The sequence below is a fragment of the Nomascus leucogenys genome, chromosome 1a (assembly GCF_006542625.1).
Source record: "Nomascus leucogenys isolate Asia chromosome 1a, Asia_NLE_v1, whole genome shotgun sequence".
Lineage (NCBI taxonomy): Eukaryota > Metazoa > Chordata > Mammalia > Primates > Hylobatidae > Nomascus > Nomascus leucogenys.
In genome coordinates this window covers 22093340-22165428 of record NC_044381.1, presented here as the reverse complement: position 1 = coordinate 22165428, position 72089 = coordinate 22093340, and the positions used below count along the sequence as shown (strand labels likewise).

At 37.2% G+C, this 72089-nt stretch overlaps 1 protein-coding gene and 1 pseudogene across 1 annotated transcript; one reads left to right on the top strand and one right to left on the bottom strand.

Annotated features, from left to right (window-relative positions):
* Nucleotides 1-36349: 36349 nt before the first annotated feature.
* Nucleotides 36350-37346, top strand: IFNE (interferon epsilon). Its single transcript, XM_004092857.3, is given in 2 exon segments — nucleotides 36350-37288; nucleotides 37290-37346. Coding segments are annotated over 2 exon segments (627 nt in total). The 5' UTR covers nucleotides 36350-36718.
* Nucleotides 37347-68115: 30769 nt separating this feature from the next.
* Nucleotides 68116-68700, bottom strand: LOC100594564 (annotated as a pseudogene).
* Between the last annotated feature and the right edge of the window lie 3389 nt (nucleotides 68701-72089).

Genomic DNA, 72089 nt, shown 5'->3' with positions numbered 1-72089 from the left:
GCCATCAGGAAAAACAGCTAATGCATGCTGAGCTTAATACTTAGAAGATGGGTTGATAGGTGCAGCAAACCACCACGACACACATTTATGTAACAAACCTGTGCATCCTGCACATGTGCCCTGTAACTTAAAAAAAAAAGTGGGTAAATGATGGGAACAGACACTTTTCAAAAGGAGACATACACACAGCCAACAGGCATATGAAAAAAAGCCAAACATCACTGATCATTAGAGAAATAAAAATTAAAACAATGAGATACTGTCTCACACCAGTCAGAATGGCTTTTATTAAAAATTCAAGAAATAATAGATGCTGGCAAGGTTGTGGAGAAAAAGGAATGCTTATTCACTGTTGGTAGGAATGTAAATTTGTTCAACCATTGTGGAAGACAGATACCTCAAAAACCTAAAAACAGAAATACCATTCGACCCAGCAATCCAATTACTAGGATATAAGTCATTCTGTCATAAAGGAATATAAACCATGCTATTATAAAGGAATATAGGTCATTCTGTCATAAAGACACATGCACGTGTATGTTCATTGTGGCACTATTCACAATAGCAAAGACATGGAATTAACCAAAATGTACATCAGTGATAGACTGGATAAAGAAAATGTGATACAGATACATCCTGGAATACTATGTAGCCATAAAAAAGAACACGTAGGCACATGGATGGAGCTGGAGCCCATTTATCCTCAGCAAACTGACACAGAAACAGAAAACCAAATACCAGGTGTTTTCACTTATAAGTGGGAGCTAAATGATGAGAACACATGGACACATAGAAGGGAACAACAGACACTGGGGCTTACAAGAGGGTGAAGGTTGGGAGGAAGGAGAAGATCAGGAAACATAACTAATGAGTACTAGGCTTAATACTTTGGTGACTAAATAATATGTACAACAAACCCCCATGACACAAGTTTACCAATATAACAAAGCTGCACATATACTCCTGAGCTTAAAATAAATGTAAAAAAAAACAGTGAGAAAAAAAAATTGCCAGAGTCACCCCAGCCTTCAGCTGACGCCACTGTATGATCAGCCAGCAGCCATCAAGATCAAGGTAAGACCTTCCACCAGTAAAAAGGTTACAAGTTGCTGGAGGCTCAGCTGATCATTAGCATTTTTTAGCAATATTTTAAAAATAAGATGTGCTTTTATTTAGACATAACGCTAGTGCACAGTTTATAGACTACAGCGAAATATAACTTCTGTATGCACTGGAAAGCAAATTTGTGTCACTTGCTGTATTGTGATATTCACTTTATTGTGGTGGTCTGGAACAGACCCACAATATCTCCAAGATGTGCCTGTAGGAGCTTCTCTAGACCTTTGATATTTGGCTGGATATTATAAAAAATAAACACACACCCCATTCCTGAATCCAGAAGTTTTTCAATCACAGTGTCAGTATCTGTAGGTCATGAGCGCGCCCATTCAGCATTTATTGGGCTTAACGTATGTGCAGGTTCTTTGGTGGGCCTTGGGATAAAAAGTGTAAGAAAACATGGTCCATGCCCACAAAGAGCTCAAAAGCTAGTGGGAGAGGTATGTGTACAATGAGAATAGGGACTACATCAAGGTGTGTGGTGGAAGTGGAGAGACACAGGCAAAGAAGGGGGCACTACCTAACCATTGTCTTAAAGGATTAATTCTTGTTTGCCAGGTAGACCAAGTGGCATGTTCAGGGAGTGTTACAGAGTTAGGGAACAACACTTGCAAAGGGCTCAAAACTTAACATTCTAAGGGAATGCCACTTGTGGGTGATGGAAATATCTGGAAGCCCTCGACTTTTGGATTAGTTGGGAAATTCCTCTGAAATGTGTGCATTATGTCTGACTTTGGTCTTAGTTGGGTCACAGGCAACCATTAGCCTGATAATATAAATGTTTTGTATTTTATGTGTTTCAACAGTATTCTGAAGCTTATTGACAAACCAGAAAATGGAGTCATTTATAGTTTTGTTGTGAATCAACATGGTGAATCGTTGTTTTGTTTTGAGCTCAGAATGCTTCCTTTTGGAATGATGAAGCAGAATGACCATTTAGAGGAATATTTCAGGCGCAGAAGAAATGGCAGGAACAAAGTGGGAATAGCATGCCAGGGGGTAGTGAGGAGATGATTCCAGCCCCAAAGAAAAGCCCCGTTGGTCCATAGAAAATAAGTGTGGTAATGTTGGAAGTTAGTCTGGGGGCACAGATAGAATGCAGACTCTGAGGGAAGACATGCTGAATTCAGATTCTAACATTAACTAGCACTGTGATTGTGAAATAATCACTTAACCGTTCTGAGGTTTAGTTTTCTCAGCTATATAGTATAAAATGGAAAAAAGTTCTTCAACAGCTTTTCAGTTTGGAGTTAGGATTTAATAAAAGAATATATGTACAGCTCTTGACAATATATTCTAAATACATCTTACCTTTGGTTCAGACTTTGGAGGATATAGAATATGAATTTAATGTGTAAATCAACCATTACAAGTATTTTATTTTTTAAAGATATGCACATGTCATAGTCCATTGTGCTGCTATAACAAAATACCACAGGCCAGGTAATTTATAAATAAGAGAAATTTATTTTTCACAGTTCTGGAGGCAGGGAGATCAAGGCACTGGCAGGTTTGGTGTTTGCTGAGGGCTAGGTCTTCCCTTCCAAGATGGTGCCTTTTTGCTGCCTCCTCCTGAGAGGATGGACACTGTGTAGTCACATGGCCAGAAGGTGGAAGGGCAAGAGAGTGCTCCCTTCAACCTCCAGCCCTTTTATAAGGATTCGAATCTCATCCATGAGGGTGGAATCCTTATGACTTAATCACCTTTCAGAGTCCATGCCTCTTAATCCTGTTGCATTGGGGATTGTCTTAACATAAATTTTGGAGGGGCACCATTTTTCAAACTAAAGCAGCACTGTACTAAATCTTTATGGGTGGTGGCTATACAGTAATGAAAAAGTCCCTTTGAAATGTCTTTTTTTGATGAAAAAGTGCTTGCCTGGGCCTTAGGAAGCACCATATAAATACTGGTAAGTCACCGAGCTCCTCATGTCACTTATAATGGTCCCAGATTCTCTACATTTCCACACATGAAAACATTGTTCACCCACTTCCAGAATGCTTTGGTTTCTTTCCAGAAGTGTTGATGGGTTTGCATGGATCTATCCCTACTTTCACCACCCTTGTTCCTTTAATGTCAACAGCACACATTTTTTAGGTGACTGACTAGGATTTGGGTGGCAGTCCATGGCCATGAAATCCAGAGAAAGTAGAATGGCTCATAAGTAAAGACAGAAATGGCTCTAGTAGAGAATAAACATTTGAATTAACTAATGTGATAAGATACATGTTCTAAAGTCTAGTTCAATTTTTAGATTCATGGAAAATTCGTGAAGCAGGAAAGAACTCATCCTCAGTCTCTAAAGCTGATTTTAAATTAGGCATGTATACTCTTTCTTTCTTAAGCTTAGTTTCCTTAGAAGGTTCAATATAGTTCAAGAAGTTTTCACAGTGGGGCTATATTTTGCCATCTAGCAAAGGTTCAGCACAGCCTTCCTTCAGGTCACTTCAGCTACATAAGGCAAATGAACTTTTCTAGTGCAACAGGGAATGATTTAGTGTTCAAGGAACATCATTCTTCACATAAATTGATGTCACAAGTTCTTTGAATAGATGTTCCCAGTGGTGGCCTTAGACTAGGATTAACTCAGAGTCTCTCTAAGTATGAGTCTGCATTTTTAAAGTATCTGTTGTGTTTTTGAGCTCCCTGTCAGTGAAAGTCACCACTGCTCATGTAGGAGCATAGAACAGAAAACTGTTTTTTTCTTGGTTCTTCTATTTTCTTAGGCCCTCAAGCCTCAAGCAAATTTTTCTCTTCTGCTTTCCAAATATATCTTGAATCTGTGTGCTTTTCTTTTTTCTAATCCAAGGTTACACCATCTCTGCACAGACAGCCTTGGTGGCTCCTAGATGGTTTCTGTGCATCCATTCTGGCCCCTCTTGTCCGTTTACCCCTATAGAGCAGCCAAAGTAATGTTGTCAAACACAAATCTTGTTGTTTGGCTTCCTTACAGCCCTTTAGTGGTTTCCCATCCATCTTAATAAGGTAATCCAAATTCATAGTACTTTCTCATTTAACCAATGCTGACTGATCTCTCTGTAAGTCTCTTCCATCACAGTGTATGCGGGGCGCACAGAGATAAGTAAGGCTTTCCTCCTACTCTTAAGGAACCTATAGTCTAGCAAAACAATCAGTGTTTACTCATTTATCTATAAATGTTCATTGAAATCCTATCATTTACCAGCACAGTGCAGAATAAGGAGTTGGTGACTTTTTTGTGCATGTAATGAAATGGGTGACTTGAATACACATGGCCTATTTGCTGTTCTAATAACAATTTTGACCTGGTTAGCCTAAATCCAAAGCATGTGGTTTTAATCATTATACTTATATCAGTTATTTTCTACAATAATACTGCATAGCAAACAACTAAAAAGCCTCAAATAAGTTCAGCAGTGTTTACTGCTTACACATCTGGGGTGGGTCACCTAAGCAGCTCTATTAATTTTGGTTGGCTTTGCTCACATGTTGGGGTTGGCTTGCTTTTGGCTGATCTAGATGGGCCTTGGCTGGGGGGATAACTAGGGAGACTTGGCCATGTTCTTTGTGCCTTATTCTTCAGTAGAGTAGTCTGGGTATGCTCTCATAATGATGACAAAGGATCAAGAGAGAACAGGCAGGCCTAGTCTCACCAGTGCTTTTTAAGCTCTGTTTGCATCGTATCTTGCTCACATCTCAAGCTGACCAAGACAAATTATACAGCTAACTCCAGAGTCAGAATATGTACTGCAAAGTCACATGGCCAGGATTTGGATTCAGGGAGAATTCAGCCATCATTGTAATCCATCATGATGCTGTATTTGTTCTTATTATAGCTTGTGTATAACATGATCATAGGATTTACCAAATTATGTGGAAATACATACTGTCACCTCCCACATGGAAACCCATTATAGGTAAAGGCCCTGTCTTCAGCACGATGCCTGGCATATAATAGAAGACCAACAAATGTTAAATTAATGGGATTATTAGTAGGTTGATGACTTTGGGATGTTTACTCTAGATAATTAAACTTTTTCAGCCTCAGCTTAGTCATTTATAAATAGGCGATAATAATATCTACCACTGCCAGTTTTCTGAAGATTAAGTATGGGAAAAATGTAAAAGTATATACTGCTTACTCAAAAAAGATAGTTACTTCTCTCCTCCTCCCCCACCTTCCCTTTTCAGTGGGTTTTTATGAATTTTGGAAAATAGGAAATGTTTTAATTTTTGCCCATTTTAAGCAAGGGGTTATAGAATAGAGAGCTCTGAATTCAAAATATCTTCCATATTTTCTACTAATTACTAGTTTAGTACAATACTTGTCTCCTAAAAATTGGGATCCCTTTGGATGCTTAAGCTTATTAACAATTTGCAGTTTGTCTTGAATCCTTATAATGTAGGGGTAGATTTCCTCTTTCTCATTCCTGTAGACAACATATGTGAAGAGGAAACGGGAATTTAGAAGGGTAGTGGAGTGGAATTTTGGGAAACAGGGCATTTTGTGGGAGGACAAGCCTGGTGTAGGTACTGTGGTGTGTCTGTATATTGGGGGGTGTGGGGAGTTGGATAGGCAGAGGGAAGAGAGTGTGAGGTCTTCCAGCAGGCAAGACAGGGCTGGTGGAGCAGAGAATAAAAACCTAACTCCTTTTTGTCAGTTTTTCTATACTTTGTAGTTGCCCTGGGGATCGTTTCTGATACCTGATAGAGATATTCAGTTGTATTTTATTAGTATTACTAAATTTAAAAGAGTTATATTCTGTCTTTGGTGGTGGTCTTCCATAAAAAAGATTATATAAAAATTAAAATTACGTATACTATATATGTGTATACACACACATGTATACATATACAGGCTTGCTAATGTGAAGATACTTTAAAAATCTTTGATTTTATAAATTCTTTTCTTAGCCATTCTTATAAGCTGCCTTTTTTTACTCTAAAAGTATCTGTAATTATTTCAATATTTCTCCTCAATAATACTATAGATGACTGTTTAAGCACAAATAAATAAAAAATCTTTTTATTGTAATTGTTTTTTCCCTCATTGGTACATTTTTGTGTGATATGGATGGTGATCAAGTGTACAATGAATGGCATTAATACATGGAACCCTCCATAGGTTTTGAGTCCCTCCAGTGGTCATAATGTTGTCTTTGCCAATTTATAAGAGATTGTATTTATTCATTCATTTGAATATATATATATTTATTTTGAATATATGTATATATAATTGTATTCCTTTCTTTCTTGCAAACCACCCCCCACAGATGTAGGGCAGAGACACATATGGCTTCTATCAATTTAGGGAGTAGCTTTCAGCACATCCTATTAAATTGCCTATTCCCAAAGGCAATACCAACACATTCGGTGAATGTTATTTTTTCCTACAGTTATGTTCTTGATTGGACCACAAAGTTTTTCATAATACTGTACTTGAAAAATAGGACATTCTAACTTTTTATACATAATCAACCCCTACCCCAACCTCTTTTTAGAAAACGCTTTTTTTAAAATGAGGCATTAAGTAGATTGCATTTCAGCTCTGAAAAGACACAGTGAGTGTTAGTTACTCCATTTTTTTGAGTTACTGTGATTGAGTTCTTATTCTTTATGTCTGTGTATTAATTGGGGTTGGTATAGTTAACTCCCCCATGCCCTTCATATGTCTGGAACATGGTAGATTTGCTGCCAGAATAGTTTTATATCAGTTATTTAGAAGTAAAGTCAGATTATTAATTTTAAATGAATTTAAAGTTAGAATAATTCGAAGAATCCTAGACTTTGAACTTTATTTTGTTAGTTACAATACTAAAAGTTAGAAATGTAAAGGAAAATTTATACTTTTAGGAAAAAAATTATAAATGGGCCCTGCATTCTCTACAGGGCATTTTTTTGTCAGCATTTTTCAAGGTTTAACCTTAACTGCTAAGGGCTATAATCAGGTATATATACACACACACACACACACACACACATACACACACACACACACACACACACACACCTGATTTGTTTTCCCATTGTAACAATTCCTGGTTAGGTTAGATTTTTGCGAGAAATTTGTTTGAGGTATATGTGCTAAGGGTATGGGTTTTACCAGTAACCTGGTGAAAGCCATGATTCTCAGGATATATTAGAGAAATTAAAGAAAGCACCTCAGTTTCAACAGCAACAGCTTCTTCAAAAGAGTACAGTTTTTTTCTAGACTTTTCAATTACACATTGAGAAATTATTTGATAACCTAAAAAGTAAGTTTTCTTCCTCCTTTTAAATATTCAGGTATCTGCTACATCTGATTGGTAAATCAGACAGTTGCTATTATTCAATTTTCTTCGCAAAATGAATATGAATTTTTTTTGAGACAGAGCCTCGCTCTGTCATCCATGCTGGAGTATAGTACTACAGCCTCAAACTCCTGTGCTCAAGCAATCCTCCTGTCTCAGCCTCCCAAGTAGCTAGGACTACAGGTGCATGCCACCACAGCTGGCTAATTTATTTTTATTTTTAGTAGAGATGGAATCTTGCTATGTTTCTCAGGCTGGTCTTGAACTCCTGGCCTCAAGTGATCCTTCCACCTTGCCCTTCAAAAGTGCTGAGATGTATTCAAGACCATGCCTGGCCTTGAATCTGAAATTTTTATGTGCAAAATGGAACTGAAAAAAGTCACAAGAAATTATTGTTTTCAAATATGTACCATATACCTTCTAAAACGATGCAGCCTGTACCTGCCTCTTAATTATGAATATCAGATATTAGTAATATTTTTTAAAATAATGAGTTTATTAGAGAAGCTTTATTCAGTTAAATCTTCTTAATTCAGAATTTTGTTACCTAATCTGTTTTGCGTTTGTCATTAATTTTGATTCAATGCTCTGTACTTAATGATCCCCAAATTCCTAAATACCCTTACATTAATAGATCATGCAATTAAGTTGAATTGTATCCTAAGAAATCAATTAGTACCTCTTCCACAAGTTACCTAGCCTCAGGACAAGATGTTACAGGCTCTTGTGCAATAGGACACTCGTAAGTTCCTGCCCTCACAAGAAACAGACACCACATACTGTATATGCGTGAGTGACTGCGTATGTGTATACCTAGTACCAGGCTTAGGTAATGCTGGACTTTTGTTTCTGGCAAAGGCAATTGATACTAGAATCATATTTAAAAGAGTATGCTTCTTCCTTATCTATACCTTGGTAGCACTATATAACAAAATGTTTTACCTTTATGGGTTGACCTTACACTCTATTTTGGGTAAATAATACGTATTACTTACTAGTTTTTTAATAGAGACATATAAAGAGGAAAGCAAACATAATTTATAATCCTATCCAATTTTTTAATTTAAAATAATAAATTGCTCATTTATACTTTAATAAAAAATGTATATGTATACCCTCCAGGTATGTGTCTATGTATACATTTTCACTTGCACAAAAGTTATACATAATGTCATTATTCTTATGCCTTACTGTTTTGTAAGGACCACCGAATACTCTGTTGCATAACTATATTATTTATTTAGCCTGTATCAATCATATTGATGAGTGTTCAAGTTGTCTCCCATCTTTTACTATTAAAAACAGTGTTGCAGTGAACATCCTTGGACATAGAACTTAGTGGTACTTTTGCAAATGTACTTGTGGAATAAGTTTCTAGCCGGGAATTTTTGGCTCAAAAGAGCATTATTTTTGGCAGGGCATGGTGGCTCATGCCTGTAATCCAAACACTTTGGGAGGTGGAGGCAGGAGTATGGCTTGAGTTTAAGGGTTTGAGACCAGCCTGGGCAACATAGCGAGACCTCGTCTCTACTAAAAATACAAAAAAAAAAAAAAAAAAAAAAAAGGAGTGATGGCACACACCTGTAATCCCAGTTGCTTGGGAGGCTAGGGTGGGAGGATTCACCTGAGCCTGGGAGATTGAGGCTGCAGTGAGCTATGGTCACACCACTGCACTCTATCCTGCATGACAGGGCAAGACTGTCTTTAAAAAAATCCAAAAATAACATTATTTTTAAGAGCACATAAAGCAGTGAACTAACTACACACTGCTGAGCCACAGTTTGTTATTGTTTAAGTACATCTGAGTGGCAGAAATTGACCAAGTAAACTTATTAGAGTAAGAATAAAATTGTACTGAGAGTCACCAGGATATTTTGTGGACTATAAATATGGTGGTAATAGCCTATAATTAACTGTCATCAACTTTAGACATTATTGATTTAATAAAATTTTTGTCACAATTTCCTCCCTGTCGTTTCACAAGTAGTCCATAAACATTCTTGAGGTTCATTTTAGATCAAAGACCATTAAAAAATGGAACTACCCACAAACTTCCTGTGCCTAACTACATCTTCAAAAGTGGACACTCTAAGGAAGACTATGTTGTTATGATCAGAAATAAGTTTGCGCTTTCAATTAATGAGTGTGTTTTCCCTCCCTCAGGTGAAAGGAAAAATTTTGGAAAAGTAAAACACTGAAGAGGCATAGTATTCTCCTGTAACTTGGAACTGGAGAGGAGGCAAGATGCTGGCATAGCTGTTGAACTGGGAACCTGCTATGCCAACATATTGCCATCTTTCCTGTCTGACAGCAGCCATGGCCACCTGGGTGCCAGTCCTTCGTGTATTGCTGTGTATGTGCACCCTTCCTTGTATGTGGATTTCCATGACATGGCCTTTCTCACCTCCCTTACTTCCTGTTCTGCTATGCATTGTGTCCTACCATGAATTCACTCCATGCTAGCCACGTTGGCCTGTATGGCTATTCCTTGGACACACCTAGGATGTTCTTGCCTCTTAGCTTGCCTACCTTTCTCTCATCATTTGGGCCTCAGCGAGGACATCATCTCCTCAGAGAAGCCTTCTGTGACCATGCTATCTAAAATACTCCAGCACTTCAGTCACCCTTTATCCCATTACTCTTTTTTTTTTTTTTTTTTTTTTTTTTTTCAGAAACATCGGTGCTCCCCAAAACATATTTGTTTACTTGCTTAGTGTCTTTTCTCCCACACTACCATGTACGCTTCTTGAGGGTTAGGGACCTTGTTAGGGATAACCACTGTATCCTTAGAGTGTGACACATAGTAGGTTCTCAATACATATTTTTGGAACTCTACCCTGATGCAAAAGAGATATCAAATAATTATAGTTTTTGCGTTATAAATGTCTTTGGTGAAATTCCTGGCACAAAACTAATAATAAAGAAATAAACAGATAATGTTGAGTTCTGGGCCTGCAAACCTAACTCTTTAAAGCAGTCACAGTAAATGTGTCATTGGGTCCACAGACTTGTGGAAGTCAGCATATTTTATTGGGAAAAGCATGAGCTTCAAAGTAAAACTTACGGTGAAATCTCATTACTGGTGCGTTCTTAAGTCATTCAACCTCTGAGCCACAGTTTACACAAATGTAAAATGAGAATAATAATTGTGACTCCATAGGACCCTCGAGATAAGGAAATAAGGTATTTTAGTCAGATGGTTCTTATCACATGTCTAAAAATTTAATGTCTCTAAAATTCTTGATATATGCATACCAGTAGACACTCAACACATTTAATTATTTCACTACTAAGAAAAAAGTTTTCTTTAGTTAGAGACAAGGGATTTTATGTGAAATGTGTGGAAATTCTATGCCAGAACTATAGTACATGTAGAATTCTTTGTAAAGACAGAAATCTTGAGAGACCAAGGAGTTAATTGTCAAGGATCTCAAGTTCTTCTCCTGGTTAGTTCACATTCCTCATCTTCCTTTGTTTCTGGAGTTACTCATTATCTGTAGATCTCTTTTAAAAGTGGTTTTTACACATTCACTTTAAAGAGTAAGAATGTTGAATAAATACAATTGTATTTTAATGTTTAGTAAATACTAATGTTTAATAAATACTGTTTGATGTTTCATGTTTTTAAGCATTGAAGTTTTAATAAAAATCTTTGCTTTTAATAAATAAAATTTCATGTTAATTTTAATGCTTTTCCAAGAAATAAAGTAGCAATCACTATTCTCGATTATCATTATTTATTATTACTCAGGGTATTAAAACATACAGAAAGATCACATTATACCTTCATTTCATGCCTTTTGGAGTATATTAAACTAAGCTGCTAATTTAACAAAAATGTGTAGCACGAAAGTGAGGTAGTTTTAGTCCACAACTTTTATAAGCATCTCTTTATATAAGGATAATTTGTTTAAAGACATCGTTGTACAAGCTGATCTTGCCTATGAAGGCTTTTAAGAACTCACAAAACAGCTTTAGCTGAAAATTAGATTCACAGTGCCTTATTCATTCTTTATATTAATAGTAAAGATAATTTGTTGCAGTCAATTGGCCAGGACATACAGTTTATTACAAGAACTGGTTTATTTATTTTACCTATAACTTAGTTTTAAAAACTTGTTTCATCAGTTTATTTGGGCTTCTTTTGGCTTTTGCAGAGTTCCATGTACCCTCATCTACATCAGTTACAGAAATATCCAGTGCCCCCTTGACCTCAATGTAGTTGATGAGCTGGGTTCCATGTGTGGAAATGAACATTGCTTGCCAGGCGCCATCCTCCACATCTGAATGTGTTTTACTCTAATTACTAAACACTTGAAGCTTCTTTTTTGTTTCCAAGTGAACAATGTTTGCGGGGAGAAACCCAAACACCTAAAACTTCAGACTTCCGAACACCAGTGTAAGAGACTAAAAAACTTAATATTCTAAAGTGTCCAATAACTTCTTGAAGTCAGTGGTTTTTAAACTTCATTGTTGTATTATCACCTAGAGAGCTTGTTTAAAAATGCAGATTCCCAAACCATTCCCTAGACATTCTGATTTAATGCATCTTGACTGAGACTTCAAATCTTCATTTTAAATAAGCATCCTCCTATTGATTCTGATCCAGCTTGACAACTATGCTTTGAGGCCAGGTGTGGTGGCTCACGCCTGTAATCCCAGCACTTTGGGAGGCCGAGGCAGGTGGATCACCTGAGGTCAGGAGTTTGAGACCAGCCTGGCCAACACAGTGAAACCCTGTCTCTACTAAAAATAGAAAAATTAGCCAGGTGCAATGGCACACGCCTGTAATCCCAGCTACTCGGGAGGCTGAGGCAGGAGAATGGCTTGAGCCAGGGAGATGGAGGTTGCAGTGAGCTGAGATCACGCCACTGCACTCTAGCCTGGGTGACAGAGCAAGACTCCATCTCAAGTATATATATATATATATACTGTCCTAAGTCTTATACAATTCCCAGTATAGAACTTGGTCATGGTCTTAAATGCAGCCTGCTTTCCCACTGTATCTGTTGTGCTTATGAAAAACTGGAAAAAGGCTTTGTAATTGTCCTTCGTACTCTAAGGTTTCTTACATAAACAGCCTTATAACTATTCACAGGAGCAGTCACTGCACCATGTATGGGGTGATGGGGATAGGCTTCCACAGAGTTGTTTTTAATGTCAATGCTTTTTTTCTCCATTGGCTCATATTATAATTTTCAAGATGTTTTCTGATTGCCTTGATATTGACCCACATCCTTTACCTCTAAATATTCTTTTTCTAGGATTTGTGTCAAATTGTAAATGATATATGAGCTCTTTTCGGCTACAGACTCGGTCTAATTATGCAGAAGGGGAATTTTCAAGATTTTTAGGACTCTTACTCTGATAAGTCTTTCTGTAAACTAAAGGATCATATCTTGAGCTATTTCTTATTTTTGCAGATTTTAAAAAATTGAGATGTCTTTTCCTTTATGAGGTAGTGTAGTGTAGTAGAAGGAGTGTCGGAATGAAATGCACAAAGATCTGGGTCCTAGTCCCAATTCTGCCATTTTGTAACCATGTACATGAGTTGGGGCAGATCATTTAATCTGTTTTCTTATTTGTAAATTGGGGGTAATAGTAGAAGAGATTATATGGTGTATTAGAAAGAAAAGAGGGAAAAGCGAAATACAGCCGTGAAAACTATGTAAGCAAATTGGAAGACACTTTATTTAAAAAGTTGGGGTTTTTAGTAATTGTATTTAAATTTATTTCAGTGTTTTATTGTTTTATGTTGTTCTTGTCTAACTTAAATGTGAGAAAAAAAACAGAGTTCTGGATAGAAGGCAGATAACCTTTGTTCTCATCCAACCTGAACCACTTACTTGCTAAATAATTCCAGTCAAAAACAGAAGAAATGTGGTATTTTAGTTTTATCTTGAGGAAAGGTCCTGCTTCTCTTACTCTATTTAAAAGCCTAGGAATAACATGATAATTATTCTATGACTCATATACTTGCTTTTTATGTCATTGGCTTATTATGAGATTCAAATCAGGTAAGGTATATAAAACTGCTTCGAAAATGGTAAGAAGCTATACAAATAAAAGTTCAAAGACATGGCTTATAAATTCTTTTCAACCCTCCGTTTTTCCTTTCCTACAAAAGTTTGCTTTTTAAATGATTAAAATTTTTAAAAAATTAAAATCTTTTATTCTAAGCCTGGCTATACTATTTTAATTTGTAGGATTTTAATCGTTTACCATTATATTTGTAGCAGCTAGACTGATAGGACATTTGTGTTGTTGAGTCCATCCCCTTTCAGCTGTCTCATCTAGGAATGCAGAAGCAGAAAGGTAGGGCAGGCTGGTTGGATCCACTACGGTGGATTTCCTATTGAATCAATACTTGTCTCAAAACCACATTAAAGCGAGGAACAGTGGCATGCACCTGTAATCCCAGCTACTCGGGAGGCTGAGGTGGGAGGATGGCTGCATCCCAGGAATTAAGGCCAGCCTGAGTAACATAGCAAGACCCTGTCTTGTAAAACAAACAAAACCAAAGCATTAAAACCAAAGTGCTTTTAGTTTTCACTGAAACCTAGATGATGTTCTTATTCCTATATAAATGTTTTGTATATTAATATACATTAGAAAAATATGCAGCATCTCCTTTTAAAAGTAAATCTGTTTTAATGTTTTTAAAATTAATTTAAATAAAATGTTAAGGCATTTATAGTCAAGGAATATGACAAAAATTGTGAAAGTGCTGCTCAAGTAGCCAAACTTTGGGAAATCTAATAGGAATGTGGGTAAGCAAGATCCTCCTGTTGTGTAGCTGGGGAAGACTTATTAGGTAACACTTTAGATGTTACCTAAGGGTTCTTGAATGTGTGGCTCAGTTTAAGAAGTATGTTTAGTTATTATTCTTGGATGAAGAAAATATTAGTTTTAAGTGAGTGTTAATGGACTTTGCCCATGAACTGCATACATGGTCATATATTTTTACTGTTAAGAGTTACTGATATGTCCCAGATGTAAAGATCATAGCTTTTATGTCCTTGAGAGCAAAGCCCAGTTGGTAAATGATAAGAAAGTTCATTATAAGTTCATTAGTCAATCTGAGTAAGTATTTGAGTAAGTATCAGGGCAGGTGTGTATCCTTTTTTGAAGATAAGGTTACCAAAGAGTGGCAGTTTACACTGTCAGAGCAGGCACATAATCTGCATGTATCCAACAAAAGCAGAAACCCTTTCTGTCAATAAAGTTAATTTGATAAGTTTAGGAGTCAAAATCTGGAAGTCCAAAAAGATCCATAGGAGAATCATCAAGCATGCATGCATGAGGAAACAAACTGGGATGGCATTACAGGAAAATGATGTAGTTACTTGGAAGCAAGCCACCTGCATGGTTTGCATTCTTTGGAAATATGTTCTATCTAATTGCTTAACTTTGCAAAAAAATGAGTGATTTGACTTGCTGATTCCAAGTTAATTACTTGGCCATTGAAAGTTTTTATAGAAGACCATTCATGGAATTTTTGTGACCCAGAATGATCCCTGCCTGTGTTTTCTCACCTGCCTTTCTTCTTGCAAACCTTTCCTGATTTGTAAAATGTGTATAAGAAACTCAAATATTGGACTTTGGAGACTTGTCATAAAAAATTGTGTTGAGCTATTGCAGGATCGTGGAGAGACAGAGGTTATCTTGGGAAGGAGATCCAGGTCTAATGCACTTGAAAAAACAATCGGTACTTGAGAATGAAAAAGAGGTAAAAAAAAACAAAGGAAGCAAATATAATTGGCAGTAAGGTCATAAATCCAATAATAAGAGAAAGCCCACATATTAAAATTGAAATATTAGAGTCTATAGATGAATATTTCCCTAAATGTAACACATTCAAAGTTATTACATGGTGTTTATAATTATTTTGAATTAGATAACTCTTTGCATCATTACCTGAATTGAATATAAAAGTTCTAGCAGTTTTATTAGAAGCACAGAAAGCCTTTTCCTGACTTCCTGTGCCATGACCTAGATTTTTTCAGTTATTTATTCATCATTCAGTATTTATTAAGCACCTCCCATGTACCATACATAGTCCGTTCCTTTCCATGACTTGCAGTCTAAGAAAAAAGATAACCATTACAAGTGTGATTATTATGGCGAAGGACTTTCTTGTTTGTGTATGGAAACATAACGGAGACACCTAATTTAGACAGGAAGTGGTAAAGGAAAACCACTTTAAGGAAGAAATATTATTTAAGTTCAGGCAAAAAGAAAAGAGGTAGGGGGGCAGGGGAAGAGTATCCCAAACAGCATATGTGAGAGCCGTGAAGCTAGAAATTTTGGCACATCAAAAACTGACATGTCTGGAGTGTTGAGAATAGTGAGGAAAAGAGGAAATGGGGTGTGCAATACACGGATGGGGCCCAACACAGGTCTCCTAAGCCTTTTTAAAAGTACAGGTAATATCACAAGTTAGATGAGGGGCCATTGAAGGATTTAATGTCACCGCCTCATAAAACAAAACTTTTTTCTTGGATATTCACATTCTCTCCACAGGTTTATTCACTTCTGCCCTCTCATGTATCTAAAAATTAAACTTCCCTGGATGCCGTCACTCCTCTTTGTTACTGGCCCATCCATCACATTCTGTTTGTGCCCTAACTTGTAGCAAAAAGAGCTAATATTTATTGCCTCTGTTTCTTCATGACCCGTTGCAATCTATCCTCTGTTCTCATAATTAGATTGGAACTGCTGCTTCCAAAGGTGAGGTGTTCATGACTGAATCATCAGCGAACCCAGCAGTCACTCGCATTGTTGACCATTAGTTCCCCCAAGGCTCCCTTTTTGATGTTCATGACACTACTCTTATTCATCACATTTCTAACAATTGTCTCTCAGTCTTCTCTCTGACTAGTCATCGAATTCACCCTTCCTCCTAAAGCAGATTTTCAGTAGTTTTCCAATCTTTTAAATCTTGATTTCTCTTTCTTCCTAGGGCATCTGTATCTACCATTTGGTTTTCAGCTCTTACAAACACTGAGGATGTCCTACCTAACCTTTTTAGTCCAGACTTCTCTGCTTTACTCTAGTTTTGCATTTTCTAGCTGCTTTTTAAATCCCCCCCAGTGGCTGTGCCATTTGTACCACAAACTCAATCCTTAGAAAACCAGAAACCTACTGCAATCTAAATGGCTTCTTGTCTTATCTTGGTTAAAAACTTTGACACTCATTCACACTGGGAACCTGAATGTTACCTTTCATTTTTTTCTCACCTATTCTCACACCTCCTCCCCCATCTAATCATGTGTCAAATCCTGTTGATTACATCTCTGCAGTGTCTCTCAGGTAGTCACTGCTTCCCATTACTGCTGCCATTGCCTTTGTTCATACCCAGCTCACAAGCAGCCAGCTTAAAATCTTCTAATTCATCTCCCAGCCTCTATTTCCTGCCCTTCTCCCAATCTGAACTTGTTTTCCATGTCTGCTAGAGTTATCCTCCTAAAACATACATTTGATGATCTTAGTGTCTTGCTGGTTTACTGAATAAAGTCATAACTCCTTAGCCTTATAATTAATGTGCTCCACAAGTTTGCACCAAACCATTTTTCCTCTTGCATCTCCCAGGTACCTGTGCCCTAACCAAAGCAGACTGTTCTAAATTAAATCTAACACACATTTACATTGTCATGCCATTTTGTGTATTTTTCCATGTTTCTCTTTTTACTGAAGAACTGCCCATCCCATAATGCCCAGTGAAAATTACATTTCTTTGATGAAATCTTCCCTGATCCTCTTAATAAAATTGCTTTTTTCCTATGTGTCCCAAAAGCATTTTGTATGTGATTCAATCATATAAAGCATTTGTTTCTGTAAAACATCACTGTGCACCTGCCATGTTTGAAGGGCAGAATTTATTCTTCAGCTTATTTGTGGTTGTGAGAGAGAAAAAAGAGATCCTCCCCTAAGTATTGTTTGAAGATAGAGTGCATGTCTTCTTTGTATATTTATATCTTCACAGTATCTAGTACAAAGCCTTGCACATATAACACATGTGTTGAATATCTGTCATAGCAATGATCATTTGTTCTATTTCATATACAAAGTACTTCCAAGGAGTCAGCTTTTAAGGTGTAAACACACACACAGACACACACACGTACACACACACACACAATGCTGCAGTTGCTTTCAATAAGTGAGGACCCATTTCTCTGTTCAGGCTTTCCAGCAGTGCTTTATTATATAAGCTATTCTGGTTAGCTCTATTTTATGGATCAGATGTTTGCCCTGGCTACCTCGAGGAGAAGGGGTCCAGTGTAAGAATTTATAAGGCCTGGGACCAGATGATGTCAGGAACCAAAGCAGCTTTAAGGGTATGCACTTTTCCTCACCTGTCATTTTCTTTATGACTATGCTCAATGCTTCCCCGCTCCCCTCTGAGAGTCTTTTTCACTTTATCTTTTCTTACTCGTTTTTCTCTTACCATAGACTTGTCTTAGAATCATATGGGTACCATCACCTGTCTCTACTTCATGACCTTTCAGCTTCACCTCCCACCGTTAATTGTAGCAGAGTCTTTATCTATCCCAGTTCCAGTTCCCAAGAGAGAACCTGATGGGCCCAGTTCTCCTTTTTGACCAGGCCTCATTATAGGTTTCTCGCATAGGCAGCCCTTTGGTCATATATACCACCTCTGGTCCAACCACCTCCAGCCTGCTACACAACGTGGCTGGCTCAGTCATAGGAATTATGAACGGGGTGTTTCCTCTTCATAAGGGATGTTAGCCTTTTCTGCCTACACTCACCAAATGCCATCACTGGATGGAAGTATTTATATATCTAAGTACACTTAAAAAATTTAAATTATTTTCCTACTCTCATATCTTAACAGAACTTCCACAAACACTAAAATAGTTGTATTGATTTAAAAAATTATGACCCCAATTATTGATTCTCTCTTTTTCATAATATGCCTTGTCCTTCAAGCCACACACTTACAAGATTTAGGATTGCTAACATTCGAAAAAGTCTTAAACTTTAAAGATTCTTTTTCTCTATTCTTCCTCACCTTTTCTAAATCGAGCCCATATACATTCCCAACATTTCATGTTTGCCCTCTCTTTTACTATCTCTTATTTTATTGCTTCCAATAATTTTAGATGAACTCTGGAGAAGATGTGAGGCTGAGTCTCTTCACTTTGTGCTCGACTTTAGGTCAAGTTCTTTTGACACTTACACCACAAATGGATTTTATGTTCAGTGATTTGCTGAGTGAAGAAGTTAGAGAAGCCATGAAAATAAAAAGGATTTTTCTAGATTAAAGTCATCCAGTCTAATAGTCTGAAATTTCCAAGATTTTTCAGCTTTGATTTCATTCCTAAGTTATGTAATACCAAATATCTCAGTAACTCATTTTATAGCTATAGCATGAATATCCTGTTTCTAATTGCTTTTCTTCATGTGCTCCTGAAAACAGCCTTTTATGGCTGTACCCAGAATCAGTTTAGCATTCCTTTATCCTAGTCTTCTTTAATTTTTTAAACATTAATGGACTGTTTTTGAAAGTAGTAATCAAGCAGCATGCTGATAATGCAAAGTCTTCCATGGCATTTCTCTTGCCTTTAGCTAATATTTGTAATTCTTTGTTAATATGTTTTGGTATGTGTTTTTTTCTCTGCAGCTGTTAGGACATGGCAAAATTACAGTTGAATCTAAAAACTAGCATCTTCTTGTTTTTCTCAGGAAAGCCAAGAAAAACGATATAATGAAACATCAAAACTAATCTCTAAGGAATCAAATGTGGAATATCTAGGTTTCAGTGCTATCATTGGTAGGCACTCAGTAAATATTTTTTAAAATGACTGACAGAATTTTTATTAAGTGAATAGAATTTATGATCATTTCAAGCCCTTACAATCTAGGTTTCAAAGGCAAAGCAAGTATGTAAAAATCAAGTTTCTTTTTGGAGAAACATAAGGCACAACTAATGACAGCACTGACTTCCAGAAGAGTCTCAAAGTTATTGTGTATCACTCACTAGAACGTCATCCTTTGAAAAGACAGCCAACGACATCCATATTGCCTTGCATGCAATGCCCTACATTTCCACGGACCACATCCAGTGTCCTCATTTCTGTTTGAGGCCCAGGGGAAGCACGCCTGGTGTTTCTCTTTATTTCACAGCTTGAAATTACCCATCTGCCAATAGATCAATAGTATTAGTCTATTGTCTTCTAACTTCTTTAAGGGAAAGAACATCTAGGAGTATGGTGCTTTTAACAGAACACGATGAAGTATTGCTATGACAACCTTAATTGTATATTATAGGCAAATCAGATACCACCTTGAGAAGACAAGATAAACAATTGCCTGCACTAATGGCTTAAGACAAATTTATGAGAAAAAAATGCTTATAATTTAGAAAGCTGTATCCATTAACTTGTGTATGAATTGGAAAATGCCTGCTTTTATTTAATTTTAGCAGTAAATCACCTAGCTTCAACTTGCAAAATATTTGTTCCATTAAATCTGAGAACCAATGATCTTAGTGATTTACCTCCTGATAATTAAACAAAATGACAAATTAATCTATTGTAAAGTCTAATGTAACATTTTTTAGACTTTCAGAAAATGTATCACTGCTTTTTTATTTTAAGAAAGCGTTTGTGTCTGTATTTATATCTCAAAAAAATTATAAAATGCTCTGTACCTATTGCCTCTCTTTTAATGCCCTTGGCTTCCTACCACACTTATCCTTTACCATGCACATATGTACATTTTCCTTTCACATCAGTATGTAATTTTCTAGTTATAACCAGATATGTTAATGAGAAATAGACATTAATTAGAAGTGGAAAAGTTCAATTTTACTAATCTAAACTTAAACACTATAGTGTTCAGTCTTATATTTAAGAAAATAATCACTGTTTTTTTACTGTCTGGGATGGTGATGTGAAAGCCAAAATAATGTGGAGTTATGATTCAAAATTACACCCTTTTAAAAGTCCGTGTGATTCAACCTCAAAGTCTTGAAGTACCACAATACTTGGTATCTAGGCACTCAATCCCAAATAATAGCTGTCTGGCAACTATTTCATAGTGTCTGTTTTCTGCCTTCCATAATAGAATTTGTTTTTTTTAATGCTTTTTTCTGTTTGGTACATAAATATGTATGCTGATGGTTCAGAAAGAAAAAAAGCAATCCTGAGGGCCTCAGAAACTGAAGTAATTAAATCATTTTGAAAATTATCAGTGCACCTCCAGCCAGGAGTTGATTCATTTCAGGGAGATCTTAATCTTGTCCTGACCTTCAGAATGGATGAGATGAGTAGGAAGAAACTCAGTTCATATTCCCAAGGCAAATGAATGGTTTCATTATATGACCTGACTGTATCTACAGCACAGACTCAGTGACAAAGAGGACATTTGTTTCTGTGTGTTAAGATGTTTTTAAGAACATTTATTCCTGCCCCAAACAGGAGAACTGTTGAACTGTCACCACACAGGATGCTTATCAAAGACACTGACATCTTTCCAGCCTGCTTCACCTGTGCCCCAATTGCTACCTGTTGTTGGGTGTGTGTTACCACTTCCAAGCCATCTTCTCTTGAATTTCAAGAGAAGCCACTCTGAGCAGCAGTCTCTCAGTTTCACGACTTTAGCAGTCTCTCAGTTTCACGACTTTAGAATGACCTCTTTCATTTTGCATTTATATGTGACCAAAGGTGGCTCAGATTGGGTTTCCCAGCTTCCTAGGTTAGTCAAAGTAAAGTTTGACACCGAGAGAAGGGGTCAAGCTAGGGTGCCCTCAGGAAGTTAATCAGGAAGATTAATTGGCCCAATATTTAAGTGTAATTAAGCCCAGAAAAAATTGAAATTGTATCTAAGTACATCTGTCTAACACTCTTCCCTCTTTGTACCCCAGGCACACCAGTTTTAGTCTTTATAATGAGCTTTACAGATCTAATATTACACTTTTAATTAAGATTGTTTTAAGTAGCAATATCTTGTCTTAGTTTTAGCTGATTTATTTAGAAAATACCTTGTTTGAGATGGCAATTCTTATCTTAGCCCACAAGCGTATTTTTACCTCGCATTCAGATGAACTTGGGTTTCTGGCATAGCATTCTATAGGTCATTTGGATAGCCTCCCATCTGGTCTTTTGATACCACTTGCACCAATCTCAGTATTTTCTGTAACCATTTTAGACCATAGCCTTCACACATCCTTTTGGTCCTGGCTGTTGACTGTGCCAAGAAAAATGTGTAACCAGGTAGTTAGACTTCGTTGCTCAGCAAACTCATTAATCTCTGGACCAGGTCAGGCACCAGTCTTCATATCTGATTTTTGGTAGTTACACAAAGTAAGCAGTATTGATTTTAGACAACTCCGTCATTTGGTAATTGCTTAGAGCCTTGAAAAATGTAGGCCAGATTAAGAAGGCAAAGGGCAAAGGTTCCAGTTCTTTAATATTATATAGTCTTCTCATTTATTTTTCTCTTTGCTCTACCAAGGAGTGAAGTCAACCGAGTTCTTCTCAAAACTCAGATTAATGAATTCCAAATGTGACAAAAACCCTGTGAGGTTACAATGAGTTCTCTGGTATTTGTCTCTTTTAATCTCTCAAATATTTCTTCAGGAAAGGAAGAAGTGACAAGTCTAAACTGAAGAAGTTGACATCAGAGGGCCAGTGGAATGGAATCTTAGTTCAGTTCCCACAAAAGGAGGATTTCTTGGTACCAAGAGATAAAATAAATATGAATTGGGGGGCTGGGACAGGACTTCAAAGGGGCAGAGAATAAATAAATATTAAATTACTGATGTCTTTACTAGGCAATTTATACATGGTATCATCTTTAGTCCTTATAATTACTCTGCAAGTTAATTATCAGCATTCCTCTTTTACAGAAATGGAGCCTTACTAAAAAGTTAACTCTCTTCCCAAGCACTGTATATTTGGTAGGCTGGATTTCAGAGCCAGTATTATCTTAGTGTAAAACACTGACATTTCCGGTATGTTGTTTCTTCCAAGGGAAAAACAGAGCATTAATTCCAAGGTAAAGTTGACTTGCCATATTTCCTAAATTATATTGGCAGATCCTTTTCTGTGATGATTTCCACCTAGAATGCCTGTTACCTTTTTTAGGTCAGAAGAGCAGTATTCATTAAGACTTTGCATGCTATTCGGAGAAAAATATGTTCATTGATATCATCTGACCCACCCAGGACCACCCCCCTACACACACACACACACACACACACACACACACACACACACCACACCACACCACACCATAACTCTTCCTGAGTCTGGGTCAGCCCTTCTAATCAGCAATATTTAGTTTCTTGAATATACATGAGAATTTTAGGATTTTTCTCTATCAGCTATTGAAAAAGATTTATCTGCCTACGTGTCAAGCAACAAGGTAATACTTTCTTACCTGTAGTATCAATTATTGCTTTGTATGAAGTAGACCTTTCTATGCTGATTTAACAGATGAAGGAATAAACTCAGTTTCCAAAGATTCATGTAGGTTTACCTCGTTGATAAGTTACAGAGCTAGAATTTTAGCCTCTGTCTATTTTGATTCTAAAACTGTTCTTTTCCTTGTGTCATGGCCATTTGTCCCTCTACTCATGGTCCCTCTTGTTTGGGTGACATGCATGCTTTTGTTGTTAGCTGTGGCTTTCTACAGAGCACCATACAATGGAATGCACCATGGAAAACGATAATACCTTAGAGTCACATGGAGCTGACTTTTAATTCTGTTTACTATCGATTGTCTTTGTTGTGTTTGGCTAACTAATGACCTTAACAGATACTGTATTTTTTATCTTGAACATTTGTTTCAAGGTTTCATTTATTTTTATACTTAATTTCTTGTATATCTTTGAATACATGGAGCCTATTTATGATAGCAGTTTAATATTTTTGCTAATTCTATCATCTCGTTTATTTTCTATTGATTTTTCTCCTGATTATAGGTTATATATTCTTATTTCCTATGTCTGGTAGTTTTTTTTAATTGAATGCCAGTTATTGCGATTATATGTTTTTGTGTGATGGATTTTGTTGTATTCCTTTAAAGAGGCTGGATTTTTGTTTTAGTAGGCAGCTATGGTAATTGTGGATTCGTTTGTTTAAAGTCTTGTTTTTATGTTCTTTTAAGACAGATCTGGAGTAGTCTTTACTTTAGGGCTAATTTAGCCCCACATTTAAGTTTTAACCCTTTTGGGGTCTTTCGCCCTGTGGCTGGTGGGAACTTGAACAATTTTCAGTCTTGAATGTGCGCTTAAGTTGTTTGGCTTAAAGCTCCCCAGCAATTATTCTTTCTTTGGAGGTTGTACTTGCTGGGCCTCATGGGGCTTTACCCAGTGCATATACACGTTAGCATTTACCAAAGACTCAAGGGAACCCTTATAAACAAATTCTAGAACTCTTTCTCTGGATAGCTCACTTCTTTTGGATACTCTGTCTTGCAAATTTCAGATGCTTTGGCTTCCTCAGACTTTTATCTCTGTTTCCTGAACTCAGAGAGATTGCTTAGAAAGGGTCCTCCTCCCTGCAACACAGTCTAAAAATTGCCCCCAGGCAAAAAGCCTCATTTGTTTCCCATCTCTCAGGGATCACAGTCCTGGATTGGCTATTCTTCAATGACTGAAAATAGTTGTTTTCTATATTTTGTTTAGTTTTTAAATTGTTTATAGAGGGAGGGTAATTCTTGACTCTGTCAGTCCCTCATGACCAGAGGTAGAAATCCCAGCTGACTATGTCTGGAAATGTTAACTTTTCTAAATCATAGGTTTCTTTTATTTTCATTTTTAAAATGATCTTATTATCATAAGACCTGCCTCTTAAGAATATTATAAAGATTAGAAATAACATTATATTTATTCTCTCAATAATGCACACAATATTTGGATTTAATATGTCAGTAGCTCAGTTTCCTTATTTGTGCAATGGGGATAATAATAGTACTTCATAAGGTAGTTTTGTGGATTAAGTAAATTATTAATAATATTTGTAATTCCTTTAGACAAATGCCTAGCACATAGTAAGAGTATTAAGTGTCAATAAAATAATTTTGGACAGTCAAGGGTGTGTTGTCTACTCCCAGAAATAAAACAATCTCATGGTTAATCAACAGGGAACACACCTAGAGTTAGAGAACATTCAAACTATCTCTTAACTTCTTTTAATGAGAGATTTTTCAGTCCACAGAGATCCATCTCAGATGGTTGTCCAGGGTTTCATATCTCTCATCTCCCCCTGTCCATTTTCCCTCTGTCTTAACCTCTCCTCCCTTTTCTGCTCATGTTTTTGGTTCACTCTTGGACACATGATGAAACATTCTCAGAATCATGATGATCATACTTGCCTCCATCTTTTTTACAGTGTTCGTGTACCTTTTAACATTTACCTTTAAAAAGCTTAGGTTTTTAAATTTTGTCACAATGGAGCATCTATAGGATAAATTTTTCTCTTGATAACTAGGCCACTTCTTGTAGCTTTGATGTGTTGTTATGCTAACAGAGTCATGTTTCTTTACTATATTTTACCAGAGAATCCTGCCGAGGATCAAGAGGGAAAGAAAAGAATTAGATGATGAGGACCAAATACATAAAGCTCTTCAAGAAGTGTCTTATACATAATATATACTCATTAAGTAATGGCTGTTATTTTGATATCACCATTTGAGTAGACACACAAGTGACACTGTACATCTAACAGTGTGACTTGTGTATTAAATATTACATTGTGTGTAAAGTGTTAAGACTAAAGACTAATATTAAGACTTAAACATGAGCAGAGGGTTTGGGGAGGACTATGTTGCCCCTGAATTTGATAATCTATGTACAATTCAAACTTATGTGTTGTAGATTGTGGGGTCTAATACTTCTACAGCTCTCTTACCAATATCCTAGAATCCCTTGTTTCATTGTCATTCAGTTGACTCTCACCTGCCAAAGTCCCAACCTTGGATGGGCTGTGAACCTTCTCTACTTATTTAAATCAAGACAAATTGGTGCCTCTATTAATTTAGTTCACCAATCTATGTAAGCAGATACTCAATATTGCTCTCCTATCTTTGTCATCTCTCCCTCACATTCTTTCTATCACAACCCTAAAATTTGCCCCCTCCCTTCAAGTTTAGAACACCTCTTTCTCCTCTATTGAATAAGTTCATTTATTCATTCAATATTTATGGGATATTTATTGGGTGTCTACTGTATTTTGGGCTGGAATGTAGTGTGCTACACTGTGTGGCTGCACTGTAAGCAAAATACAGAAATGGATAGGACCCTCTGAAGGGAGAGAGAGAAATTAATCAAATGGTCACAAATCTTATAGACTATAATGATAGCTATGAATGGAGCTATAAGCCCATGTGTAAGAGCATGTAAGCTGGGTGAAGAGGAGTTGAACTGGGAGACAAGACAGGTTTCAAAGCAAAGAAAATAGAATGTGCCAGGGCACATGTTAATCTCATAGATGGTCCATCACGTGCTCTGGTCTTCCACTTCACCAAGAAAACAAATAGAAACCACCAGAATGAAACACTGAGCTTCCTCTTCTAAACCTGCACTCAAACCTGTGTTGATCCTATTCTTTTCTCCTTCCTGTTACAGACCAAGCCGAACATGAGGCGCTGGTTCCATTTCTTCCCCTCTCTACTGGTTTCTTCTAATCAACAGAGAGTATTTCTCACTTTAGAAAACAAAACAAGATAAAAAACAAAAGTTTCCAAGACTGAACCTCCCACTCCTATTTTCACTTAATTTTTCTCTTCTATGTAGTGATCAAATTTTTGTGGGCATAGCCTATATCGTTTTGTTGTTTATTTCCATTTCCTCTTATAAGAATTGAAATCTGGCTTCCACCCTAATACTCCATTGAAAATTTCATTTGCCAAAGCCACTGATAATGTCCATGTAATTAACTTCAACATATGTTTTCAAGCACTTACTTTTCTTGCACACTTAGTGGTGTGTGACACTGTTAGACAATCCTTTGTTCTTGAAAACTGGTTTTCCTTCTGATCTAGACACTTTTTTTTTTTTTGAGACAAAGTCTTGTTCTTGTCCCCCAGGCTGGAGTGCGATAGCGCAATCTCGGCTCACTGCAACCTCTGCCTCCTGAGTTCATGCAATTCTCTTGCCTCAGCCTCCTGAGTAGCTGGGATTACAGGCGCCCACCACCACGTCTGGCTAATTTTTGTATTTTTAGTAGAGACAGGGTTTCACCATGTTGGCCGGGCTGGTCTCGAACTGCTGACCTCAGGTGATCCACCCGCCTCAGCCTCCTAAAGTGCTGGGATTACAGGTGTGAGCCACTGCACCTGTCCTAGACACTGTTTATTTTACTTTTTGGTCTCCTCTTCTACTCATTCCTTAAATATTGGTGTTTCTTGGGAATTGATCTTGAGCAATTTGTATCATTCTGTATACAGAAGGTCAATAACTTTAGGAAAAAAGAGATGCTCCTAATTGATTTTACTCTGGTATACATCTGCATTATAGAATGCTATAACAGGGGTCACCAATCCCCAGGCCACAGTCCAGTACTGCTCCATGGCCTGTTAGGAACCAGGGCCACACAGCAGGAGGTGAGCGGCAGGTGAGTGTGCAAAGCTTCATCTGTATTTATAGCAACTCCCCACTGCTCACATTACCTCTTGAGCTCTGCCTCCTGTCAGATCAGCGGCAGCATTAGATTCTCAAAGGATTGCGAACCCTGTTGTGAACTAGGCATAGAAGGGATCTAGGTCGCGTGCTACCTGTGAGAATCTAGTGCCTGATGATCTGTCACTGTCTCCCATCACCTCCAGATGGGAAATACAGTTTCCCTCCAAATGAGAAAGATAATTGCAGGAAAACAAGCTCAGGGCTCCCACTGGTTCTACGTTATGGTGAGTTGTATAATTCTTTTTAGTATACATTACAATATAATAGGAATAGAAATAAAGTGCACAATAAACGTGATGTGCTTGAATCATCTCTAAATAATTCCCCCACCCTGGTCCATGGAAAAAATTATCTTCCACAAAACAGGTTCCTGGTGCCAAAAAGGTTGGGGACTGCTGTGCTATATCATTTGCTTATACTTTACTATTTCTCCCCCTTTACCCTACCTAATCCAATCAAACTCCGTTCCAGGGATCTTTATCTCTGTTTAACTGAACAGGGCCTGGAGCAATGCTAGGACCACAATAAGCAATCAATGAACATTTTTTGAATGAATTAATAACATGAGGACCAACACATGTCATCTAAGTGCTTCTAGAGTATGCACACACTTGGTTCTTCTTTCTTTGAATTAATTGACATTTGTTGAAAAAGCAGTTAATAGAAAATGGGCTTCATCTTATTTCCAGCTGTGACTGATTAATAGGGGCTTCCCTCAGAGCATTTTGAAAGTACTTACCTAGAGCTTGATGGAACAGAGTGCTGTTATCTATTAATAACATCATTTTAACATAAATGATATTTCAATAATAACATAATAACATTTTAATAATAACATAAATAATAACATTTATTATGCATGGATCACATGCCATGCACTATACTAAACATATTAGGTGGATTATCTCAATTAGATTTCACAACAACTCCAAGAGACACCATTATTATACTTGTCTTAACGTTGATGGAACTGAGATACAGAGAAGTTAATAGCTTGCTAAAAACCACACAGCAAGCAAGTAGTAGAGTTGGGGTTTAAACCTATTCTGTCGCACATTAAAGCCCATGTGCTGAGTATCATGTTATACAATTTTCATGAGAAGTGGTGGTCTTTTCCTTTCTACTGTGCTTTTGCCATTCTTGGCCTAAATTATGAAGAGGGAAAGGGGGAACAGTATAGTTGATGATAGTGTACAAAAAGAAGGCTATTCTGCTCTGTTAGACCTCAGTCATCATGTCTCAAATGTGGATTATTTAGTTAAAAAATACACACACACTTTTTATCCTTTGAAATAATCACGAAAGTTGAAAATATAGGAGAGAGAATCTTGTTTTTGAAATAATTTAAGTTGCCAAGCTGATGCACCAATACTGTCAAATACTTTAATGTGTGTTTCCTACCAACAGAGATATTTTCCCTGCATAACCACAACAATATTCAGAAATTAACATTGTTACGTTAGCACCATATAATACTCAGTCTTCGTATTTAGATTTCTAGTTCAGTTGTCCCAATAATATTCTTTTTTTTTTTTTTTGAAATGGAGTCTTGTTCTGTCACCCAGGCTGGAGTGCAGTGGCATAATCTCAGTTTACGGCACTCTCCACCTCCCAGGTTCAAGCTATTCTCCTGCCTCAGCCTCCCAAGTAGCTGGAATTACAGGCACCCACCACCACGCCCGGCTAATTTTTGTATTTTTGGTAGAGATGGGGTTACACCATGTTGGCCAGGCTGGTCTCAAGCTCCTGACCTCAGCTGATACACCCACCTCAGCCTCCCAAAGTGCCGGGATTACAGGCACCCGCCATCACACCCAGCTAATTTTTGTATTTTTGGTAGAGATGGGCTTATACCATGTTGGCCAGGCTGGTTTCAAACTCCTGACCTCAGGTGATACACTCACCTCAGCCTCCAGAAGTGCTGGGATTACGGGCGTGAGCCACTGTGCTTGGCCGCTATAATATTCCTAGTAGCAAATGGATCCCGTTCAGAATCATGCTATGCATTCAGTTGCTATATTCTTTAGTCTCTTATAGTCTGGAGCAGTTGCTGGGTCTTTCTTGATTATCATGACCTTGAACAATTACAGGGCAACTGTTTTACAGAATATTTCTCTTCACTCCACTCAGGTTATGACTCCCCACAGCAGCCCCGCTCCACGGCTGCTCTAATCACTCTTAGGCTGTGACACCCACGCCAGGTTCCTCTCCACATAAACAGTCACCTTCGCCTGTCTGAGCTCCAGCAGTGTGGCTTCCTGCCCTTTCCAGCAAAATGCTTACATTGTTCTGTCCATCTATTGGCTTTAGGACTGAATTTTTTAAAAAGGGAAAGGGAAGCAGAGATTAGATATCAATTTAAGATCAATTCCAGCTCCAGAATTCTATGATAGATAAATTAATATGGTCAAATATTTGAAAGTTTATGCTCAGAAAATGGAGCAGAGCTGTGTCAATATCATTGGGAAAAATAACCATATCTGAAATAATAACTGAGGCCAGAGCAAAGGGAGGCACTGAGTAGCTTGGGATAGGGCTAGATGTGGCACCCTGTGTGTGGCACGCTGGGGAGTCTGGCCAGAGCGCAAGATCCCAGAGTGGTCAGAGAAGTCAGAATGTGTTTACAGATGCCCCCACCCCCTGACCCCCAGAAAGGGAGAGGAGGTAGTGGATGGCCAGAAAGCAAGGCATGTCCATTAGAGTGGTCAAGGCAAAAAAGGGAAATATAACAATACTAACCAGCAAGTATCTCTATATGGATTAGACAAACTAGTGATCTAATGTGTTATGGGAACAATATACCCGGTCTGAGTAATGTATTGCTGATCATACATTATTACCTAGACCACTAGATACCATTAATTTATGATATCTTACCAACAGCGAAGTTTATCCCAGGCTCTAAGTAATTGATATTATGCTGCCATCCTTTGGTTGAATTTAAAATGCCTTGTTTACTAACTGGAACTATTTTTGTGTATTTTAAACAGAGGGTATCACAATTTTAATTACGTTTTTTAGATTGACAGTAATGATAAATAATTTATGGAGACAAGTGAATAAAACTTGATACTTATGTAATAAATTTAAAAGTCATTGAAAAGCCCATTCTAGCTAAAGATGAACTACCAGTCATTTGTTTAATTTATTTCAGAGACTTTGTCATACTCACTGATACTTAAGATTTAGCCCATTTTTCATCATCATGACACTTTTCCATTGTTTTTCTCTAAGCAATGTAAGCATGCAGTGAATTTCCTTAATACCATCCTTAGATTTGGACAAGAGTGACCTATGCTGTACTCTAGGTCTTGCCCTTTTGAGAAACCTGAATATCAGACATGATTCAATTTATACAACACGTGTATGCACACACAGAAGTGCACATACACACACATGCATAGACACACACAACATTTTTAAAAAGCATCTGGTACCCACATCACTTAGGATCTGGTACTCAGTGCTCACATATGGCCTAATAACTCTAACCATACATGCTCATTAGTAATTCCATTTGGTACCCAGGGAAACATTTCTCCACATCTCTTGCTTTCAGTCCCCTACAAAAAAGTGACTGTACCTGATGCCATGAAGGAGACGTTGCCTTGGAATGTAGGGGATTTGAGCTGCAGAGAAAAGAGAAAAGACACATTAATTGCCTAGTAAACCCTTCCTCAAGGACAGCAGGAATGCAATAGATTCTTACAAAATGAAATACCATGTCTCAATAGTACCCAGTGTCCATTCTCTTGCTTGTCTTTATGTAACAATTAGTCATTCAGGAGGGACTCATAAATTATGATGTGCATTGGCAATAGTTGTACATGGAGGCTGGAAAATATTTCTCAATATTAATCAATTTATTTTACTCTTAAATCTGAATTTATGTTGGTCTAGACATATGCTGGAAGTGTGATACTTTGTTTTACATTGTCATCCATATGAACCTTGAAAGATAGAATTGCATGTAATTTTACTTTTGTAAACATTTTTAATGTTTAATACATTTTTAATTAAAAGGTTATATGCTTTATTTAAATACTGTCTTTATTTAAATATGCTTTGTTTAAATTTGATATTAATTATACTACACATGTTGTCTTTTAATTTTGATAGATAACATTGTATAAAATATTTCATGTTTTTTGAAAATATAAAATATGTAATATTTTTAACATTTACTTTAGATTACATTTTTTTGTGAAAATATTTTCAAAATTTCTAGACTTTGAATACAATTATATTTTGTTTTTAATCTTTTAGATCAGTGTTCAGCAAACCTTTCTGTAAAAGACCAGATAGTAAATATTTTAGGTTTTGTAGACCATATAGTTCCTATCACAACTATTCAGCCTTGCTATTGTGGCATGAAAGTTCCATATACACTTTATAAACAAATGAGCATCATTGTGTTCTAATAAAACTTTATTTACAAAAGTAGGTGGTAGGCCGGGTGCAGTGGCTCATGCCTGTAATTCCAGCACTTTGGGAGGCCGAGGCGGGCAGATCACGAGGTCAGAAGATTGAGACCATCCTGGCTAAAACAGTGAAACCCCATCTCTACTAAAAATATAAAAAATTAGCTGGGTGTGGTGGCGGGCGCCTGTAGTCCCAGCTACTCGGGAGGCTGAGGCAGGAGAATGGCGCGAACCCGGGAGGCGGAGCCTGCAGTTAGCCGAGATCACGCCACTGCACTCCAGCCTGGGCGATAGAGCAAGACTCCATCTCAAAAAAAAAAAAAAAAGCAGGTGGGAGGCCAGATTTGGTCCATAGGCTATAGTTTCCCAACTCCCACTTTAGATTATTTATGATGAGAGAACCTCCACTTCTAGTCATGAGGGACAACTAGATTTATCATCTCACTTTAAACAATTAGAATACTGAGTAAAATATATGAAAAATAGTTTTCAGACATTGGATAACAGACAGCATAAGATAATGATCCTTGAGAGAAAGGAAAGAAATACAGTAAGCCCTAGAATTGCTCCAGCTTAATGCTGGGTAGAAAATTGGCAGGCCGCAGCACAAAGAGGAGGAAACTCCAACAAACCAGTGTTCTCACTGAGTTGATATGTCATAGTTTGGAGTTCAGGGAAGCAGCAAAATATTGGAGAAGATATTGCTGCACAGAGGGAAATTGGGGAAGAATGAATGAGAGCTACGAAGATCTGTAAAAATGTCTTCAGGAGTCTTTAGCTAATGTGTGGTTTATGTATGTATGTAAAAGAGTTACCCAAGATTAGGAAAAGAACACCCAGAAAGGAGCAGGCAGCACAGGCTGTCCCCAGTGCTAACACAGGGCTGGGGATATTTCATGTTTCCAGCAGCCAGAGGGCAAAAATCTCCAAATTCAGAGAGCATTAAGTAGAGTCCTCAAAAGACTATATTCTTGGTTGCAAAGGCATTGCCCTAAATTATAAAGTCTGTTTCACTCATGCTAACAAAGCCAATGTCAGAGGAATCCAATTCCAAGTGACTCAACTATACCCTAAAACAAAGTTCAACTATATGTAAAGGACTTAACAAATCCAGCTCCCATTAAAGTAAAATTTACAATGCTCAGAATCCACTCAAAAGTTACCAAACATGCAAAAGACATAGGAAAATAGGACCCATAAAGAGTAGAAATATAATTGACAAGACCAGACTCAGAAATGACACAAATGATAGAATTATCAGAAAAGGAGATAAAATACCTACTATAAATGTACCCCATATGCTCAAGAATGTAGAGGAAAAGATGAATGTGATGAGGAAAGAAATGTAGATATGAAAAAGAAACAAATTCGACTTCTACAAATGAAAGTATAATATCTGAAGTGATAAATATACTGGATGGGATTAACTGTAGATAAGATACTACCAAAGGAAATACCAATAAGCTTGAAGGCAGACATAGAAACTATTAGAAATAAGACAGAGGAAAAGACTAAAAAGTGAATGAGCAAAACTTCAGGGAACTGTGTGATAATATTAAACAGTCAAACACATCTAGAGATGTAGTCCCAGAAGAGATTAGGAAGGAGGGAATGGTAATAGAAAAACATTAAAAGAAATAAAGTCTGAAACTTTTTCAAATTTGATGAAAATGATAAAATCATGGATTCACAAAGCTAAAAAATATCCTTGTAAAAGAGACAAGAAGAAAATCACACCAAAGCACATTATTATCAAATTGCTAGAAAATAGTGATAGCAAATCTTAAAAGCTGCCAGAGAAAAAGAAGAAACATTATGCACAGAGAAATAAAATTAAGAATGACCACAGTCTTCTCTTCAGAAATTATGCAAGCCAGAATAGAGTAGAGCAACACCTTTACAGTACTTAAAGAAAAAATACATCAACTTAGAATTCTATACCCAGCAAAAATATATTTTAAAAAGAAGAAACAATACTTTTTCAGACAGACAAAAGCCAAGAGAGTTTATTTCCAGGAGACGTGTAATATAAGAAATATTAATGAAAGTAGTGTAAAGAATGAGAGAGAGGAAATATATACCGTTATAATATCCCTACACTGTACTTTAAGTGGATTGTAATATTATTTGAAGGTAAACTGTAATATGTTAAATAAAGATGTATACTTTTAATCCTAGAGAAACTGCTATGAAAACAAAAAGTAAAACAAAGTGGTATTACTAACAAGCCAGTAATGGAGATAAAATGGGCAATAGAAAACAACAACGAAAAATTCAATCCAAAAGACGGAAGGAAGAGCTTAAAAGTGAGAAAAAGAACATATGGGCAGTTAGAAAACAAATAATAAAGTGGTAGATATAAACTGAGCCATACTGACAATTACATTAAATTTAATGACCTAAACACTCTAATAAAGCAAAGATTGTCAGACAGAATAAAATACAAGGTCCAACTATACGCTCTGTACAAGAAACTCACTTTAATATAATAACATGAATAAGTTAAAAAATTAAAAGATGCAATAAAAGACATATTATGCTAACACTAATTGAAAAAAACATTAATGATTATCAGAGAAAGTTGATTTAGGATTAAGGAATAATGCAAAGGATACAGAGGGACATTTTAAAATAAAGGAGTCAATTCATCAAGAGGACACAATAATCCTAAATATGATGCACCTAATACTAAAGTTCTAAAATATATAAGGCAAAAACTGATAGAACTGAAATGGGAGATAGGCAAATCTAAAATTATACTAGGGATTTCAGCTCTTCTGTCTTGATAGTTGATAGAACAAATAGACCATCAGAAAGGATACAGAAAATTTCAAACACTTTCAATCAGCTTAACCTATTTGACATTTATAAAACAGTCCAACCAACAAAAGTAGAACATTATTATTTTAAGTTCACAAGGAACTGTCACCAAGATAAACCATATTCTGAGCCATAAAATAAGTCTCAATAAATTTAAACTACATTCTTTAACCACAACAGATTCAAATATGAAATCAGTAACAGAAAGGCATCTGGAAAATCCCTGATCATTTGGAAATTAAACAACATTTAGATCATTTTTGTCAATTGAATGAAAATGATGAGAAAGCTTATAGATCAGAGCTCGTCGTTATTAGACGGAGTCACTTCTGATATTCTTTTTTTTTTTTTTTTTTTTTTTTTTTGAGAAGGAGTCTCGCTCTTTCACCCAGGCTGGAGTGCAGTGGCGCGATCTTGGCTCACTGCAGGCTCCGTCCCCCGGGGTTCATGCCATTCTCCTGCCTCAGCCTCTCCGAGTAGCTGGGACTACAGGCGCCCGCCACCACGCCCGGCTAATTTTTTTTTATTTTTAGTAGAGATGGGGTTTCACCGTGGTCTCGATCTCCTGACCTCGTGATCCGCCCGCCTCGGCCTCCCACAGTGCTGGGATTACAAGCGTGAGCCACCGCGCCCGGCCCTGATATTCTTAATTTATTTTTATATTGCTTTCCCGAAGCTCAGCATTAAATATTTAAAGATTTTTTGAGACTAGTCAACATTCTACTGTCCAGATAGATTGAGCATAATGTTAGAAACAAGTGTTATTCCTTTTGTATATTATATATTATCATATGTCTTTTCTCTCTTTCTCTCTCTCTCTCTCTCTCTCTCAGATGGGGAGGGAAAAGACCCTCTGTGGAGCATGCTGACTGAGTTTATGTCAACTTATTAATACTAGACTAAGTGACCAAACGTACAGCTGAGCTGGTATATAATGAGACCATACATGTTTACAGAGTGCCTGTTTTTGACATTTAGGGATTCACCCAGCTGCCTGCAGAGAAATGATTAAAGATATGACTCAACATCTTGTATTACTTTGTGTAGAACATATTAATTTATTCCAAGTCAACACATATTTATTAAGCAACTACTATAGTTGTATAGACAATAAAGAAATCAGTAATCAGTGTTTATTTCACACTCTGAAGAGACTTTTAATCATGTAAATACATAGTCAAATATAAGACAGAACAAGAAAGGTGTCTTAAATAAGGTAGGTACAAAGTGTTGTGGGGATCCAGAAGACTATGGCTCCTTGGGGGAGATCTGGGCCTTAAAGAACAAGTAGTCTTTAGTCCTTGCACAGAAAAGTTCTTGAGGTAAAGGAGGCAACCGTTGATGTTTCAGAGAAAGCATCATCAATAAACACACACACACACAAAAGTGCTAGCTATATTAAGTGATTACTAAATCACTTACTTTATCTGGAGTTCAGATTCCTTCACACTATATTTAGAGCAACAGTGGGATAAGATTGGAAAGGTAGATTGGGGGCTTATTCAAGAGGAACTTAGAATATGGAACTGGGTATTTGTAATTCAAAGGACATTGTTAATGTAGAGATGTTCACATTAGTTTACCAGAGCTATCACTATTCTAGGGAATATACACTAACCAAATGCCCCCAATCTCTCTTCACATATAATTGTATCATCTATAATGGATATATATCATTTAATTATATGGATGTACCAACATATATATAATCATTCACCTGTTGCTGAACCTATAGGTTGTTTCTAATATTCTGCCATTGCAATATTATAACACCCTTCTTTTGCTAATTTTTTTTGCATTGCTTCTATAGTCTAGAATCTTAGATATTAAACTGATAGGATAAGATATAAAATAATTTAAGATTGCTGATATATATTTTAAAATTAATTTGCCCAAGCATTTGTGAAAATTTACAGTTCTAGTTGAGGTTTTAAATTTAGTAGTTTTTAGGTATTTTAAGTTTTGCCCCTGATTTCTTCATAGGTGCTGCTAAGCCTTTGATAAGTTTTACTCCATGAAAGACTATTACTGAAAAAAACTTAATCTCAATAAAAGAACTTTAATAAGCTTGACTAAATATTTAGAAAGCACATTGTGTTCAGTGAAACTTTGTATATAATGAATAGAATAATAAAAGATTATATTGGATGACTAGTCTGTAATTGCCTCAAGGAAAGCATACAATGAAAAAGTTATTTTGGTACTTCCTCAAAATAGCCAACACAATAGGGAAATGGAGAAAATGTACTCTGAACACCATGAAAAGGGAACCTGAAAATCTAATGTGTAAACTTGGAGAAATGACATTAGAAAACAAAACCAACAAAAGACAACACTCTCCAAAATAATCTGAGATGCATGACAGGCAAACGTTCACTAGAGTTGGAATTTCCCTAAGTCTATGTAGAGATAAGTAGCATATTTGACCTTCACCATGATTATCAAGCACTTCTTTGAAATTGTGTTGGTGCTGCTGGCCTCTACCACTGTCTTCTCTCTAGATTTGAAACTGATTATCTTCCAGCAAAGAAAAGTGAATCAAGAAAGTTTAAAACTCTTGAATAAGTTGCAAACCTCGTCAATTCAGCAGTGTCTACCACACAGGAAAAACTTTCTGCTTCCTCAGAAGTCTTTGAGTCCTCAGCAGTACCAAAAAGGACATACTCTGGCCATTCTCCATGAGATGCTTCAGCAGATCTTCAGCCTCTTCAGGGCAAATATTTCTCTGGATGGTTGGGAGCAAAACCACACGGAGAAATTCCTCATTCAACTTCATCAACAGCTAGAATACCTAGAAGCACTCATGGGACTGGAAGCAGAGAAGCTAAGTGGTACTTTGGGTAGTGATAACCTTAGATTACAAGTTAAAATGTACTTCTGAAGGATCTGTGATTACCTGGAAAACCAGGACTATGGCAGCTGTGCCTGGGCCATTGTCCAAGTAGAAATCAACCGATGTCTGTTCTTTGTGTTCAGTCTCACAGAAAAGCTGAGCAAACAAGGACAGACCCTTGAACGACATGAAGCAAGAGCTTACTACAGAGTTTAGAAGCCCAAGGTAGGTGGAGGGACTAGAGGACTTCTCCAGACATGATTATTTCTGTTCTTCATAGAGTGGTAATACAATTTATAGTACATTGTTTTGATTTTGTATATATATATATTTATCTGTGTTTTAAGATTGTGCATGTTGACCACAATTGTTTTTATTTTGTAATGTGGCTTTATATATTCTATCCATTTTAAATTGTTTGTAAGTCAAAATAAATTCATTAATATGGTTGATTCTTCAAATGGGTGTATTTTCATACAGGCTGGCTGGGTAGATACAGTAAAATATGCCACAAATGTAAAAGTACTTTCCTTAATATAAAACTCCATTGCAATGATTTGCTTATTTGCCAGAAATTGCTAGAGACAATGAGAAATACTGGGAATAATTTGCATTGTAAGATTTGAAAATATTATTACACAGTGAATATTTACATTACAGGAGACAGAATAAAAATATGGTGAAAGGATATGAACAGTTTGCAGAGAAAAAAACTACATTAAAAGAGGTTCAATCTCACTCATGATAATAAAAATACAAATTAAATAGCATGCATGCCATTTATAGTACAATCACTATGGAGGCAATTAGGTGATATCTATCAAAATTGCAGATGCATGTAGCCTTTCATCTATAAATTCTAGGCCTGGAAATGTGTCCTATAAAAATACTTGCCCATAGCCAGGCGTGGTGGCTCATGCCTGTAATCCCAGCACTTTGGGAGGCTGAGGAGGGTGGATCACAAGGTCAGGAGTTCGAGACCAGCCTGGCCAATATGGTGAAACCCTGTCTCTACTAAAAATACAAAAGTTAGCCGAGTGTGGTGGTGGGCACCTGTAGTCCCAGCTACTCGGGAGGCTGAGGCAAGAGAATCACTTGAACCTGGGAGGTGGAGATTGCAGTGAGCCGAGATCACGCCACTGCACTCCAGCCTGGGCAACAGAGTGAGACTCCATCTCAAAACAAAACAAAACAAAACAACAACAACAACAACAAAAACTTGCCCACGTGTGAAATAACTTACAAACAATATTATTCTCTGCAGCACTATTAGTAATACCAAAAGACAAGAAACCATCTCGATTTTCCTAATTAGAGACAGTTGAGGCATATTCATATAAAGGAACACTATTCAGCTGGAGAAACAAATGAGAGGGTATTTCTTTTAAAAAAGTTGAAAATAGGCAAGATAAGAGCAGTGTACATAAAATGCTACATTTGGGGTGAAAATGTTAAATAAAATTTATGTTTGTCCTTACTGTGTATAAAGAATAAGAAATAAATTACAATGATTACCTGTATTTAGGGGAAGAAGGAAGACTGAAGAAGGAGGTTAGGGTGGGAGAGATTTTACAGCTCTTTTTAAAATTTTTATATTAAATCGTGGGAATATTACAAATTAAGATAATAATTTAAAGTGTATCTAACAAGTCACAGTTATCAGAAATATGCATGAGGGAGTCTGGCTGGTGAAGGTCAAAAGGAATAGGAGACTGAGTTAGCCTGCCCCTGGTTGGGATGTCTGCTTGGAGGAGGGCTGGAGAGAAGCACACCCGTGCCAAGGGAGAGGGTTCCTGCTCCTGGGAGATGCCAGTGATGGAGGGATTCCAGCTCTTCTAGCCAGGAACTCCCAGAAGTCACCACGGAACAATGTGGGGGCAGAGAAACTAAAGTTCATTGAGGCTTGGTGGCTATCCCACTTTCGTCCACTGTAAGCAGCAGAGCCACAGCCCAAAACTCTGATGCTAGTTCCACTACCATGTGTCATGTTCTACGTCAGATGCATTGCATAATTGGAGGTAAAAGTCAGTAGTAAATGTAAAAATTTAGGAACAAAGCATACTCCAGTTCAGTTTAATTAGTGCAAATGAGTAATGGCTGGTACTTTAGACTTGGTTTGAAAGGGAAGAGTAGGAACCGAATAGGATCCTGAAGGTGAGACAGTCACCTGCAATAGTGAAGAGGGGTAAGGAAGCAGAGGCTGGCAATCAGAAGCAAGTCTTTGCTGACTTCACATTGCGGCCAGGGGTTGATCTGTTTACCTTCAAATTCACACAAAGGTAGTGAAGTGGAGGAAGGAGAAATACCACAATGGACTGCAAATATAAGTTACTTTTCTTCTCATGGTCTATACAATTTTTTGTTGTTCTTTAAACCAGGAAGTTTTTAGAACCAAATCCTTCATTTAACACATTATCCAATTTTCAGATTGACCTTACAAAGTGCCTTCTGTAATTATTTTTTTTTCTCAAGTGAGAACAAGACTGTAAAGGTGAAATAACATGCTCAAAGTAATGTAGCAAGCCACAGAGCTTGCAGATACCAGAGCAAAGATCTTATCCCAAGTCAGCCTGACTCAAAAGCCTATACTGTGTTCTTGACAACTCAAACCTGAATAACATTGTGAAATATCACTGCAAAATAATAATAACAGTAATAACAATCTTCTCCTAGCTTTATTTAAGTTTACAATGGTCTCTGAAGTCTTGAATTAAAGAAAAGATATTTCCCTTTCTCTTGACATTGCTTCCTTAAGAACTGAGAACAGAATGGAGGAACTGTCAAATGGAAACGTTTAGAAAATAATACTCATATTTAGAAATTTAAACTAATACTTCATATACTAATGTTTTCCCAAACATTTAGGTTTATTAAGTTGATATCCTGTTGTATAACCACCTCAATGCCTAGCACAAAATAAAAAATTGTTACTTTTAAATATGTGGCCCTTTTAAAACTCCAAAACCAGAGTTCTAAACTTGGGAATATTGGGAAGAAGAGACGTATTAAAAGATTGGACTCCTGGCTTAGTAGCACATGGAAAGGCTTGGAGTATGGATAGGTTCATTTGTATTTGCAGGCTGAGTTCTATTTTTGTTACATCTATATATATTGAGCTGAACAAACCATTAAATCCAAAAGCAGGTTGCAAAATAATAATAACAGCATCATCATATTTTCTACAAATAAAATATTCATGAAAAGTATATGAAAAGAAATGCATGAAAATGTTCATAGTACTACTGTCTTTGGGATAGAATTTACATTCACTTACCCTTTTTGGATTAAATATTTCTCCCACGAATAAGGATTCCTTTTAGAACCAGGAAAAAAAATAAAATTAGTATATTTTTGAAACTTAAAAAAAGAACAGACTGGGTGCAGTTGCTCATGCCTGTAATCCCAGCACTTTGGGAGGCCAAGGCAGGCAGATTGCTTGAGCCCAGGAGTGTGAGACCAGCCTAGGCAACATGGTGAGATCCCATCTCTATTTTAAAAGTTAAAAAGAACTCTTGTAAAGGGCACCTGCTGTAAGTTAAATCCCACCTCTAACATCAGAATCACCTGGAGGATTTGTTAAACCCCTGATTGCATGGTCCCATCCCACTGTTTCTGATTCAATAGGTCTGTGGTATGGCCTGAGTAATTCCATTGCTAACAGTTCTCACATGATGCTGTTGCTGCTGGTCTTGTGACTACACATGGTAAGCCATACCCCTACTTCTTGATAGCCTTGGTATAAGTTTTTAAGAGATAAAGGCATAGTTTTTTTAAGGCTGCTGATCTCATATTTCTTATGACATCTGGAGAAAATTGAGCACCCTAGATAGGAGTTAGTTGATGAAGATATATTTTTTTCTATCACTACATTTTCACAGCAGCAAATCAGACATTTTCCTTATTAAAGAAGCTGTATGTAGCAACTGTCATATCCTAGGTGCACCCCATGACAATAACTGCCTTTTAAGGAAAATGGACTAAAGCAAGTTTTGTTTTGTTTTATTTTCTCTAAGGTTTCTGGTCCCCATACCGTGTGGTTGAGTGAAATCAAAACTTCCACGATAGCAATGCTGATTGGACAAAGAATGTGTTGTGGACACAAAAACAAACTCTGGAGGACAGAGGATTCATTCCAAGGTGAAAAATGGCAAACTTATCCAGTGATCTCCACTATAGAGAAGTGTAAATGTTTGGTAAATAGAGTTGGGGGCCATTTGTGGAATTGCCTTTGGCTAAAGTCATTTAGCCCAAGTTTTCTACTCCTCCCTAGGGTCTGCTTGTTTTCAATGACTGGTCTATGTGGGGGTGTGAAGGCCCCTTACTCCACCTGTGAAGAGTCATCCCAGCTTCAGACCACCCTCCCCAGCCTCCTGTTTTTGTCTAAGGCCATTTTGTGACTACACTGCAGGTTAGCTTTCCCCCTTGCCTAATCGTCCTGCCTTTTCTTCTCACAAATGTGACTCCATAGCTCTCTCCAATAAATTTGCATGAGAATCCTCATCTCAGAATTTGTTGTCTGACCTTCAATTTAGGGCCACAGAAAACCTAAGCTCATAAGCTGTTTCTTTGCTAGCTACATATTCTTTCCCTTATATGTGTTAATAATATTCCTGTTATTCATGATTCACTTAAAATTTTTCCCTTCACGGAAAGCCTTTGTAGTCTGATTTGTCTGAACCTATTTGCTCTTTGCCCATAGCACAAATCTTACCATGTCACCGACCTCATTGTACTGTAATGGATTACTTCTCTTTCTTCCAACTAGAGTATTACCTACTTTATAGTAAGGACATGGCTTCTTAACTCTTTAGCACATTATTCAACATTTAACAGGGACACTCTAAATATTGAATGAATGCAGACATTTTAAAATGTAGCATTAAAGGAAAGAAGGGAGATATCAGTACCATATTGTCGTGGCCAATTAGACATGTGAATGAAGTCTAGAAATGAAGTCTTTCTTGTTTGTGTGGTATGCTAAGGGGTTAAGTTCTTATGTTTGTTTTTGAGACTCTCCATTATTCCTGGATGGACCATTTAGATATGCTACTTCTTAGAGTGAAAAATGAAGTATTTATCTTTCTCTGACGAAATGGTGGGTTTTACACTTATATAGCAAGGGCACAATAAAATAAGAACATAATATGTAGGGCAGAAGTCCAGATGGGAGCCTCTCTTCTAACTAGTTATTCTGACCATCTTAGACAATGCTTTCCTGAATTAACTTTTTTTTTTTTTTTGAAACGGAGTTTCACTCTTGTTGCCCAGGCTGGAGTGCAATGGCATGATCATGGCTTACTGCAACCTCTGCCTCCTGGGTTCAAGCGAGTTTCCTGCCTCAGCCTCCCATGTAGCTGGGATTACAGGTGCCTGTTACCACTCCCAGCTAATTTTTGTATTTTTAGTAGAGACAGGTTTCACCATGTTGGCCAGGATGGTCGTGAACTCCTGACCTCAGGTGATCCACACACCTCAGCCTCCCAAAGTGCTGAGATTACAGGTGTGAGCCACCGTGCCGGGCCGACCCCACTCTTACGATGTGTCTTTCCTCCCAGTCAGCTGGGGTTGATGGTTGATTATATCTTCAACTGCCAGGTAATACAGAAACCATTAGCATCATCTTGAGCAGTTCTAAAAGGATCTGTTTTTTGCTCAGCTTATTAAAAAAACAGTATTATGAAAATATTAGAACAGTACATGCCAACGGCATAAATGGCTCAATTTTACAATTTTATAAAATATAATACTCTTCCCATTATTCTAGTCAAAAGGCCATTCATTTGTTGTCCAAAATTGGTGGCCACTAGCTATTAATAAAGATTTGTGGCAATTTTCTTCATTTCTTTGGATTTTATACATGAAGCATTATGAGTAGGCAGAAGATAGCCAGCATGTAGTAAGTGTTTAGAGGTAAGTAGCTAGGGTTACGTAGTAAGCATGCAGGAAGGGACCATAACACAATAACAGTCCTATGAATTTTGCCTTCAATGCAAAAAGAATCCAGTTTCTTAGAGGTGTGAAAATCTGTCCAGTCAATTTAGGTAGAGATGTGTATCTCTTGCAAAGGATGAAGTGAGGTTTAAATAGAACAAAGGACAGGATTCCGTTGACTAATAAATCATGTAACTTTAGTCTACATAAGAGAGGTAAGTATACATTGTTTTAGTGAAATTTATTCCAAGTTATGTTTCAATATAAGCCTTACACAAAATAAAATATAGATCCTTGGAGAAAATTTAATTACTCTAAGTAATTAGCTCTAAGATGAACAACGCAGTTACCAATCTGTATGAAAACATTTTGGGATCAAAGTGAATTTATTTTGAAAGCACTGAGAATTGACTTCTTAGCTGGTGTGTTTTTCAGTATATCAGATCTTTTTAAAAAAGTAATAGTTCCTAATCCACTCTCATTACTTTAGATGGAGCAATGAGTACGGGAGAAAGAGGCTAGATGAAATTGGAAAGAAATAAGCATATTTCCAGACTCAATGGTGGAATTAGAGGAGACATACTTTGAAGGACCCATTTGTGCCCAGTAGAGGGGGAAAGGAAAGATAATACACTCTGTGGATGGGATAGAGATCAGGAGCAGAAATAACTAAAATAGTAAAAATGTACCTGAAATGCCTCTGGCAAAGTGGGTTCTTATTATGGGTTCAAATTAGAGAGGCAAAGAGAGGATTCTGTACATTTCAGCATTTATGTTGCAGCACTCTGCAGGAATTGTAATTGAAGATACAAGATTAAGGGTCTCATTGAGAAAGGATTTTAGAGACTTCACTAGTAGGTTCATGCTGTAATTTCTAGCACAAAGTTCCCTTGAAGCACTTGGGACTGTCTGAGGGGTTGAACGTAAACAAAACAAAACAAAAGAAAACAAAATCAAACAAACAAAAAACACATATGGTGTGGTGGGGAGGGAGGGAAGGTGGGTTACCAGGCAGTGAGAGCCATAGGGCTTAGGGTTTCAGGGCATATATGTTGGGGAGGGTGGGAGAAGGTGGCTGAAAAAACAAAACACAACATGTGATGTTGAACACACACACACACACACAGTAGAGTGCAAAGTTTGAGATAAAAGATTTTTTTTTCCCTAAATCATCTCTTTTAGATTGCCATATACTGTCTTCTGCTACTAATAATGTCTGACATATTAAAAATCAAACAAAAGGAATAAAAAACACTAAATGACCTTCTCGTGCTCAACACTTAGGTAAATAGCTATGAAGTTTGACCCAAGAGGTAACCTTAGTGTTACACCCATGGCTTTGTCAAAGTTGACCTTCTACTGCTAAGCAGAGTTGTTGTGACTGGACCAGGTGTGGATATAACTCTTTTCTTCCTTAGAATGGGTTCCTTTTTAGGATAAACAACAAACCCACTCTAAGACCATGATGCAAGTCCAGATAGGTCTAAGTCCAAGGGCAGCACAGTTTACACTCAAGCTAAGGATGTTCAGTACATGGGAAAAAATGTAAAATATAATCCATTATATAAATATGTCTAGACAATTCATATGATGTCATCAGATCCTGGATATACAGCCAATGAGCTGTGAAACCTATATCCAATAAAATCCTGTTTTTGAAGAAATAGATATACCCCTACTGGAGTATTAAATCTGCTCCAGTTCCACTTGCTCCCTTGATTGGGCTCAAGGTTACAATCTGGACAAGAATGAGATCTTCAAGTGCCTGTATGAGAATCTTGCCTCTGTCTTGACTAGAAGACAGGAAAGAATCCAGATTTTCTTAGGGACTGATGGAAGATAGCTACCTGCTGACAAAAGGTCATGCCACTGTGTCCCCGCAAATAGCACCAGCAGATATTCAAGCCTTTTGTGACACAGAGATCTCATGCTAGTTGAGATGAAACCTGGATGGAGAAATTTCTTACTGGGCCTCACCAGCAGATGGACACCTAGAGGAATTAGAGACAGGAAACAAAAAGAAGCCTCCCTCCTAAGAAGTGAGCATGTTATTCTGCTTCTCTATGCCTCAGGTCATTCATCTCTTGGGTATAATAAAAATAGCCCAAATCATTGGATGGTTACGAGGATGAATTGAATTATGAACACTTCAGAACAATGCCTGGCATGCTCAATAAATAGAAAACATTATACCTAGTATACCAAAATGTAGGAAACAAATGCACACCTATTAAATACCAGAAATATGTGTATGTAAAACATTTTTAAATCTTCAGACAGGAAAGCTCTTTCTGAGTAATACAAAAACCAAGGCCACAATAGAAAAAAGAAATACATTTTAACACATTAAATGGAAAAAATAATCTGTCCAGCAAAGGGCCATAAAGAAAACTCAAATCACATGGAAAAAAAACCCTTAAAATATGTGAGTATTAATATTTTAAATAAAAAGTTCAAATATTTTAAGAACCTGAGAGAGATATGAGTAAGAAATATAGAGGCAGTTTACAACAAGCATAAATAGTTATGAGTGGATAATATGCCAAATAATATGCCTCTCGTTTCAAATAAATGAAAGATCTGATGAACAACAAAAAGATTACTTGGTGATAGTTGGGGTAAGAGTAGATACAGTAGAAGTATAAAATTTAAAAACACTTATAGTTAATTTGGTAAAATCTACTAAAATTATTAAACCACCAGACCCAGAAAATGCAGCCCTAGGTATTTATATTACAAAAATACTCTGTCCATATGCCAGTTCAAACATATATACAAATTTATTTATTGAAGCCTTATTTATACAAAAGTTGTAGTGAAATTAATATGCTATTATAGAGGATTGGTTAAGTCAGCAATGGTCCCTTGTGTTACAGAATACTGTACAGTCATTCAATCTAATTAGGTAAAGAATATTCATTTACATCCAAACTTGTTCATACTATGTTGAATGGTGTTGAGTGAAAATGCAAGTTAAGGAATAAGAATGATTACATTGATGAGGAAACAGAGGGTAGAAATGAGATTTTAAAATTCTCTTTTAATTTCTGGAAACTAAATATCTCGTTTTCTCTTTTTTAAATTCTTAACTATCCATTTAAGTTGACTCAGATTGTATCCAGCATTTCTATTTTCATGAAGCAAAGGAGACTTATCATAGCTTAGTTTCTTCTGTGGTTGGTACTGGAAGACAACACCTGCCTTTGGTATCACCAGGAGACAATATGGAGGGACCACTTCACTGGCCACTATTAAAAAGTGAAGGCGAAACAGATAGAATTGGATAAAATTGGATAAAAATCATATTTTCTAATAAGTAAATATGAGAATTTTAATATGTTTCTCATTTAATGAATAAACACAGTGATAGAGCTTTAGAAATAATTAAAATTCCAATTCCTGGAAATTGATATCCTTTTTACTACATGGTTTTTCATAGTCATTTATGGATGAGTAAAGCACATTCTTATTTTTTTCTCTAGCACCATTCTAGATCTTGGAGCTATGTTTTTGCACCTCGTGATATTGACTTATTTTCTCTTTAAAGCAAAAGTTTGCACTAAGAAAGACTCCTCTAACCCAATACCTTGCTCTAAACTTATCTTTAGCTGATCCAGCAATTGCTGAATAAGTTACAACAGCAAGCTCTCCATGAATCTCTATTCAGTAGGAAGTCACACTCTTGGATTAAATTAAAATGAAGGAAAAAACTGCTTGAATGTACCTTACAGAAGAAAGATATTGAGAAAAGGTCCTTTGGTACAGAGTCAGAAAAGATCTCCTACTTGTAGGGATTATGAACCCAAAACAGACCCCTAAGAAGGAGGCATTTTGGATGAATAAGAATGGTCCCATGACAATAATCTCAAAGCCCGTTGTGATGTTCTTAGACTAACGAGGTCAGGAAGCTCAGAAGGTAAGGAACTAATTTACATCTGTAGCTTATTTGCATGTTACTTGAAGTATTCGCTTATTTCATGTCATTTTTAAGAGTAGATACAATTTATTAGCATTTGGTAAAGTCATTTTATTTCACTTATGATGTGAAGAAAACCCATAGTTTTGACTTAAAGGCATAAATTCTACCAATAGATTTATGCTTTAACTGGAAATAATATATTTGAAATATATCTTGATATATTTTCTATTCTTCGAAATCTGATTTTTCCTTTGTAGCTCTTCACTCCCTATCCCAATCCACTCTCCCTCCTCTCCCTAAGGAAGGAGAAGTTAAATGTACATAGGAAAGGGGAAGAAGAGGAATAGCCACAATTCCTATCACGTAGGAATGTGAGATAAAGGCCTTTCTGGTGCTGGGTAGCATTCATTAGCGGAGAAAGAGAGGAGGGAAGATATAGAATAGTATGGAATAGCAGTGTACTCAATAACCTGTTCCCCTGGTCACACCTTGGCAGGGGCAATGGATATCCAGATTAATTCAAGGGTGGGGTATTGTTCCTGGATTTTCAGAGTATTGACTGCGATATCTCTAGCAGACAAAGCATGTTATGCCAGTTTCCAAATGTAATTGCTATGTCAGATTGATGTGGGCCAATGGTGAGATTAATGGGCTCTATCAAGTACATTCAAATGCTAGGCCCTTTCCATTTTCTTCAATATGTGGTGTCCAAGGTTGCCATAGAATGGAAAGTGAGAAAAGAGAATCACTCATGAGAAATTTACATGAGCCAAGCCAAAGAGGGCCATGACATCTGTCCATATTGTATTGGTGAAAACTTAGTCATATGTCCTTGGCTAACTACAAGGAAAGCAGGGTGTAGCTCTGTGTCCAAAATGAAAATAAATTGGATTTGGTGCTCACCAGCAGTGACTTTGCTACATATTGACCTTCAGGTCAGCAAATATTCATGTTTCTCTTTGCCCCCCATGTATGGCATGCTCATTCTAACTTGAAGAGACCAATCCAAAGTATTTTCTAGTAATTCCATCCAGCTCAAAGCTCAGAGTCTTTGGGTCATATGGAGTTCTCTTCATAATAGCTGGATATGACTCTGTGTAGTCTGCATGTAGAATGATCACAACAAAGACATGCATTCAGAATTGCCATGAATGGGAAACACATCAATTTTTATATCCTACTCATAGGATTCTGAATTCCCTTGATTCCCTTTTAGCTCTCTGCTTGCATACTGAAAAATATTTTCTTGAACTCATATCTTTCTAAAGTTACTTGCCAAATGCAGTCAACAATTTTTCACACCTACTACTAATGTCATTTTTCAACCTCTGCCCTTAGAGGTACAAGCTCAGTAGGCATATAATCTGCTTTCTAAATTAACGCAAGTTACAATTTTGTAAAAGTTCATCATTGCCTAACATAAATAATTTGTATAAATGAAATTATTCATTATAATGAAATTATTGACTAAAACAATATAATACACATAATTGAATAAAATATTACTAAATCGTAACTTTTGAAAAATTTTTATTCATTCCTTTCACTTATTAACTTATATGCAAGTATTGTATGAATATATGTACAATGAAAAGACAAAAGGAACAAAATTTATCAATGAACAATAGGAACAGAAGTTATCAATAAAGCTGTATTCACAGGCTTTCTAATTATAGGAGCTTTTCTCTAAGGAATATATTGAGCTTTCCTGATTGATTCTTGGCCTTTGTGATCATGATTATGTATTGCATTGAAAAGAAAATAACTGGAAAGAGGCCGGGCGCGGTGGCTCACGCTTGTAATCCCAGCACTTTCGGAGGCCGAGGCGGGTGGATCACAAGGTCAGGAGATCGAGACCATCCTAACACGGTGAAACTCCATCTCTACTAAAAATACAAAAAATTAGCCGGGCGTCGTGGCGGGCGCCTGTAGTCCCAGCTACTCGGGAGGCGGAGGCAGGAGAATGGCGTGAACCCGAGAGGCGGAGCTTGCAGTGAGCCGAGATCGCGCCACTGCACTCCATCCTGGGCAACGGAGCGAGACTCCGTCTCAAAAAAAAAAAAAAGAAAAGAAAAAAGAAAAAAGAAAATAACTGGAAAGAATTTAAAGTCAATAGAGTTTTTCACAACGAAAAGGAGGCAGGAAGAATGGGTCCAGGAAAGGACATAGAGGGAGGAAGAATGGGTCCAGGAAAGCATAGGCATCATCTTGTGCTGATCTATGCCCTAGGTGGAGCAAAAGGTACAGCCCATCTCCTAGCATAGATCTCTTTCCTAAACTTTCCCCCATGCTGATTTTATCCAAATGCATATGTTTAGCCTGGAACTCATTCCTATGTTAAAAAATTATATATCCAAGTGCTCTCCATTTGACACCTCCATTTTAGACCTAAACTCAGAGTGAGGTTATTCAAAACCAATCTCCTGGGGGAAAAATGATTTCTCTTATTCTTTTCCAATTCTGTTAGTTGCAGTTCACATTGATAGGTTCTCACATAGTCATTCTTGACTCCTCATTTTCTCTCACATCACATCTCCAGTCTGAGTGCAATTAATGTTTTTGCACCACTAAGAGTTTCCAGGTAGGAACTTCATATAGCTCTTTATTTTGAGCATGTGTCTTAATCCAGAGTTATAGTAATAGATTTTTTTAGAATTCTTGAATTTCTAGAAAGACAATACTCAATTAAGATTTAATATTAATCTGTCTCTGGATTATTTTTCTGATATTTTACTTGTAGCTATACATAGATAATTTTCTATCTGTAGTGACTTTTTGTTTTGTTTTGTTCTATTTCAGCCCTCTTTTATAATCAGTTTTATACTAGTCTCAAAAATAATTTTGGTGATTTTCTAATTTTTCACATCCCCTGTCAAAAATTATTTTTAATTTAAGAATTCCTTTTAATTCTAAGATAAACAGGGGCCTCAGCATCAGTGTTTTTAAAACTCTTCAGATAATTCCAAAGTGAAGCCAAAGTGGAAACCACTGCTCTAGGAGATCGTATAAAGGAATTGTGAAGCAACTTATTCCTGTTGTAATTAGAAAACTTCTCTCAGGGATCTGCTCCATATGGAGGTGTTTTGCGGTCACCTAGGAGAGATTATCAACCCTTGACCAATGATTGGATGTTTAGACCAATGGTGCCACTTACCTACCAATGCAGTTTGAAATTTTACTACTCACATGCACTGGAACTATTTATTTATTTTTTTAATATATTTTTTAGATCAGAATCTGGATTTTGCCAGAGACTGGGTTTTGTTGTTGCTGCTATTGCTTTTTTTTTTTTTTATAGGAATGACACAAGCTGGATTAAAGGGAAAGAGTCAGGTAGTATACATAGCTTGAAACTTTATGCTGTTAGGAGGTGGGACTGTGGTTGGGTTCCCCCAAGTAGACCAGGGTCTGTGGAGTTTGGAATTCTTACAAGTATGAGGGGGCAGAATTTGGGTGTGGCCCAGCTCTCTTGTTGGTCTCACAGATGGTAGGGTAGGGGAATAGGTGGGATGGGACCAGAGAGCCTGTCAGAAGTAAAAATCAAATATGAGATCTTTCTCCTTATTACAAGAAGAGACTCTCCTGAGGATTCCACCTGTTTGCTTCTGGCTTTGTTCTTCACTTGTGGACAGAATGTTGTCCATATAGATGAGGCTATAGAAAAACAAGGATAGGTATCAGCCTGCTTCTTTATGTCCTGGCCAACGACCACTATATGGCCAACATTCAAAGGGCAAAGAATAAGTTTCTCACAGATTAAAGAAGACAGGATATACAATGTTAATGGATTGGAGGTTTCAATATTGTTAAGATGTTGATTTCTCAAAAAATCTCAATAAAATTGTAACAGATTTTTCTATGGAAATTGACAAGAAAATTCTGAAATTTATACTGGAGTACAAAAGACCTAGGCTAGACAATTTTTAAAGAAAAGAACAAATCCAAAAGAGTAATACTAAGCTAGTCTGTCTGGGACAAAGATAAAAAATAAGTGGATCAGTAGAAGAGAATAGAGCCAAAATACAGGCCATATTTATGGTCACCTGATTTGTAACTAATACGTCACTGCAATTCAATAAGCCTAGAAGGTTTTTCTTAAATGTTGTGTGTCAATTGAATATCCATGTTACTCCTATCTCACTACGTACAATAAAGATGCATCATAGACCTAAATACAAAAGCTAAACATATAAAAATACTAGAAGAAAACATAAGAGCCTATCTGTATGACATGATATTTATGTACTTGGTTACTGTAAGCAGTGTTTCCTTAAATAGGACAAAAGTGAAGTAACCATCAAATAAAATTAGATAATGTAGTCTTCATTAAGATTAATAACTTTAAGTAAATAAAAAGATCAGCTTCAATCTGAAAGACGTTATTTACAATACATTTACCCAACAAAGTAGTTGTATCTAGGATATATATATAAATAACTAAAATAAAAAGAGAAATCAATATCAATAAGAAAAGGAGAAAGTGCTTACCAAAAACAAAGATTGGAACAGGAATTTCACAAAAGAGACTATCTAAGTGGCTCATAAAACTTGAAAAAACAACACGCTCAACATACACGAACAGTATGGATTTCACAGACATAACATTGAGTGAAAAAGCTAAATATAAAGAAAAGCTAAAATGTGTTTTAATTTATAGAAAGTTCAGAAACTTCAAAAACCAATTTACGGTAATAGAGGATACAAGAGTGGTTAGATTTATGATGTGATGTTCATTAAGAGGGAACAAAAGGGGCCTTATTTTTACCCTAAAGGACCAAATTGTCTTCATATTATAACTTTGATTCCTCTTGCTTGTTTCATAATGTTTTACATTTGTTATTATTTCACCACAATATTAAATATTTCAGGGGAAAGTAGACATTGCTGCCTTTTACCTAATTTTTTAGAAGAATATTTTTGTTTATAATTTCGCTTGTTTAAAAAGAAACATGCCTGATCTCATTTGCACATATCTGTTTCTCATTAATTTGAAGTCTTAGAAATTATGATTGAATATAATTTCTTTGCAAATATCTCATCAAAATATTTGAGATGATTGTTTATTTTTCTTATTCAATATTGATGAATAGATTGTTTTAAATTGTTCCCAGTAGTTGGACCAAAAATCTGTGTTACTGATCACCTTATCAATTGGAAAAACTAGTATAGACATAATTTTTAAAAATGTCTTCTATGGGTCTTTCAATTTAAGTGGTAAATATATTTATGGGAATCTAGAATAAAAAAAACAAAATAAAGTTTTAAAAGGTAAGCATAAAATCAGTGATATTAGCCTAATACTAGTTCTAGATTGTTATTTATTATCTAATCTGACCCCATTAGACCTTCCAATATAATTGTTTTTTAAGGGATATTTGGAAGCTTTTTGACCCTTATTTTTTATAACTCAGCTTTGTTCTCTGGTGTCTCTTTGATAAGCAAGGCATTTAAGCAGTTCAGTGTTGGTTAAAAAAAAGCCTTGGCTGGGTTCATTAGTGATGAACATAACATGGCCTTATGTTAGTTAACCAAATGTACTTACTAAGACACATGAATACCTATTTTGCTTCCTTACTGTTGATACACCTCATGTGCAAACACACTCCAATGATGAATGCTAAATGTTATTCTGCCCTCTACTGGTTCAAATTGGACTCTCCCATTTAGATGCATTCCAGGAAAACAGCTTCAAGGTAGAATCTTTTTTTTTTTTAAGACAAGATCTTGCTGTGTTGCCCAGGCTAGAGTGGAGTGGCACAATCACAGCTCACTGCAGCCTCAGCCTCCCCAGGCTCAGATGATCTTCTCATCTTAGCCTCTCAAGTAGCTGGGACTACAGGTGTACACCACCATGCCTTTTCTTTTTTTCTAGAGAAGGAATTTGGCCATGTTGCCCAAGCTTGTCTCAAACGTCTAGGCTCAAGGGATCCTCCTGCCTTGGCCTCCCAAAGTACTGGGATTACAGGCATGAGCCACCACACCCAGCTAAAGGTAGAATTTTAATGAACATTTCCCTTTATAAGCAAAACAAGTAAAACACCAGGAGAACAGAGCCTGTGACCCCACCCACCCTGGCCACTGGCACCTGGGCTGTCAACAGCTGCCAGAGCTTCTGACCCAGTGTTCCTAATTCTATGGGAACTTAACCAGTGGGTGCAGCCTCCTGTTTTCCCAGGAAGCATCTAGACAGCAGGGCAGGCATTCCCATCCACCCTTGCCACTGGTAGCCAGACAAGCCATGTCCACTGGAACTTCTAGATTGGCGGTCCTATTTCTGCCTGAATTTGCAAAGGGGCACAGGTTCCTGTTGCCCTGGAAACACCTGCATGACAGGGAGGGCAGCCCCACAAACCCCCACCTCTCATAGCCAGATGGCCGACACCTGCTAGAACTTCCAACCCAGCGGTCCCTCTTCCACCTGAACTCTGTGGACAGGTGTAACCCTGTGTTTCCCCAGAAAGCACACAGGCAGTAGATTAGGGCTGACCTGACATGGATACAGCATGTCTGCCAATGGTTGCCCTGCCTAAGGGAGTTCTGTGGATCAAAACACCCAACAAAAGAAGCACAAGCATGTAGGCAGTAATCAGAGTGGGCTCCTCCAAGACCCAGGAGCAGACTAAAATTGAAGCCTGTCAACTAAACCCAACTTATACCATAATCAAACCCCCAAGGGCATCAAAGAAAAAAAGAAAATATCCATCAAAAGGACAGCAACTTCAAAGATTGAAGGAACATCAGCCCACACAAATGAGGAAGAACCAGCACAAGAAAGAACCAGCAAAAAAGCCAGAGTTCCTTTTTTTCTTTCAAACAACTGCACTAGTTCCAAGCTGAGGAAAGAATCTCAGAGCTCAAAGACTGGTTTTCCTAAATAACTCAGTCAGACAGAAATAAAGAAAAATGAATAAAAAAGAACAAAATAAACCTCCAAGAAATATGGGATTACGGCAAGAGATGAAATCTATGACTCATTGGTATCCCTGAAAGAAACAGGGAAAAAGCAATCAACTTGGAAAACGTGTTTCAGAATATCATCCATGAAAACTTCCTCAACCTCACTTAGAGAGGCCAACATTCAAATTCATGAATTAACAGAGAACCCCCACGAAATATTACACACCATCCTCAAGATATATAATCATCAGATTCTCCAAGGTCAAAATGAAAGAAAAATGTGAAAGGCAGCTAGAGAGAAGGGGCAGGTCATCTACAAAGGGAACCACATAAGGCTAACAGTGGACCTTTCCACAGAAATTCTACAAATGAGAAGAGATGAGGGAACTTTATGTAGCATTTCTAAAGAAAAAAAAATTCCAACCAAGAATTTCATATGCAGCCAAACTAGGCTTCGTAGGTGAAAGAGAAATAAAATTATTTTCAGACAAGCAAATGCCAAGGGAATTTGTTACTACCAGACTTGCCTTACAAGAGGTCCTGAAAAGAATGCTAAATATGGAAAGGAAAAAAACATTACCAGCCACTACAAAAGCACACTTAAGTACACAGACCAGTGACGCTATAAAGCAACTGCACAAACAAGCCTGCATTCTAATCACTTAACAGCATGATGACAGGGTGAAATCCACATATATTAATATGAACCTTGAAGGCAAATGGGCTAAATGCCCCACTTAAAAGGCACATTATGGCAAGTGGGATAAAGAAGCAAGACCCAATGGTAGGGTCTCTTCAAGAGACCCATCTCGAATGCCATCTGTATGCTCAAAATAAGGGCTGAAGAAAAATCTACCAAACAAACAGAAAACAGAAAAAAGCAGGGGTTGCTATTTTAATTTCAGACAAAATGGACTTTAAGTCAACAAAGATCAGAAAAGATAAATAAGGTGAAATGGTTTGGCTGTGTCTCCATCCAAATCTCATCTTGAATTGTAGCTCCCACAATTCCCATGTGTTGTGGGAGAGAACTGGTGGGAGGTAATCGAATCATGGGGGCGAGTCTTTCCTGTGCTGTTCTCTTGATAGTGAATAAGTCTCATAGTTTTATAAGGGGGGTTTATAGATTCTGATATAGTTTGGCTGTGTCCCCACTAAAATCTCATCCTGAATTCCCACATGTTGTGGGAGGGACCCAGTAGGAGATAATTGAATCATGGGGGCAGGTCGTTCCCATGCTGTTCTCATGATAGTGGATAAGTCTCATGAGATCTGATGGCTTTATAAGGTGGAGTTTCCCTGCACAAGCTCTCTCTCTCTCTCTGCCTGCTGCCATCCATGTAAGATGTGACTTGCTCCTCCTTGTCTTCTGCCATGATCATGAGGCCTCCCCAGCCACTTGGAAGTGTAGGTCCATTAAACCTCTTTCTTTTGTAAATTACCAAGTCTCGGGTATCTTTATCAGCAGTGTAAAAATACACTAATACAGATTCCAGACCAAGTTGAATCTATTAAACAAAAACAAAAAAACATATTTGTCCTAAACTTATAACTGGATAAATATTGAATATTATTATGTAGTGTGAGGACATTTTCACACTACTATAAAGAAATACCTACAATTGGATAATTTATAAAGAAATAAGATTTAATTGGCTCTTGGTTCTACAGGCTGTACGGGAAGCATGATGGCATCTGCTCAGCTTCTGGGGAGGCCTTAGGAAACTTACTATTATGGTCAAAATGGAAGGGGGAGCAGGCACATCACATGGCCACAGCAGGAGAGTGAGTGAGTAGGGAGGTGCTGCACACTTTTAAATGACTAGATCTCATAAGAAGTCACTCATTATTGTGAGGACAGCACTGAAAGGATGGTGCTAAACTATTAATGTGAAATCAGCCCCAATGATCCAATCACTTCCCACTAGGTCCCACATCCAACACTGGGGATTACAATTCAACATGAGATTTGGATGGGAACACATCCAAACTGTATCATGTGTGAAGTATTAATTTATAGCTCCAATCCTGAAACTTGGTTTTACTTTTTTATTTTTGCATAGGAAGTTAAGTTGCCTCAGTCCTCTAGATTCTTTCTATTTGTATGGTATTTATGGGACCACCTTTGGCAAATCAGCTCTTTAGTAACTGGACTCTGTCTTATTGACTGCATTATCCTCGGCACCAAGTCTAATGTACTTGATAAATAATTTTTACTAAAACAATTTTTCAGATTTTCTCCTCATACTAAAAGGTGTTCATGAGTGACCACATTATTTTCCTTCATTAAGGCCATATTTGCTAGGATTATAATAGACAATGGCTAATATTTCCACTCTTCTCTTACTTAGTGTCAATAATGCCTATAGAGTTTATTGCCAAATGCACTAGATATCTAGTTCCTTTAAGAAATATATGGCTGGGAATTCAAATGCAAGAGCAACATAATTTTCAGCTATTGCATAGTACCATGTTAAACTATATTATGACTTCATCTCTAGTTTGCCATCTACTTTTTTATAATAGAAATTAACCAGCCTGGTGTCATGTATAGAGCCACATGTCTAAACTTACTCTCCCTGATTCACACAGCTCACAGTAATTAGACAAGTCACAGTACTTTTTGAAGGTAGTAGTTCGGTGTCTCCAAATCATCAATTTTCCACCTTTCTTGACTTTGTCAGGTGAGGCCGACTTCCCAGAATGTGTGTGTGAGCTGTAAATTCATTTTCCATCACTCAGAAACCTAGGTTTCATGTCATTTGATGACATTTAGATGATACCATGATAAAATCAACTTGTCTATATATGGGTAGAGACCAGAAAGGAACCGTTTTTTAAATAAACCAAGTAAATTTTAGTATTCATTATTTTTAATGATTTAACTCTTTATATTGTTAAACAATTAAAATGCTCAAAGTTTTGAAATTGAGACCGGAGTTTCCATAGTAAATGAGCTTTCTTTCTAAAAATGTATTTTGCAAAATTAAGAACTTTTATTAGTTAGTACAGTCAACACATTTTTATTGGATTTTAGAGTTCAACCTAATCATCATATCTTTCGAATGCAGGATAATTCTGCCAAAGCTATTTTTCTTAGTCTGTCAAACACTAGGAATGAAACGTTTTTTCCCTATTCACTCAGATTGTTGGACCAAGTGAACTAGGAAACAAGTTGGGGTCATATGTATGTTCCCTTTTCATGTGATATTGTACTGTGCAAATTTGTTTTGCCATCCCTGGACTTTTTTCATTTTCATTTTCAGCTTATGTCAATAAAGGAATGTAAACATGATGGAAACAAATGAAATGTACATTGTTTCTAGATAGTATTGGCAACACCCGGTGTCTTTCTTTGTCATTTCATTTTCCCAGAAAATAAAAGTGGTCTGATTTCATATCCCAATGCATGAAAACAAAAAGAAAAAAATGTGTGTCTAAATGAGACTAGAATTTAAGAAGGGACACAATAGAAATTAGAAAATATTTAATAAATGAAAATTAAAAGAAAATATACCAAAACCCATGCAATACAGTGAAAACAGTGCTAAGTGGGAAATTTACAGCTGTAAAAGCTGACACTAAAAAAAGAAGAAAGAGTTCAACTCAACAATAGAACTGTGCACTTTAAGTAACTAAAAAAAAGTACAAACAAAAGCCAAATCTAGCAGAAGAAAGGAAATAATAAAACTGGAGCAAAGATAAATAAAATAGAGAATAAGAGCAATTTTTAAAAATCACTGAAACTAAGAGTTGTTTTTTTTTGAAAAATTTCAACAAATTGACAAACCCTTACTAGGATTATTTTAAAAAGAGAGAGAGAGGACTCATAAAACAAAAATAAGAAATACAAGAGGAGACACTGCAACTGATGCCACAGAAATAAAAAAAGATCATAAGAGACAACTATGAACACATACACTCCAACAAATTTTATAACCTAGAAAAAATGCATGAATTCCTAGAAACATACCACTTACCAAGACTGAATCATAAAGAAATAAAAAATCACAATAGAACTATAAGGAGATTGAATCAATAATTAAAAACCCCTGGAAAAAGAAAAGCCCAGGACCAAATGGCTTCACTGGAGAATTTTACCAAACATCCAAAAAAGAATTAACATGATCCTTCTCAAATTCTTCTGTAAGATCGAAGAGGAGAGGACACTTCCAAACTAATTTTATGAGTCTACATTGAGGCAAAAATCCTCAGCAAAATACTTGCAAACAAAATTCAACAGCATATTAAAAGGATTATACACCATGGCTACATGGTTTAACATATAGAAATCAATGTAATAAACTAAAACAGAATGAAGGGGGAAGAACCATGATCACCTCAATTGATGGTGAAAAACCATTTGACAAAATTCAGTGTCCTTTCATGATTTAAAAAAAGGCTCAATAAACTAGGAATAGAAGGAAATTACCTCAACACGATAAGGGCTATTATATGAAAATCCCTCCATTAACATCATACTCAATAGTGAAAACCTAAAAGGTTTTCCTTTAAGCTCAGGAAAAAGGCAAGGATGCCATTCTCATCACTTCTATTTATCCATAGTATTTGAAGTCCTAGCCAGAGTCATTAGGCAACAAAAACAAATAATAAGCATCCAAATTATAAAGGAGGAAATAAAATGATTTCTGTTGGCAGAGGACATAGTCTTATATGTAAAAAATTCGAAAGATCACAAACACACACATACACACACACACAATGATAACTTATAAATGAATAGAGCAAAGTTTCAGGACACAAAATCAACAAACAAAAATCAGTCGTATTTCTGTATACTAACAATGAATAATTCCAATAGGAAATTAAGAAAATACTCTCATTTACAATGGCATCAAAACCATAAAATATTCAGGAATAAACTTAACCCAGGAGGTGAAAGACATGTACACTGGAAACTATCAAATACTGCTGAAGAAATTAAAGATGACAAAAATAAATGAAAAGACATTTATTTATATCCATCATGTATTGGAAGACTTAACATTGTTAAGATTTTCATATTCTCCAAAGTCATCTACAGATCTAATGCAATCCCTATCAAAATCGCAGAGGCATTTAAAGATTTATTTATTTTATTATAATTTAAGTTCTAGGGTACATGTGCACAAGGTGCAGGTTTGTTACATATGTATACATGTGCCATGTTGGTTTGCTGCACCCATTAACTCGTCATTTACATTAGGTATTTCTCCTAATGCTATCCCTCCCCCATTTCCCCACTCTACAATAGGCCCTGGTGTGTAATGTACCCCGCCCTGTGTCCAAGTGTTCTCATTGGTCAAATTCCACCTATGAGTGAGAACATGCGGTGTTTGGTTTTCTGTCCTTGTGATAGTTTGCTCAGAATGATGGTTTCCAGCTTCATCCATGTTGCTACAAAGGACATGAACTCATTCTTTTTTATGGCTGCATAGTATTCCATGGTATATATGTGCCACATTTTCTTAATCCAGTCTATCATTGATGGACATTTGGGTTGGTTCCAAGTCTATGCTATTGTGAATAGTGCCGCAATAAACATACATGTGCATGTGTCTTTATAGTAGCATGATTTATAATCCTTTGGGTATATACTCAGTAATGGGATTGCTGGGTCAAATGGTATTTCTAGTTCTGGATTCTTGAGGAAATCCCACATTGTCTTCCACAATGGTTGAACCAGTTTACAGTCCCACCAACAGCGTAAAAGTGTTCCTATTTCTCCACATCCTCTCCAGCACCTGTTGTTTCCTGACTTTTTAATGATCACCATTCTACCTGGTGTGAGACGGTATCTCAATGTGGTTTTTATTTGCATTTCTCTGATGACCAGTGATGATGGGTATTTTTTCATGTGTCTGTTGGCTGCATAAATGCCTTCTTTTGAAAAGTGTCTTTTCATGTCCTTTGCCCACTTTTTGATGGGGTTGTTTGATTTTTTTCTTGTAAATTTGTTTAAGTTCTTTGTAGATTCTGGATATTAGCCCTTTGCCAGATGAGTAGATTGCAAAATTTTTCCCCCATTCTGTAGGTTGCCTGTTCACTCTGATGGTAGTTTCTTTTGCCGTGCAGAAGCTCTTTAGTTTAATTAGATCCCATTTCTCTATTTTGGCTTTTGTTGCCATTGCTTTTGGTGTTTTAGCCATGAAGTCTTTGCCCATGCCTATGTCCTGAATGGTATTGCCTAGGTTTTCTTCTAGGGTTTTTAGGGTTTTAGGTCTAATATTTAAGTCTTTAAACCATCTTGAATTAATTTTTGTATAAGGTGTAAGGAAGGGATCCAGTTTCAGCTTTCTACCTATGTCTAGCCAGTTTTCCCAGCACCATTTATTAAATAGGGAATCCTTTCCCCATTTCTTGATTTTGTCAGGTTTGTCAAACACCAGATGGTTGTAGATGTGTGGTGTTATTTCTGAGGCCTCTGTTGTGTTCCATTGGTCTATATCTCTGTTTTGGTACCAGTACCACGCTGTTTTGGTTACTGTATCTTTGTAGTATAGTTTGAAGTCGGGTAGCCTGATGCCTCCAGCTTTGTTCTTTTGGCTTAGGATTGTCTTGGCAAAGTGGGCTCTTTCTTTGGTTCCATATGAACTTTAAAGTAGTTTTTTTCCAATTCTGTGAAGAAAGTCATTGGTAGCTTGATGGGGATGGCATTGAATGTATAACTTACCTTGGGCAGTATGGCCATTTTCACGATATTGATTCTTCCTATCCATGAGCATGGAATGTTCTTCCATTTGTTTGTGTCCTCTTTTATTTCACTGAGCAGTGGTTTGTAGTTCTCCTTGAAGAGGTCCTTCACATCCCTTGTAAGTTGGAGGCCTAGGTATTTTATTCTCTTTGTAGCAACTGTGAATGGGAGTTCACTCATGATTTGGCTCTCTGTTTGTCTGTTATTGGTGTATAAGAATGCTTGTGATTTTTGTACATTGATTTTGTATCCTGAGACTTTGCTGAAGTTGCTAATCAGCTTAAGGAGATTTTGGGCTGAGACGATGGAGTTTTCTAGATATACAATCATGTCATCTGCAAACAAGGACAATTTGACTTCCTCTTTTCCTTATTAAATACAATTTATTTCTTTCTCTTGCCTGATTGCCCTGGCCAGAACTTCCAATACTGTGTTGAACAGGAGTGGTGAGAGAGGGCATCCCTGTCTTGTGCCAGTTTTCACAGGGAATGCTTCCAGTTTTTGCCCATTCAGTAAGATACTGGCTGTGGGTTTGTCATAAATAGCTCTTATTATTTTGAGATACGTTCCACTGATAGCTAGTTTATTGAGAGTTTTTAGCATGAAAGGCTGTTGAATTTTGTTGAAGACGTTTTCTGCATTTATTGAGATAATCACGTGGTTTTTGTCTTTGCTTCTGTTTATGTGATGGATTACATTTATTGATTTGTGTATGTTGAACCAGCCTTGCATCCCAGGGATGAAGCCAACTTTATCTTGGTGGATAAGCTTTTTGATGTGCTGCTGGATTCGGTTTGCCAGTATTTTATTGAGGATTTTTGCATTGATGTTCATCAGGGATATTGGTCTAAAATTCTCTTTTTTTGTTGTGTCTCTGCCAGGCTTTAGTATCAGGATGACGCTGGCCTCATAAAATAAGTTAGGGGGGATTCTCTCTTTTTCTATTGATTGGAATAGTTTCAGAAGGAATGGTACCAGCTCCTCTTTGTACCTCTGGTAGAATTCGGCTGTGAATCCGTCTGGTCCTGGACTTTTTTTGGTTGGTAGGCTATTAATTATTGCGTCAATTTCAGAGCCTGTTATTGGTCTGTTCAGAGATTGAACTTCTTCCTGGTTTAGTCTTCGGAGAGTGTATGTGTCCAGGAATTTATTCATTTCTTCTAGATTTTCTAGTTTATTTGCGTAGAGGTGTTTATAGTATTCTCTGATGGCAGTTTGTATTTCTGTGGGATCAGTGGTGATATCCGCTTTATCATTTTTATTGCATCTATTTGATTCTTCTCTCCTTTCTTCTTTATTAGTCTTGCTAGCAGTCTATGAATTTTGTTGATCTTTTCAAAAAACCAGCTCCTGGATTCACTGATTTTTTGCAGGTTTTTTTGTGTCTCTATCTCCTTCAGTTCTGCTCTGATCTTAGTTATTTCTTGCCTTCTGCTAGCTTTTCAATGTGTTTGTTCTTGCTTCTATATTTCTTTTAATTGTGATGTTAGGGTGTCGATTTTAGATCTTTCCTGCTTTCTCTTGTAGGCATTTAGTGCTATAAATTTCCCTCTACACACTGCGTTAAAGCTGTCCCAGAGATTCTGGTATGTTGTGTCTTTGTTCTTATTGGTTTCAAAGAACATCTTTATTTCTGTCTTCATTTCATTATGTACCCAGTAGTCATTCAGGAGCAGGTTGTTCAGTTTCCATGTAGTTGAGCAGTTTTGAATGAGTCTCTTTATCCTGTGGTCTGAGAGACAGTTTGTTATAGTTGCTGTTCTTTTACATTTGCTGAGGAGAGCTTTACTTCCAACTATGTGGTCAATTTTAGAATAAGTGTGATGTGGTGCTAAGAAGAATGTATATTCTGTTGATTTGGGGTGAAGAGTTCTGTAGATGTCTATTAGGTCTGCTTGGTGGAGAGCTGAGTTCAAGTCCTGGATATCCTTCTTAACTTTCTGTCTCGTTGATCTGTCTAATGTTGACAGTGGGGTGTTAAAGTCTCCCATTATTATTGTGTGGGAGTCTAAGTCTCTTTCTAGGTCTCTAAGGACTTGCTTTATGAATCTGGGTGCTCCTGTATTCGGTGCATATATATTTAGGATAGTTAGCTCTTCTTGTTGAATTGATTCCTTTACCATTATGTAATGGCCTTCTTTGTCTCTTTTGATCTTTGTTGGTTCAAAGTCTGTTTTATCAGAGACTAGGATTGCAACGCCTGCCTTTTTTGTTTTCCATTTGCTTGGTAGATCTCCCTCCATCCCTTTGTTTTGAACCTATGTGTGTCTCTGCACGTGAGATGGGTCTCCTGAATACAGCACACTGATGGGTCTTGACTCTATCCAATTTGCCAGTCTGTGTCTTTTAATTGGAGCATTTAGCCCATTTACATTTAAGGTTAATATTGTTTTTTGTGAACTTGATCCTGTCATTATGATGTTAACTGGTTATTTTGCCCATTAGTTGATGCAGTTTCTTCCTAGCCTCGATGGTCTTTACAATTTGGCATGTTTTTGCAGTGGCTGGTACCGATTGTTCCTTTCCATGTTTAGTGCTTCCTTCAGGAGCTCTTTTAGGGCAGGCCTGCTGGTGACACAATCTGTCAGCATTTGCTTGTCTGTAAAGTATTTTATTTCTCCTTCACTTATGAAGCTTAATTTGGCTGGATATGAAATTCTGGGTTCAAAATTCTTTTCTTTAAGAATGTTGAATATTGTCCCCCACTCTCTTCTGGCTTGTAGAGTTTCTGCTGAGAAATCTGCTGTTAGTCTGATGGGCTTCCCTTTGTGGGTAACCCAACCTTTCTCTCTGGCTGCCCTTAACATTTTTTCCTTCATTTCAACTTTGGTGAATCTGACAATTATGTGTCTTGCAGTTGCTCTTCTCGAGGAGTATCTTTGTGGCGTTCTCTGTATTTCCTGAATTTGAATGTTGGCCTGCCTTGCTAGATTGGGGAAGTTCTCCTGGATAATATCCTGCAGAGTGTTTTCCAACTTGGTTCCATTCTCCCCATCACTTTCAGGTACACCAATCAGACATAGATTTGGTCTTTTCACATAGTCCCATGTTTCTTGGAGGCTTTGTTCATTTCTTTTTACTCTTTTTTCTCTAAACTTCTCTTCTCACTTCATTTCATTCATTTGATCTCAATCACTGATACCCTTTCTTACAGTTGATCGAATCAGTTACTGAAGCTTGTGCATTCATCACGTAGTTCTTGTGCCATGATTTTCAGCTCCATCAGGTCATTTAAGGACTTCTCTACATTGTTTATTCTAGTTAGCCATCCCTCTAATCTTTTTTCAAGGTTTTTAGCTTCTTTGCGATGGGTTTGAACTCCCTTCTTTAGCTCGCAGAAGTTTGATCTTCTGAAGCCTTCTTCTCTCAACTGGTCAAAGTCATTCTCTGTCCAGCTTTGTTCCATTGCTGGTGAGGAGCTGCGTTCCTTTGGAGGGGGAGAGGTGCTCTGATTTTTAGAATTTTCAGCTTTTCTGCTCTGTTTTTTTCCCCATCTTTGTGGTTTTATCTACCTTTGGTCTTTGATGATGGTGACTTACAGATGGGGTTTTGGTGCGGATGTCTTTTCTCTTAGTTAGTTTTCCTTCTAACAGTCAGGACCCTCAGCTGCAGTTCTGTTGGAGTTTGCTGGAGGTCCACTCCAGACCGTGTTTGCCTAGGTATCAGCAGCAGAGACTGCAGAACAGCAAATATTGCTGAACAGCAAATGTTGCTGCCTGATTGTTCCTCTGGAAGCTTCATCTCAGAGGGGTACCCAGCTGTGTGAGGTGTCAGTCTGCTCCTACTGGGGAATGCCTCCCAGTTAGGCTACTCAGGGGTCAGGGACCCACTTGAGGAGGCAGTCTGTCCGTTCTCAGATCTCAAACTCCATGCTGGGAGAACCACTACTCTCTTCAAAGCTGTCAGACAGGGACATTTAAATCTGCAGAGGTTTCTGCTGCCTTTTGTTTGGCTATGCCCTGCCCCCAGAGGTGGAGTCTACAGAGGCAGGCAGCCCTCCTTGAGCTGTGTGGGCTTCACCCAGTTCGAGCTTCCCAGATGCTTTGTTTACCTACTCAAGCCTCAGCAATGGTGGGCGCCCCTCCCTAAGCCTCACTGCTGCCTTGCAGTTAGATCTCAGACTGCTGTGCTAGCAATGAGCAAGGCTCCGTGGGCGTGAGACCCTCTGAGCCAGGTGCAGGATATAATCTCCTGGTGTGCCATTTGCTAAGACCCTTGGAAAAGCGCAGTATTAGGGTAGGAATGACCCAGTTTTCCAGGTGCTGTCACGGCTTCCCTTGGCTAACAAAGGGAATTCCCTGACCTCTTCCACTTCCTGGGTGAGGCAATGCCTCACCCTGCTTTAGCTCTTGCTCAGTGGGCTGCACCCAATGTCCTGTACCCACTGTCTGACACGCCCCAGTGAGATGAACCCAGTACCTCAGTTGGAAATGCAGAAATCACCCGTCTTTTGCGTCGCTTACACTGAGAGCTATAGACTGGAGCTGTTCCTATTCGGCCATCTTATTTATGCTCTAGATTTTCATATCATAGAATAAATAAATCCTGATGGAATATTCCTGATGCAATATAGAAATTAAAGGTAAAATCAGATTTACAAGAAAATGAAGTGAATATTTGTCAAATCAAAAGAGAAATGTGACTAGGGAGAAGTGTACTTCTATATCTTAAATGATTCTTGCAGAAAAATACAAGGAACTGTCCAGGTATTGTATACAGGATAAATTTTTTTAAGGTGCCCATAGTATATATCTAAAGGAAATGAGTTCAATATGTCACAGAAATATCTACATTTTTATGTTTATTGCAGCAGTATTCACAATAGCCAAGATATGGAATCAACCTATGTGTCCAGCAACAGATGAATGGATTTTAAAATGCGGTATATATACACAATTAAATACCACTAAGCCATAAAATCTTGTCATTTGTGGCAACGTGGATGAACTAGGAGGACATTATGTTAAGTGATATAAGCCAAGCACAGACAGACAAATTCCACATGATCTCACTCCTATGTAGCATCTAAAAAAGCTGATCTCATAGAAGTAGAGAGTGGAATAGTGAGTACCAGAGTCAGAGGAGTGTAGAGGACAGAGAGAGAGAAAGAGAGAGAGAGAGAGAGCTGTTCAATGGGCGCAAAATTACAGTGAGACAGGAGGAATAAATTCTGGTGTTCTATTGCATAGTAAGATGACTACTTATATTTTAAAATAGCTAGAAGACATGATTTTGAATGTTCTTACCAAAAAGTATTGATAAATATTTGAGGTGATCAATATGCTAATTACTCTGATGTATACATGTACCAAAACATCACAGTGTACCCCATAAATATATATAATTATTGTCAATTAAAAACAAAATAAATCAACTGTCCATAAAGAATTAGCTAATTAGCTATAATCTATTTAAAATGTCAACGATTAAAAATTATAAAATAATTGGCAGAGCACGTGGCTCATTCCTGTAATCCCAGCACTTCGGGAGGCCAAGGTGGATGGATCACTTTTGGCCAGGAGTTCCAGACCAGCTTGGACAACATGGTGAAACCCCGTCTCTACAAAAATAAAATAAAATAATTGGCCAGGTGTGGTAGCACACTGCTGTATCCTAGCTATTTGGGAGGCTGAGGCGCAAGAATCACTTGAGCCCCAGATGAGGAGGTAGCAGTGAGCTGAGATCACACCACTGCAGTCCAGCCTGGGCAACAGAGACAAGACCCTGTCTCAAAACAAAACAAAAAAAAAATAGAAAGAAATTGGCTAACATAGAAACTGTAGTAAATGAAGTTAACAGCTAAAATAAAATGAAAGAATGAAAGAAAGAACTGAAATTAGCAAGTAAATACGTTACTATTGAAATTTACTACAAAATAATATTAATTACAATAATAAGTTATAATTTTAATAAATTACTGTTTTCAAATAAGAAAAGTTTTAAATCAAATATTTAAATAAGTAATAGCTTTTATAAATTGAATGTTAAAAATTTTCAGTACAGTATGGTAAATATAATTAATAACAACATATACTTGAAATTTGCTGAGGTAGTAGATCTTAAGTGTTCTCATCACACACACACAACATGATGAATATGTTAGGTGATGAATGTTTTAATTGGCTTGACTGTGGGAATCATTACACAAGGTACACTTACACCAAAACACTATGTTGTACACTTTAAATAATAGAAATTTTTAAATCCGTAAATCATACCTCAATACAAAATGTCAAAATGTTTGTTTCAATTGATCTATTATTTGAAAATGCTTTCAAAACACATGATAAAAATATACATGGGTGTGTAAACAATATTTTCCTCCAGATACCACCTTATTTCCCAACTCCACTCCCCCAACTAACCTTCCCAGGGTGATTTTTTATGCACGGTATACCTAATTCCTCTGCTTGTGTTTCTTCTCCAACCTACTCTCATCTCTCATTTCTGTTCCAGTAATTCTACTAAACCATATACTCCATCATCAGTCAAGGTCACCAGTGACTTCTGTTTTCAGATTCACTAGGATAGTTTGGTCTTCCTTCCCTGAAAGTACCACTGTCCTTTCCTCATTAGTCTTTCCCTGATTCTTCCCTATTTCGCCTTCTAACTGCACTGGCTATCGGCCTCAGGGCATTTTGCAGACTCTACTCTTCAGTCCTTCCATTAACTGCTGAGGGTCTGCAGGATAAAGTTTATGTCCTCATCACATTGTCCCCTCTATTTATGTGACTACATCCATTCCCGTACCCTGATAATCAGACATAAAATAAAGAATCCCAAATTAACACCTTCTCCCATGACATTCTAGACACATAATTCCCACCTGCCAATAAGACATGTACTTACATATCTCCCATGCACCTTAGGAAGGATATCTAATATTTTTCCCTTCCAAGCACCATTTATACCTAAAGCTTCTGATGTGAGAACATCACTTTTCTTTACTTCTCTTTGTAGCATTTAACATAATTGAAATAATATAAATATTTCTCCTGTTTTTACGTCTCTTTCCCTCTTAGACTGAGAGAAACTGTGTTTGCTTTATTCACCTGTATTTCTTTAAGAAAATCCCACAGTTTGCCATTTACTCAATTTGCACATATAATAGGAATGAAATGAATGAGTTAATACATTTTACCATATTTTCAATTTGGTTTACGAAAAGAGAAAGTAGACATTGTTTTTAGAATAGAAATATTTACAGAGTTTTCTTTGATACGAATTTAATAAAATAAAATGCAAACTTAATATGAAAAAGTGAATGTTTTATAAATTTTAATATAATGTGAAGATGAACATATAAAATATATAAATATCATAAATACAAGGCATGAAAAAAAAGAAGGAAGATAAATAAACAGCATCAGGGCAGTTATCTCTGAGTTACGGATGCCCCAGGAGCTGAATGTTTTTGACATACACTTGCTTTGTGCTATTAATAAAGTATTTGCTAAAACTAATTCAATAATTTCTGATAAAACAGAAGTGAGCTTTTTGAATATCCAAAGTCACATGTACAAGTGTGATATGGCAGATTAGTCAATGAGAATCATTTCATGATGAGCCCAAGTCTTCATCCTTACTTCTCAATCTTTCTTGCAAACTTGTGGATGAAAAAGATCTCATGATTTCCAGTCTGACAACTTCCCAGGTACAATCTTTATTTCTTCTCTTTCAGGTAGAGATGGATTCCCGGAAATACCTCTTCAGGGCCAGTGTAGAGCCCTCAATCACCCCCCGCCCCCAGCTTCTCCCTCTCCCATCTCCTGCACCAAGCAGGTCTCCAGGTGTTCCAGCTGCTGATGACATACAGTGTGGAGTTGGTCCAGGAAGGTCATGTTCCATGCAGCAGTGGAGCGCTCTGTGTGAGAAGCTGAAGACCTGCTGCAGCACATCATAGAGGAAAGACATAGCCTGGGCCTTCTGCAACTGGCTGACTTCCACCATCTCCTGGGGGAATCTGAAGTCACTTCTGTCCTTCAGACACAAGAAGGGAGAGATTCTCCTCATTTGGCCCAAAAGCACCAAGGTGTTCCTGCCTAGCAGGCCATGATTCTGAGGTAGGTTACATCCTAGAGATCCAAAAGAGCCACAGCTGCACACCTCTACGGCTGCCAGTAGAGGGAAGAGGAGGACCATTGGGAAATCAGGATGCTTTTGGCCTGGCTGAGCTGAGAGGTCTTCATAGAACCTTGGATCCTAGGTTCTATGAAGACATTCTATGTATGCATGGCTTTAATGGAGCACAAATGGTTTTTATTTTTCTGAGCATTTCTCTCAATTTTTAATTCCACTTATTGTTTTCATTTACATGTCTTCTATATCAGCATCCACAACCTTTTGGCCACCAGTTTGGTGGAAGATAATTTTTCCACAAAAAATGGGGTCGGGGAGGGAATGTTTTTAGAGGCATTAGATTCTCATTAGGAGACCACAACTTAGATCCTTCACATCTGCACTTCACAATAGGGTTCCTGCTCTTTTGAGAATCTAATGTCACTGCTGATGTGACAGGAGGCGAGCTCAGGCATTAATGCTTGCTGGTTGGCCTGCTTGCCTCCTGCTGTGTGGCCTACCAGGCCAGGACCGGTACCCCGGTCCATGGATGGGGGTTGAAAAACCTTGTTCTATATGACCTAAAAGGAGGTCATCACTCTACACTCTTGATTTTTGCAATAGAAGTTCAATATTCCCAGTAAACTTACGATATATCAATCCAAATGGATATTGATCGATCAGATGAGAAACATCTTTGTGCTACTGTTAGAAGTACATACTTTTAGCCCAGATCCTAGCCTCCAATTTTACCCTCCATTTTGCATAGGAAATCAGGATCCCTGGGCCCTATGGGTTTCTGTATTCAGTTAGGGAATTACCTATCTCTGGAAATTAAAGTTTTTAGGACTATCTTTGTTTGATATTTGATTCACAGAAGACGTTGATGGTTATTAGTGAAAGAACTTCTCTGGTGCTTCCCTTCTTCTAGAATATATTCACTCAGGTTCATGCGGTTATGTTTCCCTGGGGGCTCAAGCTTGGATCAATGAACATTGCTTTTTTTGCGTTATTTTCTTACTGGAGAAATATAGCACTCCTCAGGCTATGCCAATACACCTAAAAGAAATTCTGTTGGTTTTTTTTTTCTTTTTTAAGGTGCATATGGGTGCGGAAATTTTAATCTTAAAATAATGTTATTTCCTCAGCAATGATGACTCCCAAGGTATTCATCACATCAAGTCATTCCCTAACTGCAGGCTCACAATGTCCTGATGACTTTAGAACTCCTTTCCCAAGGAGGTTCTTGCTTCTTTGTTGCCAAAACAATAAATCCTTTGTGACCTTTGCCCTTGCTCCTAGAATATTTGGGTGAAGGAGTATATGCTGTCAGTGGTGACCTGCTCTTCTTCTGACCCATGCCCTAGGTATCAAAGTCTCAACAGCCCTAGAACGCTGAGAGCAAAGGTTTGTTTTGTCTAAGTAGATAAAGGAATTATCCAATTGTAATCATTTTATCTTCAGTAGTTAAATAATTTTTACTTCACCAAGTACAGCTTTTATTCTTCAACTCTTTTGCTATTTTAATTCTTTTAAACTATTGAACAGTGTTTATGCTTAAAATTTCTGAGCTATGCACAGGAGACTCAAAGATGCTGCTGCCTCTCTTTAGAGCCTTATATTACAGAAACTGGTGACCCTCAAGTTGTTCACCAGTTCAGTGTGATCTGTTGAAGTTTCTTACATCTGTGTCTACATGAAACTTTGACGGTGCAGGGCAGTGAGCCCCATGCTATTATGCTGAAGAGTCATAGCCATCTTTCCTTTACTGATTTGTAATTCTTCATTTTAAATTTAAAGCTTAACAACAAATGAATTTTTAGAATACTTTTTTAACGTAGCATTTTACTGGGCAAAGTTTGTCTTGCTGCTACCACATTACATTCTAATTCATGATGAAGTAACACAAACAAAGGAAAGTAAAAGAAAGGCAAAAGAGCTACACTGGTTTTCTCTATAATTTCCAAAATTCGTGTTTTTCTTGTTTCTCATTTCAACTTTTGTAGAAAGTACTACTTGACAGTTGTTTGTAGGGAGAAAGAAAATAGAAGCAATTCTGATTGTCATGAAAGTGAAATAAGGGGAGTGACTTTCCCCTTACTAACTGCAAAGTGTAAGTTAGCAAAATTCAGTGCAGCAAAAATTGGGGACTAGAGAGTTTTTGAAGATCAGCTACTTGACTTTCTTTCACTTAATCCACATGTGATCAGCTCTGGAGAGAAGGGAGAAGTCACACCAACCAACTCCCAAAAGATTGACAACCAGGCTGCAGTTGCTAGAACACCAACAAAGCTCTCTGGCAGGATATTAGACATTAAGCTTGTCTGAAGACTCTACCTAGTTAATAAATCCACCCAGGCAATGATAAGATAGCCTTGAGATTAAAAATCGTCTATTTTAATCTGGATGATGATATTAATAATAATACTAATATTAAAAATGATAACACCAACATTTATTGCATGCCTAATAGGAACTATCCACTGTTTTAAGATTTTCTTTTTTGACACAGGGTCTTACTGTGTCACCTAGGCTGGAGTGCCGTGGTAAGATCACGGATCACTGCAACCTGACCTCCTGGGCTCAAGCAGTCCTTTTACCTCAGTTTCTTGAGTAACTGGGACCACACGTATGCACGACCATGCTTGGCTAATTTTTCAAATTTTTGTAGAGACAGGGTTTCAACATGTGCCCAGGCTGGTCTGGTGCTCCTGGGCTCAAGCGATCATCCTGCCTTAGTGTTCCAATGTGCTGGGATTACAGGCATCAGCCACCATGCCAGGCTGTTTTAAGATATTTTTAAAAATTCTAACTCTGTCTTCTCAATAACACTATTTGGATTACACCCTTTTATACAACTGTTTGGAGAGAAATATAAATCTGGAGGGATGAACTATTCTGACCACACCAACTGTGCAAGGTCAAAACTTTAGGGAGAATCAATATAATGGCTTTTCTGGAAGGGTCCTTTAAAGGAAGTTGGCGATAGATATGAACATAGGAAGTAAAGAAGAGGACATCAGATCAATGGAGCAGGGAGAATGAGATGACTTAGGATTCTGAGATGCATTTTGAATGTCAAATGGTTGCTGTCTATTGCTTTACAGAGCAACAGGGGGTGTAGTGTAAATGAATTGAACTGACTGCCTTTAAGTTCAATGGAAAAGCAGATGAAATATATTCCTTTTTTTTTTTTTTGAGACAGAGTCTTGCTTTGTCACCCAGGCTGGAGTGCAGTGGCACAATCTCAGCTAACTGCAACCTCCACCTCCTGGGTTCAAGTGATTCTCGTGCCTCAGCTTCTGGAGTAGCTGGGACTATCAGTGCACACCACTACGCCCGGCTAATTTTTGTATTTTTAGTAGAGACAGGGTTTCACCATGTTGGCCAGGCTGGTCTTGAACCCCTGCCCTAAGTGATCCGCCTGTCTCAGACTCCCAAAGTGCCAGGATTACAGGTGTGAGCCTCTGTAC